This window comes from Microcaecilia unicolor, chromosome 3 (genome assembly GCF_901765095.1).
Source record: "Microcaecilia unicolor chromosome 3, aMicUni1.1, whole genome shotgun sequence".
Lineage (NCBI taxonomy): Eukaryota > Metazoa > Chordata > Amphibia > Gymnophiona > Siphonopidae > Microcaecilia > Microcaecilia unicolor.
The window spans coordinates 252,496,698-252,560,405 of record NC_044033.1 but is presented as its reverse complement, the minus strand read 5'-3'; the positions used below and the strand labels follow the sequence as shown (position 1 = coordinate 252,560,405).

Here is a 63,708-nt window from a genome sequence, read left to right as displayed (position 1 = left end):
TAGGGGGCACTGCAGTGGACTTCAGAAATTGCTCCCAGGTGCATAGCTCCCTTACCTTCAGTGCTGAGCCCCCCCAACCCCCCCCCCCTAACCCACTCCCCGCAACTGTACACCACTACCATAGCCCTAAGGGCACACAGTGGGTTTGTGGTGGGTTTTGAAGGGCTCACATTTACCACCACAAGCGTAACAGGTAGGGGGGGGCCTGGGTTCGCCAGCCTGAAGTGTACTGCACCCACTAAAACTGCTCTAGGGACCTGCATACTGCTGTCAAGGAGCTGGGTATAACATATGAGGCTGGCATAGAGGCTGGAAAAAATATTTTTAAAATTTTTTGAGGGGGTGGGAGGGGGTTGGTGACCACTGGGGGAGTAAGGGGAGGTCATCCCCAATTTCCTCCGGTGGTCATCTGGTCAGTTTGGGCACCTTTTCGAGGCTTGGTTGTGAAAAAAAATGGACCAAGTAAAGTCAGCCAAATGCTCATCAGGGACGCCCTTCTTTTTTCCATTATCAGCCGAGGACGCCCATCTCTAAATCCCGCCTTCGGTACGGTGCCGACATGCCCCCGTGAATTTTGGCCATCCCCGCAACAAAAAGCAGTTGGGGACGCCCAAAATCGGCTTTCGATTATGCCGATTTGTGCGACCCTGAGAGAAGGACACCCATCTCCCGATTTGTGTCGGAAGATGGGCGTCCTTCTCTTTCGAAAATGAGCCTGTAAGGACCATATTCAGTGAACAATGCTCACAAATGAGCGCCAAACAAATTGGTGCTAAGCATATTCTATAAATGCAGTGTCTATTGAGTAGCGCTGACTCTTGCGCCAGAATTTCATCAACTGAAACCTGGTGTAAATGCTGGTGCCCACGTTAAGCGTGTTCTATAACTACACACAGAACGTTTTGGAACACCCATGGCCACGCCCCTGTTTCAGTTAGGCACCATGCCTTACAGAATAGCGAGCAAAATGTTAATGAGCGCCAATTATCATCAACAGTTGGTTAGCAGGCACCCAAATCTGGATGCCGCAACTTTGGCGAATACATTATAAGACAGTGCTAGCCCTTAACGTGCATTATCTCCCAGATTTTGGCACTGAAATTCCAGCGCGGATCGAAGATGTGCACGCAAATATATTGTTTAAACAAGGCATTAATTAGAATTGATGTTAACAATCAATTATCGCAGTTAACGGACAATAATTGGGATTTGTGCGTGCATTTACCTGCGCTGTTCTATAAGACTGGGTGCCCAAATCCCCTAGTGTGCAACTTAAAAGGGGGCGTGGCCAGGAGAGGAGAAGAGGTGTTCTGTGTGTGCAGTTTTCGAGAATAGCGCCATTTCTGCACCCAAATGCTCGGAGCTGGGCACCATTATTCCAGCGTAAATACTGGCGTGAGAATCAAAGCACTAGTCGATAAAGAGAACTATCCCAGGGCACTCATAAGTACATAAGTATTACCATACTGGGACAGACCAAAGGTCTATCAAGTCCAGCATCCTGTTTCCAACAGTGGCCAATCCAGGTCACAAGTACCTGGCAAGATCCCAAAAAAGTACAAAACATTTTATGCTGCTTATCCCAGAAATAGTGGATTTTCCCCAAGTCCATTTAATAATGGTCTATGGACTTTTCCTTTAGGAAGCTGTCCAAACATTTTTTAAACTCCACTAAGCTAACCGCCTTTACCACATTCTCTGGCAACAAATTCCAGAGTTTAATTACACGTTGAGTGAAGAAACAATTTCTCTAATTCGTTTTAAATTTACTACATTGTAGCTTCGTTGAATGCCCCCTAGTCCTAGTATTTTTGGAAAGCGTAAACAGACGCTTCACATCTACCTGTTCAACTCCACTCATTATTTTATAGACCTCTATCATATCTCCCCTCAGCCGTTTTTTCTCCAAGCTGTAGAGCCCTAGCCGCTTTAGCCTTTCCTCATAGGGAAGTCGTCCCATCCCCGTTATCATTTTTGTCGCCCTTCTCTGCACCTTTTCTAATTCCACTATATCTTTTTTGAGATGCAGCGACCAGAATTGAACACAATATTCAAGGTGCGGTCGCACCATGGAGCAAGGGCATTATAACATCCTCATTTTTATTTTCCATTCCTTTCCTAATAATACCTAACAGTCTAATAATACTATTCATAGAACAATGCTTTCTGGCACCGATTTCTGAACGCTATTTACAGAATTCCACCCATATGTGTTAGGTATTCTATTACTTACGCACATTTGACACCCAACTTTAGGCGCTGAGTTGTAGAATGAAGAGAAGAGCATGCATGCTCATACCAGTAAATTCAGACTATCCAGTGACACACATGCATACCCATGTATCCCACGCCAGCTCAGACGTATCAATGGCAGACTCTCTGCATGCACGATGATACGCTGGAAGCCTCCTCGTTAGATTACATTATAAAAGCGATGAGCATCTCTGTTAAGCTAATGGCCGGAGGGGGGGGGGTCCCTAGAGAAGGCTTAACAGCACTCCACGAAATGGATTACTGACCACAGCCTTGGGCTGGAGTTTCACCTCTCCTCCCCCTCCCCAAGAGAGAGCCAGAAAGAAGATGCTTCTATGCCTCCACCAACAGCATCCACCCCATCAGCACCAAGCTCCATCTTCCCTCTCTGACCCTTGACAACATCTCCGTGGTCCAAGCAGCTTTCCCATCCATGAGTGCTGATTATAACATGTCCACTGGGACCCCCAAATCTCCATTTATATTGTAATCCTGGAGTGTGTGGGCGGGGTTGGCTCCCCATGCAAATACCAGGCTGTTGGGTTGACCCTCCTGGGCCACCATCCATGTGCAGGCTGAAGCACCAGTGTCAGGACAGTTGGCACAAAGGGGAGGGAAAAGGACATATATGAAGGAGGTGAAATGACAGGGAAATGGGGGAAGAGATGACATGACTGTGAATTTATTGCGCTCCTGCGTGCTAAGACATCAGGAAATGGCAGTATAGGAATGGGTCTTGTTGCTCTCTCCTTACCACCCCATAAATAAAACTGAGGAAATCAAGTCCCACAGCACAGAGATGTCATAAAGCTGAAAACGTGTCTTCACACTCTACCTACACCCTGAACACAAAGGCTTGTACAGTTCGTAGACTTGTTTAATTTGAGAAGAGCCCCTGCTTCTTCTCTGTCTTCACACCCTAAGATCCTCTACACCCTGGCCACCATTAATCTAGATTTCCAAACTTCCCAGGTAAATAGTGGCAATCATTGGAGTGAAAAAAATGCCACAGAAGGTCTGTAGGCTGAGCTCCCCATCCTGCATCTGCACTGTCCCTGTCCTGGGAATACACAGGGGGCTTCAGTCCTGGGGTCTGTGTTTCTTGTATCACCATCCCCAAGTCTTTGTGGGGAGAGTTGGAAAGTAGGCCAGAAGCGAGTAAACTGGAGGGTGGTATCGTTCACCTACACGACCCCAGTTCAAATAATTTGTTGCACATAGCAGGGATTTATTGACTTCTGCCTCCTGTACCCTGAGTCTACCTATGTAAAGGAGGCTGTGAATGGGCCTCTGTGACACTGTTTTGCTGAAATCTCCTTCCAGGCCCTCAGGCGGGTTGTGACCCTCTTATTCCATGGCCTAGGGCCATCCTTGGAGGAAAAGACATATCTCTACCGGATCATCTTCAGGCTTAGCAGCAGAACAGACCTTAAATTACAGGCTTCCCTAGTGCTACTAACAGTTCATCTCTCCTTCCCCATGCATGCCTTATCACCCCGTACTAGTTTTATTGAGTCCCCCTAATTCTCCAGGCTTGATCGAGTGGGGGTGAAGGGAAGAAGAGGGGAGGACAGGTGGGGGTGGGGGGAATTAGAAGGTTGAGTGTCTCGTGGAGGTGTTCAATCAGGAGGAGAGACCCCACCAAAAGATGGAGGAAGAGAGAAACGAGGAGAGATGTGGAACCAGGCCTGGACGATGCACCCGTCCTCCCCCAATCCCCTTCATTTTTCAACAGTGCCTAAAAGAAAGAAGCAGGGAAGAGAGGAGAGGAAAAGTGCGTTACTGAGGGAGCAGAAAGAAAACAGCAAGATAAAAGTTGAGGCGGATGGCCAGAGTGCTCTATCAACCGCATCCCCCACCTACCTGCAGGGGGCATCATGCCAGCCTGGGAGCTGGGGAGATGGGGGTCCGCCGCAGGGGAGACTGTAAACCGAGAGAACCGCAGGGGATCCATCAAGCCGGGCTCTGTCCCTTTGCCCAGGAGCAGCGGAGGTGGCGTGGAGGGAGGCCCCGGGGAGGTGAGCCGGGGTTTGCTCAGGGCTGTTTCGGTCATCGCTGGTAGGAACGAGGCGTTCTGGGCCATCAGCGGAAAGTCATCCTCCCACTCAAAGCTCCCACCTGGGACACAGAAGAGGGATAATAAAGAGAACATGAAACACTTCGCTATTCTCACTCGCCATGGACACCATGACTGCGACGGCTGTTAGCTACCGGTAAAATGTCCCAAGGGTGAGCTCCAAAAAGAAGGATTTTAATGGAGATGCCCCCAGTACCCATCCTGGGCACGGCTGTGAAAGTCCCATTTAGGTTCCTGCTGGTTCTGACTTCTCAGGTTGGGCATTCACTGCTAACAACCGCCCCATGCACGGGGCAAGAGGGGCTGGGGAATTATTTCTTCCTTGGGGGCAGTAGGCTATAGGGATTGGGACCTGGAAAACTGTAGTTGTTTCGTTTCTGTATGAATGTCGTTAACAGTGTGCAGTACGGGGTTGACATTCAGACTGTGGAAGGTTAGCTGGGATGCCTCCGGCGGTCGGTGCTCAGCCTGGATATTCAACGCAGGGCCATTTCTGGAGACCGGCGCAGAATATCCAGTTTATTCCTGGCCAGTTAAGTTGAAACCGACCAAGGACGGGCCTTTTATTTCTGCAAACCAATTTGGCCGCCAAACTTAACCAGTGATGCACTTAATATTCGCGGACAGCCGGTTAAGCGCTATTTAACCAGCCAGAACCCTTTTTAAAAAACATTTTTTGTTTATAAGTGTTTAGAATAATACAATAATAATAATAATTACTTTATCTTACCCCTGTAACTTTACGCCATCCATATCCCTTTCACTTTATTGTACTTTACTCTTTGTTTCCTAAATGTTGTAAGCCACATTGAGCCTGCCAGTGGTGGGAAAATGTGGGGTATAAATGATATAAAATAAATAAATAAATAATACACATATGTGTAAGAACTACTACTACTACTATAAATCACTTCTATAGCGCTACCAGTCGTACGCAGCGCTTTACAATTGAACATGAAGAAGACAGTCCCTGCTCAAAAGAGCTTACAATCTAAATCAGGACAAACAGACAGGACCAAAAAGGATAAGGGAAGGACAGACAGAAGGACACATAAGGATAAGATAAAAGTTACAAGTCAGGAGTCGAAAGCAGCATCAAACAGGTAGGCCTTTAGCCCGGATTTGAAGGCAGCCGGGGATGGAGCTAGACATAATGGCTCAGGAAGCCTATTCCAGGCATAAGGTGCGTGAGATAGAAGGAGCGGAGTCTGGAGTTAGCGATGGAGGAGAAGGGTGCAATTAGGAGAGATTTGCCTAGTGAACGGAGTTCTAGGGAAGGAGTGTAGGGAGAGATGAGGGTGGAGAGGTAGTGAGGGGCTACAGAGTGAATGCACTTATAGGTCAACAAGAGAAGTTTGAATTGTTCACAGAAACGGATAGGGAGCCAGTGAAGTGATTTCAGGAGAGGGCTGATATGGGCATAACGACTTCAGGAGAGGGCTGATATGGGCATAACGACTTTGGCGAAATATTAGTCGTGCGGCAGAGTTTTGAACAGATTGAAGAGGAGAGAGATGGCTGTGGAAGACCTGAGAGAAGCAAGTTGCAGTAGTCTAAGCGAGAGGTGATGAGGGTGTGGATGGGGTTTCTGATAGCGTGTTCAGAAAGGAAAGGGCGAATTCTGGCGATGTTATAAAGGAAGAAACGACAGGTTTTAGCAATCTGTTGAATATGGGCAGAGAAGGAGAGGGAGGAGTCAAAGAAGACCCCAAGGTTGCAAGCAGACGAGACAGGAAGAATGAGCGTGTTGTCAACAGAAATAGAGAATGGGGGAAAGGGGAGAGGTTGGTTTAGGAGGGAAGATAAGGAGTTCAGTTTTGGACATATTGAGTTTCAGGTGGCGGTGAAACATCCAGGTAGCAATGTCAGAGAGGCAGGCAGATACCTTGGACTGGATTTCTGCCAAGATTACTGGTGTGGAGAGGTAGATCTGGGAGTCATCAGCATAAAGGTGATACTGAAAGCCATGTGATGAGATCAAAGCACCAAGGGAGAAAGTATAGATGGAGAAAAGGAGAGGTCCTAGAACAGATCCTTGAGGTACACCCACTGACAGCGGGATAGAGGAAGAGGAGGAACCACCAAGTACGCTGTGAGAGATAAGAAGAGAACCAGGAGAGAGCAGAATGAACAAGAAATGAACAAGCTCCATATGGTGTAGCCAATTAATCATCAAACGTTTTCAAAGACTGAAATAAAAGCAACAAATCAAAAACAAAAAGCAAAAAAAAAAAAAGTAGCAGTAGGTTAACAGAGAATAAAGCAGAACAGTATGTGCATATGATTAAAAGGAGTTGATTTTACCTAATAAAGTTACACGCAAATATCACTTAACATAGTTGTCTAGCAATGACCATGTTTTACGGAAGGACAAAATATGACCAAATTTTATGGCAGCTATTTCCTCGTAATGCCTATATGAACAGAGCAAATTCCACCATTCATGAATGAGACATTTATTTTTCCAATGTAAAACAATCAAGTGAAGAGCAAGCAAAATCATCAAATTAAACAATTTTACATGCTTTAGTTAGCTTTCGAAGGTTGCCCTTCTTCGTCAGATCAGAAATAAGCAAATGTTGGTAGATGTCAAAAAAAATTGCCCACTCTCAATATTTATATATACAGCACTCTAACGATTCCCCAATCAGTCTCTGACTAATAATACTGAATATGATTTCTCATACATAATCATTATTATTTTAGTAGACCTCAGAGGTATTGTTGATGTTAAGCTTTCACTTTGATGTTATTAAACATCTAGAAATCAAACTTATATGCCTCTCGTCATTGGTCAGATATCAATAACTTTTTAAAAAAATTTTTTTTTTAACTTTTGAAGTGGAAAAGAAAAATCCGTTGTACTTAGCTTTGTATCAACTAAAGCTTCAAGTCTTTAAGACTTCTGCCACTCGTCAACTAGGGCTACACACTGACTGCAACACGAGAAACTCAGTATATATCATTCAGTGCCCATGTGATAAAATATACGTTGGGAGAAGTAGTAGACCTATACGAATCAGATTGAATAAGCATAAATCAAAGATTAACACACAATCAGCTGAAGCTCCTATCGTCCACCATTGGTTGGAAAAACAACATACATATATGGATTTGCGATGGAGAATTATTGACGTAGTTATCCCTAATGAATTAGGAGGCAACATTGAATCCATTTTAAATTATAAAGAACAGAATTGGATATTCAAATTAAAATCCATCGAACCTTATGGATTGAATAGGGAAATCGAATGGCAAACATTACTGTGATAGTGTCATCATTGAAAGTAACTGTGATTGGTTGGCCGAATCATCTGATAGTCTTTAAATAGTAAAAAAAACGCCGCGGCCATATTGGAGGCTGGCGATTAAGGAAACCTACTCAGATATGAGAGATTAAGGTAATAGACCTGTTGTTGAATGGCTAAGATGTATTTATAAAATTTACATTATCAAGATAAACATTATAAGTGTTTTTCTCTAGGGACATTCAGCCTTGATAAAGCCTAGTTGGCGAAACACATGTCGGTGTGGAGCCCCAGACGATGACTGGCAGAAGTCATAAAGACTTGGGTGTGTAGCCCTAGTTGACGAGTGGCAGAAGTCTTAAAGACTTGAAGCTTTAGTTGATACAAAGCTAAGTACAACGGATTTTTCTTTTCCACTTCAAAAGTTAAAAAAAGTTTTTTTAAAAGAAGTTATTGATATCTGACCAATGACGAGAGGCATATAAGTTTGATTTCTAGATGTTTAATAACATCAAAGTGAAAGCTTAACATCAACAATACCTCTGAGGTCTACTAAAATAATAATGATTATGTATGAGAAATAGTATACAGTATTATTAGTCAGAGACTGATTAAGTATATATAAGTGAAACATCAAAGCATTCCAGTGACAGTCTAACAGGATGGGGGTGAATAGGTGAGAGACAGGAAGAGGGACAGGTGAGATATGTATGGAGACAGGAGGGTGACAAAGCAGTACGATTTTCAAAGCAGTACATTGTACAAAATGTACTGCTTGGAAAATTGTACTGCTTTGACACCCTCCTGTCTCCATGCATATCTCACCTGTCCCTCTTCCTGTCTCTCATCTATCCACCCCCATCCTGTAAGACTGTCACTGAAATGCTTAGATGACAGTATATATAAGTGAAACATCAACCAACATTTGCTTATTTCCGATCTGACGAAGAAGGGCAACCTTTGAAAGCTAATCAAGAAATGTATTAAGTTATGTCCAATAAAAAAGGTATCATCTTATTTTCTTTTCCATGTTTTATTTTGTTTTATTTTTATTGATTATCTTTAAAAGAGGACTAACACGGCTACCACACCTCTCTACACATGCTTTAGTGGAACTGACAAACCAGGGGTGGATGCTTTAAGGATTAGCACTTTAAAAGAGAAAGCATAGGGAAGCCATTTCTGACCGGTTAAATAGCGCTGAATGTCAGGCAGTATGTGCCCATACCCTCAAACTGTATAAACGGCCAGAGGCGTACCTAGCTTGTTCGCCACCCGGAGGCGGGTCACCTGACCTTTCCTCCCAGCAAGGGGGTGTGCGGCTGTCGGCTCTACCGGGTCCCCTGCCCCAGGACAGGAAGTCATGTTAGAGGGGGCAGAGGACCGACACCTGCTCTGCACACCCCCTTCCTGCCTGCACTCGCGCGCTAATGCAAAGGGGGCGTGTCAGGGGGGGTTACAACTATTCTTGCACACACTTTATAGAACTTTATAGATCAGTTGCATTTACATGCCCAACTGCTGCATTAAGGCACCATGATTTAAGCATAATTGGTCACGCCTAATGTTCAGTACCTGGTTTTTGTATGCCTAACTTTTAGCGATCTATAAAGAATTTCCCCCTTCATGCATGCTCTCTCTCAATACGGCCCATATGCGTAAACCATTAAGCATGCATAAACTATCGAAAAAGAGCATGAGTTATGTGCAAATAGTTCTCATCCTTACCGGCGAACAATAGTCCTTTGAAACGACCGCCCACCCCTAGTAGGTTGTGGAGAGCAAATATTCAGCGAGTATGAGGAGAGAGAACTCGACTGGTCTCACAACATACACACCCTTCCTGGATCCAGGAGTCATGGCCTCAATGAACAGTGAGAAAGAGAGGTGGTAGGTGGAGAGAGGGGGGGGGGGGGGGAAAGAGGAAAAACACTCACTGAAGCCATCAGATGAGGGGAAGACCTGAATTCCTAGATCCGCCGAGGTCCCAGGACCCATCTGCTCATTCTCTGTGGCACTTTGGGTGCCCAGTTCATTGGTTGGCGTCTCCTGGCAATAAGAAACACTGAGTGAGAAACCAAGCTGAATCTGGTTCCGCTCCTTGCCTTAGGACCTGCAGATGCCTACCACACCCTAAGAAACAGACTCTGCCAACTTCATTCTTCTGCTACGAACTTCTCTCCATGCAGTAATCATGCATCTGCACAGGGATGGGGGAGGTTGTGTGTTTGAGCGAGGGAGAGCGCAGCACTGGCTGTCTCACCTGGTCAAATAGGTAGACTGTAACGTCGTCAAAGAAAGACACCATCTTCCTCTTCCGGTCCAGTTCGTCACCCACCTCGTCGGCGGAGCGTGGTGACTTCAGCAGGCTGCGAAGGTGTCGCCCATCATCTGCCTCTGTCATCACCACAATAGGGACCCCACCTGACTCTTCCTCGCCTGGTTCTCGGAGTCCTGGCCCATCATCTTCCTCCTCCTGAGAGAAATGGAAATCCCGCTGTTGCCGCTTACTGGCCTCCTCTTCCATGTCATCCCAGAAGACCTTACGCCCAACTGGGCTTGGAAATGTCTGCAGGGCCAGTGGAGGGAGGGATAGAGAAAGCCTGGCTGCTTTTGCTATGGAAAGCAAGAAGACACAACTGCATTATTATTTCCAAGGGTCCAGCCTACAGGCTAGTTAACCATACGATCAAAAGGAGACACGGCAGAAAACACTCAACCCGGCCACGTTGAACAGTGAGGGAAAGAAGGAGGCCGAGCTTCACCCACCAAAATCAAGAAAGTGAGGGGTTGATCCCTTATCTGTCCTTTAAAGGAAGGGACAGCTGAAAGTCAATTATTTAAATTTTTTAATTGTATTTTTATGTAGGTTTTATGCTTTATATTTTTTTACCGTATTAGTTAATTTGAGAATTGTACTATATTGTAAACCATCCTGAATGGCACTGCCAAGAAGAGGGTATATAACATTTTATTAAAAGATAAAATAAATAAATAAATAAATAAGGTTTTTCCGCCTCTCCTGATGGGAGGAGGATCTCTGTGAATGGAACGCTCCCACCCTCTAGTTAAAAGCCAGATCAAGAGGTGGCTCTTCTCCCTGGCTTTTCAGTAGGGGCTTCACTTACAAAATTGAGCTAAACTAGGATTATATGCAGTTGTCTTACTGGTACACCTAATCTTTCTCTCTCCATTAGTTCTCCAACGTTGCTCCTTTTAAACATCTATTTTATTGTTGCCTGCGGTGATATTTTAAATGAATAGCGGTATATCAAATTATTAAATGAAACATAACGTCCCCTGCTGTGCATTGATCGGGCTGAACTGGTGAGAAGGGAAGGTCTACGCGGGACACTATCGAAAGCGACCAGAACCTAATGAGATTCAGGTAGTTGTTAATAGCACAAGGGATGGATATGACAGAAAATCCATGTACGCACACAGCTTTCATTTCCTCCCTTGTTAAAAACTACACAGTCACCCTCAAGGGGATATTTCAGCATCCTGTACGTTTAGGGTTATGAGACGGCTCCCTATCTTCACAGCTCAGACTGATCGAGGCACAGTTGTATCTCTGTCCTCTGTACATTTGTGGGTTTGATTTTCTGAAGGAAATCAATACAGGGGGAGGGGTGTAACAAGACAGCTACTCATCTTTCAACCTATTAAACGATACTGAGGGTAAGGCTAGCCAAAACATGCATCTGTGCGTGAGGAGAGTTGAATTTTGGCTGCCTCAAATGTTTAAAGGAGAAATTAGGTCTTAACTGCTAATTTTGTTTCCTCAAGTCCCAACAGCCCAGTCCAGAAGCTATGGGTTATGACCACCAGTCCACAATGTTCTGGACTGGTCTGGTGACGACAATAAGGGAGAGAATTTTAACAACTGTCAGTGGGGTAGGTGAGGGTATTATGTTACCATGACCGATAATTGCAATGGCACAAAGCAGACTTATATATATATACTTTTTTTTTTACCTTTGATGTTCTCACTCCCTTGATTCCCTGATGCACTGAAGTCCAGAAAAAGTTTTGGCTGTTCCTGTAATCTTTCTGCCACAGGAAAGGGGGCTCCAGCTTCCTGCCCCCTCAGGCTGCTGTTCCCAATTGGCTCAGAGCAGTCTCTCATGTGGCTCTCACTGCATGCCCCCCGGTCACTCAGTACCTCCTGTCTCTCCTCCTCTATCAGTTGTCTCTCTCCTCCTGCTTCCTCCATGCTCTCACTGGATCCCTCAGACTCATGGCATGGTGGGGCATCCATACAATCATTACTGGAATCGTTGGTATGCCTCAGACCTGCCATGTTTGAGGTTTCAACTGTGTCTGTGATACTTGCATCTTTCTGCGAGGGTCCCCCAGATGCTGGGGTCTCTGATGGTGCTGGAGGCCAAAACATCAACACGGCTTGGTCCTTTATGCAGTTGGGGGAACCACCAGCTCCCAAAGGGTCTCTGCTAGTGAGGAGGTTCCTGGTGATGTTCTCCCTCAGAGAGACTACAAGCTCCTCTTTGCAGACTTGCACCAAAAAGCCCCCTTCGGTTTGTTGTGATGCTGCTTTTTCAAAGGAGGGGTTCTGATCAAAGATGGCAGCTACAGCACACACACTGGACTGGGACTCATTATTAATCCCATCTTGCCCTCTTGTACTGACCTCCTCAAGGGTCATGCTGTCCTCTCCTGGTATCTCATCTTCTTGGCTCCAAGCCCCATCTATATCAACAGGCTCTCTGCTCTCCCTAGTAGATTGGGACTCTTGGTTGACGTCCACTCTTGTAATTAGCTCATCTTTGTCTTTGTTCCTGGATGTAACATCCTCAGTATATCCCGTATGCTCTTCCATAAGCTCTCTGCTCTCCCCAGCGGTTTGGTTCTCCTGATTGATGACCACTCTTGTAATTAATTCACTTTTGTCTTTGGATGCAATTTCCTCAGTATCTTCCGTATGCTCTTCCGTAAGCTCTCTGCTCTCCCTGGTGGTCTGGTTCTCTTGGTTGACTTCCGCTCTTGTAACTAGTTCATCTTTTTCCTTGTTACTGGATGGACCTTCTTCGCTATCTCCCACATGCTCTTCAGCTGTATCCTCACTCTTATGATGACAGTCTTCAATTTGCTCTGGATGTACCACTACCAATGTCGCTTCCAGTTGTTTTTCCTCTTCTCGGCATGGGCTTTCATCATTCTCTTGTCTTGTCTCTTGGCTGGATTCTGACCAGTGTTTGTCAGTCTCATTATCACCATCAGAAAAATAAGCAGAGTCCCGATGTGGGGTTCCTGGCACCAGGGGTCGAAGGTATCCCTCATCAGCTGGCGTGGTCTGTGCCTCTGACAGGTCTTCTGTCAGCGTCAGGTCACTCGTTGACTCTGAGATAGGTGTCAAAGGCAGCTTGGCCAACCTCGCCTCTGTCTCATCGATGTCCTTGAAGATGAACTCTGGGGAAAAGGTATTCTCTGTCTCATAGCCACTGTCCCCAAACTTTTGGCCTGGTGAAGAGTAGTGCGAGGCTGGGCTCCACACATCAGAAGAGCTAGCATTGGAAGGTATATCCAAAGAGTCCACAGAATCCAAGGTTCCCCTCTGTCTTTGATATGAGCTCTCCATTGGCCGCAGAGTACCATGGACCATAGGAGACCCCCCCAGAACGTCTGGCAGGATCTCTATAGTTTCCTCCTCCAGAGCCTCCGCCAGAGTGGAAAGTGGAGGAATTTCAATAGGAATAATGGCACTGCAGTTGGATATGGGCTTGGAAATGCCAACAAAGGGTGAAGGTGGATGTTGCCCTATGTTCTGGTTCAGCATTTCGAGGGCTACTGGTTGGCTTCTCTTTGAGTAGTGTTGGATGTCATAGCTCTTCACTGCTGCACCCATTAATGGGTCATAGAACTCCTGGTGCCCCAGGGACCCAAAACCATTACCAAACGTTGCCGGGATGGTATCCCCCTCACCAAATGACCGGATTTGAACAGAGCACTCAGAAAGTGAGCCCTGCTCAACCCTCAGTGATGAGTTGTCATCCAACCTGTAACTCTCTTGGCGCATGGCAGCATGGTGTGTCCAGTCCATCACCACATCTCCACGCAGCATGGCACATGTACACCTCTGGAGACCACCTCTATTGCACAACGGGCAGGACAAGAAGTTACGGTGGCCACTGCGGTCGGTTCCAGTGCTTCCACCACTGCTGCTACTGCTCTCAGTACTCCGGTCCTCCATCAGTGAAGGCTCACAGTCCCATGGGGAAGCCCGATCATCCAAAAACTCCACTAGAGAGGATGGATCTCCCGCAAGGGTCTCCCCAGCACCTCTTTCTTCCAAGGTATCAGAGTCCCAGCTCCTCTGTTGATCTTCAATATCTTGATACACATTCAAGAGAGAACCTCCTGAGAACACATCTCCCATCAGAGATGTCTCTTGAACCTGCCTGGGCAAGTCTCGCTCTGCTGGTGTTCGGAAGGGATTGGCGTAACGAGGAAGGTCCCGGGCAATGGTGATAAATGGATTGGTGCCACTTGGATTCCATACAGGCTTCAGGGGTGGTGCGTCCTGCAGGATCAGGTGAGTCTCTGGACTCTCCCTGTCACTTTCAAGGGTGTCCCAGTTTGAAGGAAACAGTGGCTCCAATGGTGAGTTAGAGCCACCCAGAGACAAGCGCCGATGGCAGCCCCGCAGTGGCTCCTTTATGTCATACTGGTGCTCGAAGACTGGGCTGGGTGCACATACAGTACAGTCCACGCTTGTGCCCCTGTCAGTGTGTTCTTCTAGTCGAATATAGTATTCACTGCTCACGGAAGGGCTTCGGGCACTGATAACAGGAACTACGCTTGGGGTCTCCAAGTTCTGGTGGCAGTGATGGTGACCAGTGTCGTAAAAAGGGTTAGCAGGGACTGTCAAGCCACCGTTGCTGGTGGAATATTCCAGGGACTGGTTGGCCACTTTCCAGCGGCCCTGGCGTGCCTTTTCCCACATATACTCGAAATTCAGTCCCCGGCTACTCTCGGTGACTGTCAAGATGTCATCCACATCAGAGTGGAATCCGTCCCCACCGGCGAAGCTGTCCAGCAGTGGGAAAGCTGAGATCTCATCGGTGTGGCGCAGTGAGCCTGCCGGCACCCGGGTAGGCTTCAGTGTGTTCCAGCGCCACTCAAAGCTCTCCTCCGCCTGATCAGAGGTCTCGCTGAGCAGATAGGTCAGCTGCAAGTGGAGCTCCTCTGCTGTAGGCCTCTGCTCCAAGGGCAACCAGCAAGACTGCATCACTTCATACCTATAGAAAGAGAGAGGCAGAAAGAGCAGGGTTACCAATAAGGAGACCAGTCCTGTCATGCTATAGACACACGGCTGACACAAAGAGCCAGAAGACAGAAACTGGACAGACAGCACCACCCGCCTCCTCTGACGCACCAGTAATCAGAGTGGGGCAGCTTGAGACGCGGTTTAGCCAGTTTCATCTGCTGTTCCTTGATGACGAAGGTAAGGACCTCCTCGTCCGACAGGTGCCTGTACGGCTGGCTCCCAAACTCAAACAGCTCCCAGATAGTTACCCCAAGTGACCTGCATCATAAATTAACAAAAAAAAAAAAAAAAAACACCAATGAGGTCAGAAAGGGCAGCTCGTGTCTTTGGAGCAGTAGTTAATTAGTACAACTATCAGGTCTTTTGAATTGATCTACACAGCCTATCTAATCTTATATATCTGTATTTGTTTTCGTTCAACATAAGGCTGCGAAGAGAAATGCTAATGAAAACATACAAGGTTTCGGCACCAAAACCAGCCCAAAGTTGGTATTCAGCCTTGTTTTGATTTCGGACAAAAATATGGATGCATTTTCAACTGAAACCAAAACTTTTTGCTCTGTCTCCTTACTGCTCCTTACCCCCCAAACAGGAACAGCCTCCCCTCCCCCCTAAACAGAGGTATCTCCCCCAAATCCACCCGTAGATCCTCCTGGGTCTACCTTACAAGCCTTGTGATCTAGTGGCATAGTAGGGCCGCAATGGGACAGGGGGGCCTACAGGTGGTGAGAAGAGGTCCAGGAGCAGAGTGTGGTGGACTGTAGTGTCTGGTTTTGGTTGAACTGTAAATTTCGGCTGTAGATTTGGTTTCAGCCAAAACTGAAAAAAAAAAAAAAACCAAACATTTTTTGGTCGCCTCTAGGGATGCAAAGGAGGGAAACTACATTTCCAGTGCTAGCTGAAAGGGGAAGCCATCTCATTCAAGACTGCCTGAACTAGGATGGCACCATCCATATTGTCTATGAGAGATTCATCATGGGATAGTGGAAAGTGCTGGAAAGTGGCAGATCAACCAGGGCCCCCTGTGATCAGCCACGTGGCAGCTGCTACTCAAACTCTGAAACAAAAAAAAATCTCATTCTAGCTTTCAGGTTTAATTCTACAGTGCCAGTCCCCAACCCCCTCATTGTTTGCCTAAAAAGAAGAGATGATCCCAAGGCCTCACCAGATGTTACTTTCCTTGCTTTGATCTACCACCACCAGGTTCCCATGGACCTCGTCCACCAGCTCCGGAGCCACCCAGCGCAGAGGGATCCAGAGACGATCGGGTGTGATGTAATAATCCTCCTGAAAGACAGACACCGGAGATCAGGCCCAGGAGGGAATCACAGCATGAACTAGTGATGGGCAGCCAGAAATGTTTTGTTTTGTGTCATTTCTGGGAATGTTCATTTCGATCGTTTTCGTGGGCTATTTTTTTTCATCTTGGGAGCAAAGTTCTCAAGTGCACAGTCTTTTGACAGACAGATGTGCATATGCAGTGTTCACACACTCACAATGGTGATCTGTCGGAGAACGAGCGTGTGTTCTTTTAAAAGAGGGCGTGTTACCATCGGCAAACGAAAAACATGAATTTTTTTTTTTAGGGGGGGGGGGGGTTCTGCTCAGTTTCGGGTTTTAACGACATGGAATATGTAGCTGACATTATCCATGCGTAGCATGAACATAGCAACCCTGACGCAGATGTCCCCCTTCCCCTGCTTCCTTTGTTTTTTTTTTAAATATAACTTTATTGAGCAATACTTTAAGTAAAGTGAAACAAGCAATGAATAGTCCAAATTACGAGGGGAGAACAGAGGAAAACATAACGGCAATCAAGAGTAACCTCTCATTATCACCCCCTCTCTCTGTTTCCTGTGCCCCAGAGCCATCCTCGGTCCATCCTACAGCCTCACCTTGTAATTGTTATGGGAGATCCCATAGTCGCCTATGCGAACAGTCAGATCGGAGGTCAGGAGGCAGTTTCTCAGGGCTAGATCGCTGCAGGAAGAGGCGAGGAGAGACAGAGACCAGAATAGCATGAACAACAGAACAATGCAAAGCGAAACATGGTGATGGAATTCAACAAGGCATGGGATATACCCAGAGGATGGGAACTAAAAATCCATTTTTGATGCTTCTATGAAGGTATCGGGGCATGAACACAAATGAATGGAGCATCACTGGTGGACCAGTCTGCCATCTTCTGGTACTGAGGCTTCAGACTGTAGAGCTTCATCACCAGGCCCAGGGGGCACCAGTGGGGCACTGAAAGCCCCCAGGAAGGAGACGCTGACTGCAGTGGCCTAGGGACAAGCCACAGTGACTCTAGCAGTTCAGTTGTTACCTCCCCCTCCACCCCGCAGGGGAAGTAAGTTCAGGTCTTAGCATTTCTGTCATCCTGTGGAAGGAGGGAGGGAGGGAGGGAGGGAGGGAGAGTGAGCTCTGCCCTCCCTCCATATCCCTCCCCTCCTCCTAATGGGGCTACCAGCCGCTCAACCTGTGTATGTAGTCGTTGTTATGCAGGTGTAAGAGGCCGAACGTGATCTCATATGCCATCCTCTGTAAGGTGGTGAGGTCGCGGGTCAGCAGGTCCGGGGTCATGCTATCCGCCTTGCGCTGCGCCCTCAGGTATCGCTTTAGATCCCCCTGCAAGACACAATGGAGACACAATGGAGACAAGTGAACGAAGCCCCCCCCCCCCTAGTGGCTTGGAGTAAGATTACGTGATGATGAAGAGAAACCAGCAGTGGGGGCTGAATAAGGTAGATAAATATCATTATTCCAGCTAGAAAAGAAATCTGTCTTCAGTGGGGTTACACAGGTTGTGTGAAGTCTAGAGACCTCTTTCCTACTGCACCCCACACCCTCGCTGTGTGATTTCGGGCGAGTCACTTGCACAGAAGCTGTATAACTGGGCGCGTGCAGACACACCCAAAGATGCGTAAATGTACTCTGCACTATTCTATATCAACAGACATGCGTTCTACAGCGTATGACGTCAACGTGAGCATCTGCCTGGGTGAAGAACAGGCGTGTCACCAGGCAACACGCTTAACGTACAAAATACTATTAATTGTATGAGTTGCATGGTGTAAACGGTCGCACCTAGAGGTCAGTGTGCCAAAGAGGCTTTACATAGAGAATGACACGGGGACGGGGAACCGCTGTAACCACGGGGATGGGGACGGGGACAGAGCTCACGGGGATGGGGACAGAGCCCACAGGGACGGGGACAAACTTTGTCCCCGTGTCATTTTCTACTTTGAAGCCTGTTAATGAACTGGACTGTTATTTATGTTTAAGACATGCCTACAAAGATATTTTGATTTTTTGGAAAAACAAGCAAACATACTGGCCACAACTAGCAAAATTTGCATGGGAGATCCTGTACATCCTGCTACCAGCACATCTTTTAAGAGGACAACTTCTATTCCAGGAAGGACTGTGGAAGACAGGAGCAGTGGCGTAGCAAGGGGGGGGCGGGAGGGGCAGTCCGCCCCGGGTGTCAGCTCAGGGGGGGGTGCTCCCTGCCAGCTCCCCCCCCTCGGCGAATCGACACCCCGCCCCCGACCAGCTCCCGCACCCTACCTTTAAAAAGAATATCGGGAGGCGAGGCGCATCGCCTCGTGCCTGCCCTGCACCTAAAAGAAATGTGGACCGTCGGATCTTCTCTTCCGTCGCTCTGTCACGCCCTCCGCTGATGCAACTTCCTATTTCCGCAAGGGCGGGACAGACAGAGCGAGGGAAGAGAAGATCCGACGGTCCACATTTCTTTTACGTGCAGGGCAGGCGCGAGGCACTGCGTCTCGCCTCCCGATATTCTTTTTAAAGGTAGGGTGCGGGAGCTGGTCGGGGAGGGGGGAGGAGGGCGTCATCGTGCTGCACCTGGGGGGGGGGGGGGTGCAACGGCGAACCGCCCCGCCCCGGGTGGCAGCCCCCTCTGCTACGCCACTGGACAGGAGAGCTAGATCTGAGATTGTTGATGATTTCTTATTTATCCACAGATTACAAAAACATAACAGTGCTTTATAGGGCATATTTTTCCCCTCTAGGGCATATAGAACGGGTTGTATTTTATACCCCTGGACATTTTAACAGTGTGAATTAGGATTCCTTGGTGTAGTAGAAATCACCTATTGTTGGGGTTGGAAGGGTAGAGGGTGGTGGTGGGAAGGAGGGTTATTATAGCTACTCATTGTTATTATTGTTCTCTATTTGTAATTTATACACAACAGTTGCACAGCTTATTGGTCCTTTTTATATTTTAATAAAAAGATTTAAATATAAAATCATGTGTTCGAGGCTTCTGCAGATGAGGACAGAGCCCATGGGGACGGGATGGAGACAGGGCCTGCGGGGAGGGGGCGGGGATGGAAACAGGGCCTGCGGGGAAGGGGCGGGGATGGAGACAGGGCCTGCGGGGAAGGAGCGGGGATGGAGACAGGGTCTGCGGGGAAGGGGTGGGGACGGAGACAGAACCTGAGGGGATGGAATGGGGATGGAGACAGAACCCACGGGGACGGGGTGGAGATGGAGACAAACTTTGTCCCCTTGTCATTCTCTAGCTTTACACCAGCGTTGTATAGTGGCTTATGCGTGCCCAGATGCCATTATAAAATTAACGCTCACCACGCACAACTATTGCATCTATATTGAGGTACCAATTTATAGAAGTATCCCCTTAATCTCCCCCCCTGCCCCAGCGATGCCCCCCCTGGGGGAGGGCAAAAGAAGGAACAAGAATGTTGCAACTCAGAGGCCTACTTACGCAAGCCTTTCCCGTGCCCTAAGTCTGTTTCCAGTGCGGCCATCGGAAAGGTTTTCTTTTTCTGGCTGTGCGCTGATGTTAAGCATTAGCTTGCGGTCATTTAAAAAAAAAAAAAAATAACACAGGAGGCGCTACAGGCTCCTGTGTTATGGAAGTGCTGACCAGTTAGCACGGTGGTAATGTTAGCACACTAGCTGATTAGCATACCCATGCCCATTCTCCGCCCCTGACACACCCATTTTCTGCCCCCCCCCCTGACATGCCCCCTCCAAAAATACAAAAAAAAAAATACTGCATGCTTAAGGCGCACAGATGATAAAAATAAGGACGGACGTTTCAGTACACTCTGTGTTAAGTCAGTTTTTCTACACTAGGCACGAGTTACATAAGTACGTAAGTATTGCCACACTGGGACAGACCAAAGGTCCATCAAGCCCAGCATCCTGTTTCCAACAGTGGCCAATCCAGGTCACAAATACCTGGCAAGATCCCAAAGAAGTACAAAACATTTTATACTGCTTATCCCAGAAATAGTGGATTTTCCCCAAGTCAACTTAATAATGGTCTATGGACTTTTTCTTTAGGAAGCCGTCCAAAACTTTTTTAAACTCTGCTAAGCTAACCGCCTTTACCACATTCTCTGGCAACGAATTCCAGAGTTGAATTACACGTTGAGTGAAGAAAACTTTTCTCCGATTCATTTTAAATTTACTACATTGTAGCTTCATCGCATGCCCCCTAGTCCTAGTATTTTTGGAAAGCGTAAACAGATGCTTTACAGCTACCCGTTCCACTCCACAAATTATTTTATAGATCTCTATCATATCTCCCCTCAGCCGCCTTTTCTCCAAGCTGAAGAGCCCTAGCCGCTTTAGCCTTTCCTCATAGGGAAGTCGTCCCATCCCCTTTATCATTTTCGTTGCCCTTCTCTGCACCTTTTCTAATTCCACTATATCTTTTTTTTGGCTGTGCACATGCCAATTCCTGGGTACTATGGAGGATGTGTTACAGAGGTGGAGGTTTTTATTGAGTAGCATGAAAATGGCAAGGACAAATCAAGATCAAGTGTACATATGTAGTATCACATCTCACCTTATACTATGAGTTTATCTTGTTGAGCAGACTAGATGGGCCATACAGGTCTTTATCTACCATCATCTACTATGTTATAAGTACATAAGTGTTGGCATACTGGGACAGAGCAAAGGTCCATCAAGCCCAGCATCCTGTGGCCAATTCAGATCACAAATACCTGGCAAAATCCCACAAAAGTGCGATACATTTTATGCTGCTTATCCCAGAAATAGCAGTGGATTTTCCCCAAGTCAATTTAATAATGATCTATGGACTTTTCCTTTAGGAAGCTGTCCGAACCTCCTGCTAAGCTAACCACCTTTACCACATTTTCTGGCAACAAATTCCAGAGTTGAATTACACAGAACTTGGTAAAAGGGCCCCTCAAGCCCTTGACCTGCCCAGGGCTGTGTATCCATTACACACAAGTGACAACACCATATCCCCCCCCTTTCTCCACAGGGCACTGGCTACCCCATAGGCCACCTCCGCAGAGCACTTACCAGCTGACAGAACTCCATAATAAGCAGAAATGGGACGGTCTCGGTGCAGAGCCCCAGACACTGAAGAATGTTCGGATGCTGAAGACTTCTTGAGAGAAGAAAAGGCAGAAAGGGGGGGGGGGAGGAATGATTAATGACAGGATCTCAGGTATATTAAATATCAGTATCAATAGAATTCATATAAACTGCTATTTCCCCAAACTGGGGAACATAAAAGTTCAAAATGCAACATACAATCAAAAATACAAACAAAGAATTCAACAAAATGCATAATGGGGAGACGGCATTCGGAATGGAAAATTATGCTTCTTTGAAAAGCCAAGTTCTAACCTTTTTTTTTCAAAATTTCCAGTTAATTTTGTTCCAGACTTAAATAAAGAGGAAAGGAGTTTGAAAGAAACAGACCACAAAGCCACACTATAGAAACAAATATTTTTAAGCGAGGGAAGGCCAAAGAATCAATTTATCTCGTAACCAAGACGAATAGCTATTTAAAGGGACAAGGACTATATGGACCAGTAATTCAGAAGCAGTGCCTTAAAGCGTCTGATAAACAAACAGGCCACTTTAACAATAATTCGCTCATTAACTGGACGCCAAGGAAGTTTGGCAATAGAACCTGATACACTACTGAATTTACTCAATTTGAAAATTAGCCTAACGGCAGCATTTTGGATAACTTGCAACTTTCTCAAATTTCTGGAAGACAACCCCCAAAAAAGAACGTTGCAGCGATCGAAGTGTGGAAGAATTAACAACTGAACCACAAGGGCAAACGTTTTCTGATCAAAAAATGATCTTATTAACCTTAGTTGCTTTAATCTAAAAAGCGTTTTACTTGACAGCCATACATTAGTGAGGAATCTAGAATAACACCCAAGACCTTGGCGTCGGATTCGATAGATAAAACTTTGCCATTGGGTAAGGTGAGTGAAGAAGGTACAACCGCCACCGGATTCCTAAACCAAAGTATCTTCGTTTTGCTAGGATTGAATTTTAGCGTCATCCGAAGCCCAATTCTGAGTTGCAGCCCTCAACAACCATGGTTGTCCACCCCTGGTCTATACGTTCCACTGTCGCTGATACCCTTTGCTATCTATTAAAATGTTTTATTGACATTGTAAGTAAAAAACAATGTCATAATGTGTCCTGTTATTTGAATATTTTTACTGCTGTAATTATCTATTGCCTATCTTGGATTAATTTTTTCCAAAAAAGCAGTAGATAAATAAACCCCCAGCTGGGCAGAGGCTTTTTTTGGACATCTTACCTATAGGGCTGAGCCTCAGAGAGAAACTTGCGCTGCTCCAGGGGGCTGGCGTTAACCCGCAGTTCCTTCACCACCACCTGGGCTGGGGTGAAATCTGAGAAGACCTCCCCCAGGATGACCTGTAAGAGAAAGAGAGAAGGGTGGGAGCGGGGTGGGACAGGGAACGTTCAAGGTCCACCCGTGAGAAGGTGAGAGGAAGGTCGGAAGAGCAACAGGGAGGGAGAAAGGTAGAAGATGGATGGAGAGAGATGGAAAGAGGTAGTTTCAAAGGACAGATGGGCATGTAAAAGAGATGTGGAATCGACTAGAGGGTTCATGGCAGAGAAAAACTTGAGAAACGTTAATAAGACTGGGACAGACCGGTGCAGAGAGGGAGACAGAAGAAACTTTACACACCTTCCCAAACCAGCCGGTGCCAATTTCCTGCAGATAGCTCAGATCCTGACGGCTGAAGCCAGGCTGCTTCACCAAATCTGAAACAGACACAACTGAGTCAGGTTCAGCTGGCATGCACATCATGTCCCCTGCTCCCGCCAGGGTGTGCTGAAAGGGACTCGTTACCATACTGTCCCCCCTTCTCATTCTCTGGACCTGGCCAGGGGTGAGGGTCAGGATGTGCCAGACACCTACCCATCAGGTACAGCTTGGAGAGCAGAGCACCCGGGCATCCTGGAATGGGTAGAAGCCAATTCTCACATGGTATCACCCGTTGCACCAGGGATGGCTTAGCACACGAAATCTGCCTACTGTGCTATTAAGAGGTCTTAAGTCAGCTGTACTCTTCCCTCTCCTGAAATCCCCCTTTCTTTCACCCCATGCATGCTTAAAATTCTGGTAAGTGGTCTGTCTCTGTCATAAAACATATAAGGACAGGCTTATGAACCTCAACATGTATACACTGGAAGAGAGGCGGCAGAGAGGAGATATGATAGAGACGTTTAAATATCTCAGGGGCATTAATGTACAGGAGAAGAGCCTTTTTCAAATGAAGGAAACCTCTGGAACAAGAGGGCATAGGATGACGTTAAAAGGAAACAGGCTTAGGAGGAATCTAAGAAAATGCTCTTTCACGGAAAGGGTGGTGGATGCATGGAATGGCCTCCCGGTGAAGGTTGTGGAGACGAGGACTGTGTCATAATTTAAGAAAGTATGGGAAAGGCATGTGGGATCCCTTAGGAAAAGGAGGAGTTAAGGGTTACGGAGGATGGGCAGACTGGATGGGTCATTTGGCTTTTATCTGCGTTCATGCTTCTAACCTGCACTGGACATCTGCTCCTGGTCAGTCCTGGGATTCAAGTTCAAATCCTAACACCACTGACTGCGTGTGCGGCCCTGAGAAAAGTCCCTTTCTCTCCCTCCTTCCCCCGATCCCGGCTGCACGTAAGACACGGAGACCCTCTCAATCTGTAATCTAGCGCACCCAACGTTACACATGGGGGAGGGGAGATTCTACACATGGCATTGAAAAAAGGGGTGGAGAAAAATCAGTGCTAAGGTTAGTACAGTTACGTGTGTGACGTAATTGAGAAATTAGCTGCCAATTGGCATTAATTTGCCTATATGCGTATCTGCACAGTACTCTATAACTTAGGGTGCAAATTTTAGAGTGCTTAACTGCAAAGAGGTGTGGACGAGGGAGGTGTGGACATGGGGGCCAGGGGCTGCCCAACATTTGCAAGGTAAGGTTAGAGAATATTTACTTATTATTTATTTATCAAATTTATATCCTGCTTATCCAATACATTGAAGCGGGTTACAACTTACACTCATAAAAGTTAACACATAACTCAAAACTAAAATGTACGGACAATAAAATTAAAACATAAATCATACAGCAACTCATAAAATCAAAAATTAAAATTCAGCAGAACATGAGCTTAATTCATCAGCAAAATGCTTCCCAAAACACGCCTTCAACTGTTTTTTAAACATTAATAGTGAGGCAATTTGATTCATTTCCAAAGGAAGTACATTCCTTATTGTTGGTTCCACTACAACAAAATATAGAAACACGATCTCGCGACGAACAGAAAAAACATCTAAAAGGACCCTTATGACGGTCGATAAACTTTCAGGCTTTTGGGCAACGGTTAATGGAGCATCATTAGGTAGCGCTTTAAAAACCAACGTCAATATTTTGAACTTAATGCGCCAAACAATGGTCAACCAATGAAAATTCATAAGTTGAGGAATCACAGGATCAACCCTACTCATTCCTCCAGTTAACCGAGCAGCAGAATTTTTAGCTACTTGCAATGCTCTCAAACACTTTCCTGGGAGTTCACAAAAGAGAGCATTGCAGTAGTCTAAATGAGTCAAAACATAACTCTGCATAACAGACCGAACATTTTCTGCAGAAATTAAGCCTTTAAGTCTCGCAACCAATTGTATTTTAAAACAAATATAGTTTTAGTGATAGCAGAAATTTGTTGTTAATAAACGACAGGGCAGAATCCAGGGTAAGTTCTCTGAACTTAATATAGGAAGAGATTTAGACACAAACACTTACTCCATAAGTACATAAGTATTGCTCTTTACAAATAACACGTAGATGCATAGAGAACTTATGTACAAATCTGCATTATACTTGCACATTTCACCTCACAGAACTTCGGCAGCTGGCTTCATATCCCGGGCTGCAGGCCTCTGGCCCCTCACACCAATGGTGGCGTATACAGCTTTTAATACAAATGTGTTTGGATGGTAGTGGAATAAAATCCTTGGACTCTCCAAGAGGACACCACTTTCAAGAAATGTGGGAGCCTCTCTGGCAGATGTTATCATCCAGTGCATGTAGTTATTTGTTAAGCTTTTGAAGTCAATCCCTACCGGTGTCCAGTGTATTTGTTCAGTAATTATGTGGGGGAGGGGGGGAAGGAAAGGGTGAAGGAGTGGCCTAGTGGTTAGGGTGGTGGACTCTGGTCCTGGGAAACTGAGTTCAATTCCCACTTCAGGCACGGGCAGCTCCTTGTAACTCTAGGCAAGTCACTTAACCCTCCATTGCCCCAGGTACAAATAAGTACCTGTATATGTAAGCCACATTGAGCCTGCCATGAGTGGGAAAGCACAGGGTATAAATGTAACAAAAAAAAATTAATGAACATTGTAATGTTACAGTCTTTGAATGGTTGTGCTTGATCTTACTTTATTGATTTAATTGTAAACAGCATGTAACTCTGATTCCCACGACCCACGTTGGGCATATCCCCAGAATTCTGTAACACTGCATGTCACTTTTCATGACCCACCCACCCCCCTATCATGGCCACACCCTCTTTTGAGCACGCAGCCAGATGCACATACGAATCTCAACTGGTGCCAAATAACATCAATAATTGATTGATAGCATCCAATTATTCACTGTTAATGGCTCGTTAACCTATTAAGTTCCCCATGCATCTCAGGATCGCGCTCAAAATTCAGCTTTGAGCAAACTTTATAGTATCTGGGGGTGAGTGCGCAGTACTCAGTGTGTCATTTCAAACAACCTAAAAGGAATTAACCCCAGTACGACTCTAGAGTTTCAAAACAAAGTCATGGAGAGGGTCATTAGACCAGGCACGACCTCCGAGAATCTAGCAGGTGAGCAGGCATGACACATGCAGGATGGGGCTACGAGGAAAGGGGGACCTCTTGGGTGTACCTGTCTTCGGGAGCTGCGGGTTGGCGACTGGAAGCGACACCTCGGACAGGGGGAGAATGTAGACATCTGGGACAGACTGGGAAGAGGATGATTCCTCGGCGGGTGGGGTGTACTCCCCTGAGTAATCATCCCCATCTGCATTTTCAAATTCCTGGAAAAGAGAGAGTGAAAATGATTAAGGATGTGAGGTAACCAAATAAAATTTTGCAAGGAGCCACCAGTTTTTCACCTCATTGCGAAGGATCCCTACAAGGACAGAGAATTTGGGGTAGCCAGAGGTCATGATGGTTTCCCTCTCCGTGGGATTTTTGATGGATTTGCCCTACCCAAAGACACCTTTCACTCTTTCCCCGGATAGTCTTATCTTGCCAAATTGCGTTTTCTTTGGATCTAGTGCATCAAGACATCAATATCTATCTATGGATGAGTGCACTAGGCTAAAAGCCAATGAGTTTTGCAGATTTTTGCACGTGATTGAATAGGCTACATCCATTGGCCACATGAACCAACTAACTGGGTCAACCTCCAGCATTAAGCCTCCTATCTGAACCAAAGGGAATTCTTTGTTGCACATTTCAGAGACATCCAAGGAGGGAGATTTTATTTTCTGCTGGGTCTGAGTCTCAATTCTTGACAACATACTGCAGCGGGACATGTTTATCCACTCCTACCCTAGCTGAGATAATATTTAACCATCTTCTGACCTCAAGTGCAACTTTCTTCAAATCAGTCACCTTACTTTCTAATTCTTCTTACTCTCTTACCTATCTATATGTTCCATCTTTGCTTTACACTTCACTATCATTTAAAATGTTCTATTATGTATTGTGTTGTCATTGTAAGTAGCAACTATGTCACACTTTGTATTGTTAATTGAATATTTTTACTGCTGTAATTGTCTATTGCTCATGTTTGATCTATTCTTACTGTATAACGCCTTGAGTGAATTCCTTCAAAAAGGCGGTAAATAAATCCTAATAAATAAATAAATAAAATAAACCCCTATCCTGATGCATTCTGGTATCTGCAGTACTAATTTCAAATGTCATAGGACTACAAATCCCACAACGCACAAAAAAAAAACGAGAGTGGGTAAAAAGCTTTCCTTCCTTCAGTAGGGTCATTCGGTCATTTCCCTGTAACCCTCCTGGTGGCTTTACGTCTGATCTGTTCTCTACGCATATAGTTCCCATCCAAACAGACCAACACAGTCCAGTCATACTTGTCTGGATGGAGGGGTATCTCCCTGCACTTTTCTCCATCTTCCCCCTCCTCCCCCCTACGTCACTCACCTTGAACCCGACATCTCCTCGCTTGCAGCACAGACAGGTAAGGAGGAGGAAAACGAAGGCCAGGAGCCCCGAGCAGGAAATTAAGACCACAGCGTAGGGAGGTGCCAGAGGAAGTCGCCCCTGGGAGGTGCCATCTGGCAAGGGGAGAGGGAGAAAAATAGCAGTCAGTATTAACGCTTCCACCAGATGCTGGACGCAACGCATCTCCTACGTTCGCTCCTTCGGAGTTTCTCAGCATTTGTGTTGTCTGCGCGTGAATATGGAGCTTTGCGCGGTCTGGCGTTCACCTCACTCAGAGAAGGAACTGGTTTAAGACTGGTTTTTATTATACTATGAGGTCACCATAAGTACATAAGTATTGCCATACTGGGAAAGACCAAAGGTCCATCAAGCCCAGCATCCTGTTTCCAACAGTGGCCAATCCAAGTCACAAATACCTGGCAAGATCCCAAAAAAGTACAATACATTTTATACTGTTTATCCCCAGAAATAGTGGATTTTCCCCAAGTCCATAATAATAGTCTGTGGACTTTCCCTTTAGGAAGCCGTCCAAACCTTTTTTAAACTCCGCTAAGCTAACCGCCTTTACCACATTCTCTGGCAACAAATTCCAGAGTTTGTTTTTTGTACAACAGGTTGATCGCATGATCCTAGTTTTGCTGTAGTAATTCTCCATTTCCCCTAAAAAATTTGAGAAAAAAAATAAAGAAACCAATACGGGGACTACAAGCCCAAAAAAACCAGGAGTGGATCAGCCCCATCCTGCAAAAACTGGAGGCAACTAGTCACTCCTTTTGCCAACTGGCTCCAGATTCACCCGACAGGGTTGATCCAGTCCTGGGCTTACCTCACTGCATGCAGGGACGAAGTTCTGATTTCTGCTACTGAAGGGGTCCTTTTACAAAGGTGCGCTGAAAAATGGCCCGCGGTAGTGTAGGCGTGGGTTTTCGGCGTGCGAAGAATCATTTTTCAGCGCACTGTAAAAAAGGGCCTCTTTTTTTGTTTCCTCAAAAATGGATGTGCGGCAAAATCAAAATTGCTGCGCATCCATTTTTGGGTCGCAGACCTTACCGCCAGCCATATACCTAGCGGTAAAGAATTTGGGCGGTAATGAGCTAAACGTGCTGGAAATTTAAAAAATATTTTTTCAGACATAAAGCATCTGTTTACGCTTCCCAAAAATACTAGGACTAGGGGGCATGCAATGAAGCTACAATGTAGTAAATTTAAAATGAATTGGAGACATTTTTTCTTCACTGAACGTGTAATTAAACTCTGGAATTCATTGCCAGAGAATGTGGTAAAGGCGGTTAGCTTAGCGGAGTTTAAAAAAGGTTTGCGCAGACAGGGTAATTACTAAACTCTGGTGATTAGCAGTAGAGGGAGGGGTGGGATAGGGGACGGGTCAGGGTGGGAAAGAAAATGTGTAAATGTGGATGATATAAGTATTAGCTGGCACATATTTGAACAAATTGGGTTTGCAATGTGTAGAGGTTATAGGCAGCAAACTCTGGAACGCAATACCTCGACACATCCGAACAACCAATGAACATCTACCCTTCCGAAAGCTGCTGAAAACTTACCTCTTCAAATAAGCCTACCCAAACAACCCAACTTAATTCTCGAACCTAATCCACACCACTAGCACTACCCATACTCCAATCCTCTCCCCTACGTCTCTTCCTATTGTTCCACTCTCTATAACTGGGTTATCTCTGTGATACTTTGTACCATAACTTGTAAGCCGCACTGAACCTGCTATCGAGTGGGAAAGAGCGGGGTATAAATGCTTTAAATAAATAAATATTGTTTTATTTTTGTGTGTTTAATACATCACCAATAAAAACCGTTGAAACATAAAAAAGGTCTGGACGGCTTCCTAAAGGAAAAGTCCATAGACCATTATTAAATGGACTTGGGGAAAATCCATTATTTCTGGGATAAGTAGTATAAAATATATTGAACTTTTTTGGGATCTTGCCGGGTATTTGTGACCTGGATTGGCCACTGTTGGAAACAGGATGCTGGGTTTGATGGACCTTTGGTCTGTCCCAGTATGGAAATACTTATGTACTTATGCAGATCCGGGGACGCCTTCTCCAGTCACGCTACTCGTAAAGAGGGAGGGCAGCGAGAAAGTTCTAATTTAGTGTATGTTTTCCTGGATTTAGCTGGACCGACAGCCCGCGTAATACATCCCTGTCCACCTCCACCCATGTGGAATTATGCATCCAATTTGTCTGTGTGTGCACGCCAACACTGTGTGTTGTGTCCTACACTACATTTCAAGGCTAAAGGACTCCCCCCACTCCAGGGGAATGGGATATAAAAATCATGGCTACATGGGGGATCCCCTACACCTCTCTCTCTACCATCAAACCATGTGGTTCAGCCAGGAGAAGGTAGCACCTTGGTTTTGTACTCATCGCATGTGGCGTGACACAATTCACGTATTCCTATCAATTCCTCCCCCCTTCCTTAAAGAAAACCAGACTATTCCGTGCATGCAAATGCAGAAATTGCACCAACCTGGCATGAGGTTGCAACCCTATGCTGCGCAAAAGACGTGTCTCCCCTCCCAAGAACCAACGACCTCTTCCTTAAACTGGTTTTCAGTGGATGAACGGCAAGACGCACAATGCAAGGGATGGGGGTGGTCATTTGGAAGAAGGACCCAAGAAGAGTCCTGACAAACTTTTCTGCTGTTACCCCGGCTTCCGTGCAGATATTCAGTTCAGGTCAAGGAAGGGATGATGGGAGAGATGGATTTGGTGGATGGGAGCAGGCAAAGAGGGAAGCGAGGGAGGGTTAAAAAGAAAGAGGGAGTATGCATAAGGGGAGGAGAAAGAAAGTTACAAGAAAGTAAAAGGAAAAACAAAACAGAAGTGACAAAGACAGATGGATAGAAAAGAGAGAGGGGAAACAAGAGCAAGAGGCAGGATGCCATGATTTAATGCCTTTGCAGCTGGGACTCACCGTTCTCTGCAGGTGCAGCCAAGGCCTTCTCGGGACTGAAGTACGACATGTGAACCAGCAGCAGAGAGAGGAGGGACCCCGGTCTCAGCATTTTAGGAAGCCAGCCTTCGGGTTCAGGGAGGGATCAGTCCCTACTGGAACACAGGTAGCAGCAGCAGCGGTGGGAAGGGTTGAAAATTAAAAATAAAAAATTTAAATAAATACACACAAGAACAGACAGGCAGCAAGCCAGGCCAAGCCGAGGTTAAGAATCAAACACCAGCCATCAGGAACTAGGACAGGAAAGGGGGAGGTAGGGGTGTGGGGGGGGGATGCCAAGGCCTCTCTCTTACCAATCTACCCATCGATCCCACGGCGACACACAGGCTAGGCACAAATATCTTCTCATGTCTGAGGGTTTCCCACCCCCGAAGGAATGAATCCTAAAGCAACAATTAAAAAAAATCGATATGTATCTATATCTCAGTATTTGCCAGACCTCCCTCAGCTGCCTTATGCCAAGGACACGCACAAAACGCAACGATAATACATCTTTTCCCCCATGGCTGTTTTTCCCCTTTTTTTTTGTTTCCAGAGGGACCCTGGGATGCGGCATAAAAGACTTAAATCCTTCCAGTCTCCTCCCACCCTGCCAAAGATGTTGAAAATGATAATTTAGGAAGCATCATTAAAGGAAAAAATGCATTTAAAAGGATGCCGAGAAATGGGTTGGTTTTTATTTTCCGTGTGTGTGTGTGTGTATTGCAGGGCCCGGACAAGTGATGGAGATAAGCTCCACCCCCTCGTGCCCCCCCCCCCCATGTCTGTCTGCTTGTGCCCGCCTGCCTGTGACTGTAGAGATGCTGACTGGCTGCTGGATCCAACTGTTGGGAACTAGAAATGTATGTGATGGGGGGGGGGGGAGAGGGATCTGAAAAGGTGGCAGCGGATGGGCAGAGGAGAGGGGGGGCAGAGGGTTTCCATGGAGACCTTCTCCATGGTAACAACCTCAGTACCAGCAGCATCAGGGGACAAGGGGGGGAAGGTACCACTATGATCCTCCACCGGGAATACGGAGGGCTGCGAAGGGAAAAATCTGTTCCAGATCGCAGGGCAGCCCCTGAAGGGAAAAGCGCCCAGTCTGATTCCTGCTGCTGAGGGGCGAGAGATGTTAAAAGCCTTCCCAAACCCTTTTCCCTGGAGGTGCTTGTGTATTATTCACTCATCCAGCAGGGAGGAGTGTTTATTTCGCTTTTAAGAATGATAAAATGACTGTCAAAACCTCTCCCCACACCCCCAACAAATAAAACGTAACTGGTGATACAAAGGAGTAATCCGTCCCGTCAGTCCAGGTATTGAACTGGTGGTAAAAGACCCCGGTCATTAAGGATCTCAGCTTACAAGCATCACATCAAACAGCCGAAGAGCAGAATATTATCAGAGCCTCATGCAGGTGTCACACTGACACACATAAATCATGAATACAGCACAGACAGCTGACGAACAGATTATCAGAACCTAATGCAGGTATCACACTGAACACATAAAGCATGAATACAGCACAGACAGCTGAAGAACAGATCATTATCAGAACCTCATGCAGGTATCACAATGATACTAGTAAAATATGAATACACCACAAAGTGGCTGTTGACGACGCTGATGGCAGGAGCATCACACAGCATCTACCACGCAAAAACTAAATAGGATTCAGAAGAGACAAATTTCGACCACAACACATCAGGGGAAATGTTCAGTAATGCCACATGTAAAAAAAAAAAAACCAACCCTAACTTTCAAACATGAGGCTCCCACAGATCAGCTTATTCATTTTTTCTATATAGATCACCTACAGTTAGTAACATAGTAGATGGCGGCAGATAAAGACCAGTACGGCCCATCCATAAGAACATAAGAGTAGCCATACTGGGTCAGAACAATGGTCCATTTAGCCCTGGCAGAAACCCAAATCGTGGCAACATTCCATGTAGAACCCCAAAGAATAGCAAGATTCCGGAATCCTAAAGAGTAACAAGATTCTATGTAGAACCCTAAAGAATAGCAAGATTCTGGAATCCTAAAGAGTGACATGATTCCATGTAGAACCCCAAAGAATAGCAAGATTCCGGAATCCTAAAGAGTAACAAGATTCTATGTAGAACCCTAAAGAATAGCAAGATTCTGGAATCCTAAAGAGTGACAAGATTCCATGTAGAACCCCAAAGAATAGCAAGATTCTGGAATCCTAAAGAGTGACAAGATTCCATGCAGAATCTCAAAGAGTAGCAACATTCCATGTAGAACCCCAAAGAATAGCAAGATTCCGGAATCCTAAAGAGTGACATGATTCCATGTAGAACCCCAAAGAATAGCAAGATTCTGGAATCCTAAAGAGTGACAAGATTTCATGCAGAATTTCAGAGTAGCAACATTCCGAACTAAAAATCTCAGGGTAAGCAGTTGCTTCCCATGTCTGCCTCAATAGCAGACTATGGACTTTTCCTCCAGGAACTTGTCCAAACCTTTTTTAAACCCAGATACGCTAACAACTGTTACCACATCCTCCAGCAACTATTTGTTGAGTGAAAAAATATTTCTTCTTATTTGTTTTAAAAGTAATTTCATTGAATGTCCCTTGGTCTTTGTACTTTTTGAAAGCGTGAAAAATCGATTTACTTCTACTCATTCTACACCACTCAGGATTTTGTAGACCTCAATCATATCTCCCCTCATCCGTCTCTTTTCCAAGCTGAGGAGCCCTAACCTCTTTAGCCTTTCCTCTTACGAGAGGAGTTCCATCCCCTTTATCATTTTGATTGCTCTTCTTTGAACCTTTTTTAATTCCGCTATATCTTTTTTGAGATACGGCGACCAGTACCGAACGCAATACTCAACGTGTGGTCGCCGGGATATAAGACAAAATAAATGGAAATGCGCATAACGTTTCAAAACGCCTATGCCCCTCCCATGCTCACGCCCCTTTTGACATACGGACTATGGGAGTGAGGTGCCTTATCGAATAGCACGCTGCCTGAAGCGTGTGCAAGTTTTAATGAGTGCCAATGGACATCGATAATTGATTCTTGGCGGCCAAAAGTTGGTGGTTAACAGCTGATAACATACAGGTTTGTATCCCATCACAACCAAAGGCTCTAGACGGTTCCCAAAATTATTGATTAATCAAACATCGTAAAGATCATTTTGAAATGTACAAAAAATTTAAACACGGTCCTAATTCAAATATTAAAAAAAAAAAAAAAAGCTGGTATTTCAGTTCATCTGCCTCAGGGGTGTAGCCAGACACCCAATTTTGGGTGGGCCTAAGTCCAAGATAGGTGGACAGAACTCCACCCTGTCCCACGAGTGATTTCGTCTCTCCCTCTCTCTCCTGCATGCGATATGGTCTCTCAAACATCCCCCCTTCCCTGCATACCTTTTAAATAGCAAATTTTCACCGGCAGCAAACAGCAACTAATACGCACTGCTCATGTTGGCTCCACAGCCTTCTCTCTGATGCAACTTCCTGTTTCCATATAGGCAGGAATACATCAAAGGGAAAGCTGTGGGGCTGGTGTGAACAGTATGTGTCAGTCACTGCTCGCTGCAGGCCAAGATTTTCTATTTACAAGGTATGCAGGAGGGACAGTTGTTGGGAGTTTTCGACTGGTGGGGCTTGGGGATCCCTGCCAGCCACATCATAGGTGTGTTGCTACCGGGTGGGCCTGAGCTCAAAGTGGGTGGGCCTGGGCCCACTCTTGGCTACGCCACTGATCTGCCTGAGAAAGCAATTTTCTACGAGGTCTACGTGGACCTCATCTGGACCAGAGAGAAATTTGAGAAGCCAGAAAGGTATCATCTTATTTTATTTTCTATGTTTTATTTTATTCTATTTCTATTGAGAAGCCATGGAAACTGGACAATCGCCATACATTTTTTTTTTTTTTTTTTTTTTATTACATTTGTACCCCGCGCTTTCCCACTCATTGCAGGCTCAATGCGGCTTACATGGGGCAATGGAGGGTTAAGTGACTTGCCCAGAGTCACAAGGAGCTGCCTGTGCCTGAAGTGGGAATCAAACTCAGTTCCTCAGTTCCCCAGGACCAAAGTCCACCACCCTAACCACTAGGCCACTCCTCCACTTTGGATAGATGAGTGTATAAATTTCCCATATGGACTGACTTTTGCATGACCTTCCAACTCTTTCACTTACCAATCATGCCCAAAATTCCTTAAAGTACTGGTCTCTATGACCTCCACCAGTAGGCCAACATTTTTAATGGATGTTGAGCGTAGCTGGGCAGATATAGAATAAATTAGGTGACTGCCTCCTGTCATGCACATATGGAACTAGTTATAGATCCCGACTTCTATCATGCACACGGTAAAAAGACAGGTAGAACGACAGAGCCTTGAAAAAACACATGCAACAGTATCACCAGCCTGACCGCTGCCTCTCACAAGGACCTCCTCGTCTTTGGTTTCTGCTTTGGATCAATGGATCTGGTCTGAGGCAATAGATGAGCTTCCTGGTCAGGAGCTGCCAAGCCTCACTCACCCGGCTGAAGATCACAGCTGGCATATTGGAAGCTTTAAGTAACGTCACCACCGCCATAGGGGTCAAAGGGGATAGCAGGAAAGACAACAGGGCCAGGTACATGACCAGGAAGAGGGCGCCTCTCAGTGTCTGCTATTTTAAAGACTTTTCAAATCTAGCCTAGCAATGACAGGGAGCCAGTGCAAAGATTTCAGAAGTTTTATAGAGTCTCCTTGTGTTGCTGTGTATTTTGCAGCAACTGAATCCTAGAAATCAAATTTACTCTCTAACCAATTAATTTGCGTGCGCAGCTCGCGATTCCCTTTATAATATACTAGCGTACGAGTGCAGTTAGGCAAAAGCAGTCATGCTAGCTCAGTGGCTGGGGTAAATGCCCCTCCCAGGTCCACAGCCCTCCATGAAGATACATGCAATAAATTTTGCACACACAGTTTGTAAAATAATATTGGAATTACAAGTAAAATCGCTTAGCAGGAAGCCTTTTTCTCCTAATGAAAAAGCTCAGAAGAATTCATAATCTCTTTGATACTCGCATATTTCGACTGCTTGTCCAAAGTCTACTCCTATGAGCATTGGATTATTGGCAATAGTATGTTTTGAAAAAAAAATCCAAACTTTTCAAAATGCAGCAGCACGTTTAATTGTTTTCTGCTCGAATAAGCAACAGACTTTTTCCATTATTCAGCTTCCTTAACTGAGGAACAAGGCCAGTGCCAGGCAGACTTCTACGGTCTGTGCCCTGAAAAGGACAAATCAGGATCAAGCAAACATATCATACCTCATACTGTGAATTTATCTTGTTGGGCAGACTGGATGGACCGTACAGGTCTTTATCTGCCATCATCTACTTCATTACTATGATGGACCTTCACTGGTTCCCAGTAGAAGCCCGTATTCAATTTCAGGTCTGCAATAATGGCGCATAATATTCTGCACGGTTTAGCACCAGCCTATTTAATAAACTGGGCCCAGACCACTAATGCTTTACGTGGAGGGGCATAATCGAACGGAAACGCCTATCTCCATGCGCGTTTATCTCCGAGAACGGGTCTGTGAAGGGGCGGGCCGAACTGTATTTTCGAAAAAATGGACGTTTTTGAGCTGGGAGTTTGTTTTTTTTAGCGATAATGGAAACTAAAAACGCCCAGCTCAAAAACGTCCTAATCCGAGCCATTTGGTTGTGGGAGGGGCCACAATTCATAGTACACTCGCCCCCCTGATATGCCAGGACACCAACTGGGCACCCTAGGTCAGTGCGGTGGACTTCAGAAAAAGTTCCCACATGCATAGCTTCCTTACCACGGGTGCTGAACACCCAACCCCCCTCCCCCAAAACCCACAAATGTACAACACTACCATAGCTCTTAGGGGTGAAGGGGGCACCTACATGTGGGTACAGTGGGTTTTGGAGGCCTCCCATTTACCAGGTGGGGGGGGGGGATGGGCCTGGGGCCACCTGGCTGAAGTGCACTGCAGTACCCACTAAAAGTGCTCCAGGGACCTGCATACACGCAGGCCTCTAGGACTGGTTGCTGCTATATAACATTGGCACACCAGTTGACACCTGAAGACTAATCTCTCCGAAAACGTCCTTTATTGGAATAACCGCGTTTACTCACAGTTAACTGCAGATCAGAGGTTGTGCCCCACTGGCAACGAGTCTCCCTGGTACTGAGATGAGCAGTAGGTCAGAGCTGGCAGAATGCTGTACAATGCCCTCTTTCAGCCACATTCAAGGTAAGAACTAAGTTCTGTAACGTGGCTAACACAGGAAAGGGAACTAAAACTGGCTTACAAAAATGGCCACTACCGCATGGACTACAACAGGAAACACAACAGGGCACACTCTGACCCAGTAGGCAGGGGGAAAAGCACCATGGGAGAAGAGCCTACCAACATAGTGAGACTGTAACACAAGCTAATGAAATCACGGAGGCCAATACCCTACACCCACCACAATTGATGTGACCCTGTACTGCACCCGAGAGCCACATCTGACCCAGGGAAAGGCTGTGACAGGATCGAACACATTCTGCTGTCATGGAGGTTGGTAAGGCATTTGAGGCTGGCATACAGGCTGGAAAAAAAGTTTTTAAAGTGGGGTTTTTTTGGTGGGAGGGGGTTAGTGACCACTGGGGGAGTCCGGGGAGGTCATCTCCGATTCCCTCCAGTGGTCATCTGGGCAGTTGGAGTACTTTTTTGGGACTTGTTCGTGAAAAAAAAGGGTCTAAAAAAAGTGACCCAAAATCGCGGTAAAAACGCCTTTTTTTCGATTATCAGCTAAAGACGCCCATCTCTCCTCGGCTGATAACCACGCCCCAGTTTCGCCTCCACCACGCCTCAGACACGCCCCCGTCAACTTTACTCATTTCCGCGATGGAGTGCAGTTGGAAACGCCCAAAATCGGCTTTCAATTATACCGATTTGGGCGCCTTTGCGAGACAAACGTCTATCTCCCGATTTAGGTCGCACTATAGGCGTTTTTCTCTTTCGAAAATAAGCTGGATAGTAACATAGTAAATGCCGGCAGATAAAGACATGTACGGTCCATCCAGTCCGCCCATCAAAATAAACTCATTTTACATGGTATGTGATACTTTATACCCGAGTTTGATTTGTCCTTGCCATTCTCAGGGCACAGACCGAAGTCTGCTCAGTACTGTTCTTGTACTAAGTTCTGAAGCTAACGTGGAAGTCCCTTAAAATTTACACTCCAGCCCATCCCTATCTATTGTTAGGATCAGAAGTCTGCCCAGCACTGGTTTTGCTTCCCAATTACCGGCCAATCTCCGCCAAGATTCTGTAGAACCATTCCTTCTAAACAGGATTCCTTTGTGTTTATCCCAGGCATGTTTGAATTCCAATACCCTTTTCATCTCCACCACCTCCCGTGGGAGGGCATTCCACATATCCAACACCCTCTTCGTGAATAAGGAAGGAATGCACTGCGAGCAGGATTCAGTCCTGCACGGGGGATACCCCATTGGATTTCGAGTCCAACACCTTAACCACTCAGGTCATCGCAGCCACATAATAAAGACAGAGGCCTTTGCAACAATTTGCAGCTTCACTATCCCAATCCTAGTAGGTTAAAACATAAGCCTCTTTTTTTCGGCCATTCTCTTTTATCAGGTAGCAGCTATTTAGAATTCACTTCCATTAGGTTAGAGGAAAAACTCGTATTTATCTTGTCTTTAGGAGATTATTAAACACTTTTCTCTTTAACAAATGTTTTATCTTAAATCTGAGTTAGGCTAGCTTTAGGCTGGGATTCTTACATCTTAAATTTTGTTTATGTACCGTTTTTATTTTGATTCTGATTGTTTATTCGCAGGGTTTGAGAAAAACTCGTAATTATCTTGTCTTTAGGAGATTATTAAACACTTTTCTCTTTAAGAAATATTTTATCTTAAAGGTGAGTTAAGCTAGCTTTAGGCTGGGATTCTGTTTATGTACCGTTTTAATTTTGATTCTGTTTATTCACTGGGTTTGAGAAAAACTTGTAACTAAAGAAGGCCGGCGAGGAGCATGCCGAGCAGCCGCCAATAACATGGCGGCTGCCACGCAGCAGCTCCACGAACCGAGCAACCCTTCCCTTCCGGCTTCCCTCTGAATGACGTAGAGGAGAACCTCGCCCGTCATTGGCTGGCGGGCCGGAAGGGGCGGGGCTTCGGGGGATGCCCTCTTGCACCACTTAAAAGTCGCCGACGAGACAAGGGGAGTCTCTTGGTCGGCGGTTAGCGGTGCGGGAATTTTGCGAAGCGGCATTGTTCGGGGCGGCCTCCTTGTCGGTCTTCTTCGTTGCTATGCACATAGGCGAGCTTACTGCGCAGTCCATAGGCCTGCAGATGGCTGACGTCTCTAGCTCAGGAAGTAGTCTGCCTGAGAATCGCCAGGCCAAGATGGATCAGGCAGGCAAAGGGCACACCATTACCCTGTGTAGTGTCCCGGGCTTACTCACCACTATCCTCTGGTCCGGCATCATCCCGTGAGGGCATGGATCTGCTTCCATGTTGTGGTCCAGAGGTTTAACCAATGTCAATCGCCAGATTGGCATGTGGGTGGAGCAGCTTGGCGGTGCGAGGATCTGGCATCAGTGCGCTGCCCTGCTCACTCTCGGATACTTCCTCGAAGATGCTAGCCGTCTCGGGGAAGTCGCAGGTTTCCTCCTCCTCAATGACTTACAGGTGGTCCTGGAGAGACATTTCTGAAGGAGGGAAAAAGGGGGGGACCCGTGGTCCCTGAATTTCAGGTCCCCCGGGTTGTGGCGGAGGCACCCGAGCCTGGGAACTCTGGGATGTGCTGGAACAACAGGCAAAAGGAAGATTGCCCGCTTCAGGCAAGGGACAGGAACACCCACTGCTGGCAGACCAATCACCTCGCTGGTTACACATGGCAGGTGGGACTCAGGTCTGGGGTGCAGTCCCAAGCTGGCTTGCCCGCTTCACGCAAGGGACAAGAACACTCACGGCTGGCAGACCAATCACCTCGCTGGTTATACATGGCAGGTGGGACTATGGTCTGGGGCGCAGTCCCAAGCGGGCGGATGCGCGGCCACGCTAAGGGCGGAGTCAAGGCTGGCCGTCGCGTGGGCGGAGATGTTGGCTCTCTAGCTGGATAAGCATGGCGGAGGGCTGGAGCATCTGCAATGTCCAACCCAAGGCTCGGGTGCTTCCTAGGGGCAGTTTAATGTGTTGTCAATAAAGCTGTGGCCATTTATTCCCAAAAATCTGTCTCATGCCTGTTTTGTGTGTGCTTGAGGGGAAAAGCGAGGGAGGGGGCGCGAGAGTGTGCAGCCTGCCTATGTTAAAGAAGGCCGGCGAGGAGCATGCCGAGCAGCCGCCAATAACATGGCGGCTGCCACGCAGCAGCTCCACGAACCGAGCAACCCTTCCCTTCCGGCTTCCCTCTGAATGACGTAGAGGAGAACCTCGCCCGTCATTGGCTGGCGGGCCGGAAGGGGCGGGGCTTCGGGGGATGCCCTCTTGCACCACTTAAAAGTCGCCGACGAGACAAGGGGAGTCTCTTGGTCGGCGGTTAGCGGTGCGGGAATTTTCCCCGCCCTCCCTTCCCCTTCACGTTTCTTAGAATGGCCACTGGGCTCATCTGGTGCTATGCAAGGTGAGAGGGGTTCTAGCAGTGTGCAATTTTCCTGTTTGGCTGTGATACTCACCGCAAACTATTGGGACCGCTCACAAGAGAATCTATTGTATGTTTTGTTACTTTCTGTTGTGCTGCATGGTTCATTCTCCATGGCATTGTGTTGCCATTACATTTTTTAAGATTCCCTTATAAGGTTAGGTTGCATTGTTAGTTCTCCAGGTCATTGTAGAGTTATAGAAGTTGATACAGAATGTGCCCACAGAATGGCATTGTGTTGCCATTACATTTTTTAAGATTCCCTTATAAGGTTAGGTTGCATTGTTAGTTCTCCATGTCGTTGTAGAGTTATAGAAGTTGTTACAGAACGTGCCCACTTTTGTTTCCTTGCCATATATGTATATCGCTGCACTGCAGGGAATTTAGGCTCGCCTACGATTACTGTTGTCTCTTCACAGGCGGATGCTTAAAGAATCTGTACAATGTCACAGCAGCGGAGGCACCCGAGCCTGGGAACTCTGGGATGTGCTGGAACAACAGGCAAAAGGAAGATTGCCCGCTTCAGGCAAGGGACAGGAACACCCACTGCTGGCAGACCAATCACCTCGCTGGTTACACATGGCAGGTGGGACTCTGGTCTGGGGTGCAGTCCCAAGCTGGCTTGCCCGCTTCACGCAAGGGACAAGAACACTCACGGCTGGCAGACCAATCACCTCGCTGGTTATACATGGCAGGTGGGACTATGGTCTGGGGCGCAGTCCCAAGCGGGCGGATGCGCGGCCACGCTAAGGGCGGAGTCAAGGCTGGCCGTCGCGTGGGCGGAGATGTTGGCTCTCTAGCTGGATAAGCATGGCGGAGGGCTGGAGCATCTGCAATGTCCAACCCAAGGCTCGGGTGCTTCCTAGGGGCAGTTTAATGTGTTGTCAATAAAGCTGTGGCCATTTATTCCCAAAAATCTGTCTCATGCCTGTTTTGTGTGTGCTTGAGGGGAAAAGCGAGGGAGGGGGCGCGAGAGTGTGCAGCCTGCCTATGTTATCTTGTCTGTAGAAGATTATTAAAGACTTTTCTCTTTAAGAAATGTTTTATCTTAAATCTGAGCTAGGCTAGCTTTAGGCTGGGATTCTTATATCTTAGATTCTGTTTATGTACCGTTTTTATTTTGATTCTGATTATTCGCAGAGTTTAAGAAAAACTCACAATTATCTTGTCTTTAGGAGATTATTAAACACTTTTCTCTTTAAGAAATGTTTTATCTTAAAGCTAAGTTAGCTTTAGGCTGGGGTTCTTACGTCTTAGATTTTATTTATGTACCGTTTTAATTTTGATTCTGATTGTTTATTTGCAGGGTTTGCCTGTTCATTTGTTTTTGCGATCCACACTGAATGCTAGGGGATAGTTGTGGAATACAAGAAGTAATGTGATGTAATGTTTCGTGTTTAACTGCTAATTAGTGCCAATTAACACCAATTAAATCCAATTATTAGTTAAGACCAATTAGCACATAATTATTAAATTAAGATCTGCATGTAACTGACACCATTCTCTAACCTGCGTGCGCAGCTGGCCAGCCACTGAAATTAAGAGGCACTTAACGGAGTACTACTGCCGATGAATATCTCGCTATCCAGTCATTCCCTAACCGGTTGGGGTCAGAGTTTGGGCAGACCATTACTTAGCTGCTTAGCAGGTGATATTTGGTCCCACTAACATAACATAACATTACATAATATTTGGTCCCACTAACATAACATAACATTACAAAACACATGGGGGGCCATTTTCGATATGATGTCTAAGACGGACTTTGAACGTTTTGCTAAACAAATGTTGAAAATTCAAGTGGGGAACATAGCCATTTTCAAAACAGGAAAATGTCCATCTTTTGTTTTCAAAAATAGCTACTTGCTAGATGTTTTTGTGCTGTGTGCGTTTATCTTTTTGGTCTATTTTCGAAAAAAAAAAAATCCAACTGAAAGACACACAAAATCAAGCCTTTGGGATGTAGGAGGAGCCAGCATTCTTAGTAGACTGTCCACACAGACATCCCAGGAGAACAGTGGGGCACCCTAGGGGACGCTGCAGTGGACTACATCTCACCTTTGCCCCCTTATCTTGTCTGCTGAGCCCCCCAAAACTCACTATCCCCAATTATACACCATTACAATAGCCTTTATGGGTGAAGGAGGCACCTATATGTGGGTACAGTGGGTTTCTGGTGAGTTTTGGAGGGCTCACAGTTTCCTCCACAAGTGTAACAGGTAGGGGGAAGGTAAGGGCCTGGGTCCACCTGTCTGCATAGCACTGCACCCACCACTAGACTAATCCAGGGACCTGCATGCTGTTCTAATGGACTGCAGTATAACATCTGAGGCTGGCAAGTAATGTTTTTAATCACATTTTGGGGTGGGGGTCATTCCTGATTCCCTCCAGTGGTCATCTGGTCATTTAGGGCACCTTTATTTATTTATTTGTTGCATTTGTACCCCACATTTTCCCACCTATTTGCAGGCTCAATGTGACTTACATAGTACCATCAAAGGCGTTTGCCCAGTCAGTCGATAACAAGTACGAGGTTGAAAAGTGATCGTATGAGGTATATGTGGAGGGTCGGGAGGGATGAAGATTGTGTGTTGTCCAGTACGGTCAAAGTCATGCTGTGTTGCTGGGTGAAGAGGTTTATGTGGGGTCGTTGGGGTAGGCCTTTTTGAAGAGGTTAGTTTTTAGTGCTTTCCTGAAGTTCAGGTGGTCGTGGATTGTTTTCAGGGCTTTTGGGAGGCCATTCCATAGTTGTGCGCTTATGTAGGAGAAGCTGGATGCGTAAGTTGTTTTGTATTTCAGTCCTTTGCAATTTGGGTAGTATAGGTTTAAGTGGGATCTTGACAGTCTGACTTTGTTTCTTATTGGTAGATCAATAAGGTCTATCATGTATCCTGGGACAACGCCGTATATGATTATGGGGCTCATTTTCAAAGCACTTAGACTTACAAAGTTCCATAGGTTACTAGGAAACTTTGTAAGTCTAAGTGCTTTGAAAATACTCCTCTTTGTGGACTAAGGTGCAGATTTTGAAGATGATCCATTCTTTGATTGGGAGCCAATGCAACTTTTCACGAAGAGGTTTGGTGCTTTCGAAGTGTGTTTTGCTCAATATCAGCCTGGCTGCTGTATTTTGGGCGGTCTGGAATTTTTTAAAGAGTTGTTCTTTGCAACCCACGTAGATTCCGTTGCAGTAATCTGCATGGCTTAGAACCATTGATTGTATTAGGTATCGAAAGGTTGCTCTTGGGAAGAAAGGTTTTAATCGTTTGAGCTTCCACATTGAATAGAACATTTTCTTTGTTACAGAGTTTATTTGACTCTCGAGAGTAAGGTTGCGGTCGAGTGTGACGCTGAGTATTTTCAAGCTGTCTGAGTGCCTTATTCATTATAAAAACAGGTCTAGCTCAAAACATTTTAGTTTTAGTCCTGGACGGTTTTGTTCCATTATGGCCGAAAAACGTCAAAGTGTTAGGAACGCCCAGATCCCGCCCTTAACATGCACCCTCGTGATTTGAACGCAGTTCTGACAGACTTCATAGAAAAAACATCTAGAAATTGGTTTTAAAAATACCAATTGGGATGTTTTTGTGAGAAAAACAGCCAAATGCAGATTTATGCCACTTTTTGGACGTTTTTCTCTTTTGAAAACGAGTCCCAAAGCCTTGTTTGTCGCTACGTCCTCACGATTCTAAGCGGCTAGTAAAAACGAAGCTCGGACGCAAGCCAGGATAACGTCCAATGTAAACTAGAATACAAATCAATTACAGAATACTACTTAAGACAAATTTTCTGAATAACTAGGTTTCAATTCTCTTTCTGACATCCGGATAAGAATGAGAACTGCAGAAGAAAGGCAGGGCATCTTTCCACCATTTCACAAATTGAAACGTCTAACAACGTTCTAGTAATCTCATCCTTTTTTCTTCTTCTTCTTCTTCACATATGGAAAACAAATTAAACTGGGATTTGGGAAATCTACGATTTCTAGATAAAGTAGCAACAAATAATGTAGATGTAATGGGGGGTCAGACCTTGCAAATTTTTCTAAAGAAAGCATGCAGATTTAAATACAGTACTAACAGATCTGTACTGGGACCTGTGCTATTTAACATATTTATAAATGACATAGAAATCGGAACGACCAGTGAGGTGATTAAATTTGCATATGACACAGAACTATTCAAGGTTGCTAAAACACATGTGAACTGTGAAAATATTGCAGGAAGACCTTAAAAAATTGGAAGTCTGGGCATCCAAATGGCAGATGAAATTTAATGTGGACAAACGCAAGGTGATGCACATTGGAAAGAATAATCCAAATCCTAGTTATCTGATGCTAGGGTCCACCTTGGAGGTCAACACTCAAGAAAAAGATCTGGGTGTCATTGTAGATACTACGCTGAAATCTTCTGCTCAGTGTGCGGTGGTGGCCAAAAAAGCAAACAGGATGCTAGGAATTATTAGGAAAGGGATGGTGAATAAGACTGAAAATACTACAATGCCTCTGTATCGCTCCATGGTGCAACTGCAACTTGAGTATTGCGTTCAGTTCTGGTCGCCATATCTCAAAACACATATAGCAGAATTAGAAAAGGTTCAACGAACAGCAATCAAAATGATTAAGGGGATGGAACGTATGAGGAAAGGCTAAAGAGGTTAGGGCTCCTCAGCTTGGAAAAGAGACGGATAAGGGGAGATATGATTGAGGTCTACAAAATCCTGAGTGGTGTAGAACAAGAAGAAATAAATCACTTTTTTACTCGTTCCAAAAGTACAAAGACTAGGGGACAGTCAAGGAAGTTACATGGAAATATTTTTAAAACAAATAGGAGAAAGTGCTTTTTCACTCAACGAATAGTTAAGCTCTGGAACTCTTTGCCGGAGGATGTTTTAACAGTTGTCAGCGTATCTGGGTTTAAAAAAGGTTTGGACAAGTTCCTGGAGGAAAAGTTCATAGTCTGCTACTGAGACACACATGGGGGAAGCCACTGCTTGCCCTGGGATTGGTAACATGGAATGTTGCTACTATTTGGGTTTCTGTCAGGTACTTGTAACCTGGATTGGCCACTGTTGGAAACCGAATACTGGGCTAGATGGTCTGACCCAGTATGGCTACTCTTATGTTCTTATGAGAGATGCTTAGTCGGCAACTCCATTATTTGGGAAACAAGGCCAGTGCTGGGCAGATTTCTCCAGTCTGTGTCGAAAATGGCAAGGATAGAACAGATCCAACCAACAAAAGAAGAATTACCAGGAGCCTTCACAAGTGGGACAAAACCTTGAATTTGCACACCATGCGTCCTGTATATAAAACTTGTACCACTGACCCGACATGGGCCGTGTTTCGGTAGGGGTCTATATTAAACATAAATACAATTTTATTACAATAAAAAACATTACAGAGAATATACACATTGATCTATTGTGTGATCATGCATATTAAACAATCTAAGATATGCATGAACCATCATATCGCCAGTGGAACATAAGTAACATCAAAATATTTAAAAGATAGAACAGAACCATAAATGCAAATCAATCTAAAATTAGAAGAGGAAAACAATATCCAAACAAGACCACATTATACACATTCGGAAAAGGGGGAGAACACCACTTTATGATAGTAAAATAGGGGATGGGTAAAAACGAAGGGTATTCTGTACTGCCTTCCAGTTCCGCACTTGGAATATTGTGTTCAGTTTTGGAGGCTGTATCTTGCTAAGGATGTAAAAAGAATTGAAGCGGTGCAAAGAAAAGCTACAAGAATGGTATGGGATTTGCGTTACAAGACATACGAGGAGAGACTTGCTGACTTGAACATGTATACCCTGGAGGAAAGGAGAAACAGGGGTGATATGATACAGACGTTTCCAATATTTGAAAGGTATTAATCCGCAAACGAACCTTTTCCGGAGATCGGAAGGTGGTAGAACTAGAGGACATGAAATGAGATTGAAGGGGGGCAGACTCAAGAAAAATGTCAGGAAGTATTTTTTCACGGAGAGAGTGGTGGATACTTGGAAAACTCTTTATTAATAGAAACGTTTGCTTATTTCCGATCTGACGAAGAAGGGCAACCTTCGAAAGCTAATCAAGAAATGTATTAAGTTATGTCCAATAAAAAAGGTATCATCTTATTTTCTTTTCCATGTTTTATTTTGTTTGATTTCTATTGATAACCTTAATAGAAACGGAAATCAGTAAACATAAATCCAAAAATTACATAAATACCCCCCGCCCCCTATATACATACAGATATACAAAAAACCCACCCACCCCCAAACCTTAAACAAACCAATTCAAGGTGGCTTGAGCCTCACATGTCTCCACCATCTCTGAAATGTACCCATCCCCACCTCTACCCTCTCCCAACGTGTCACCTCCCATACTGCTCGCACAATGTCCCAACTGACCCCTTCTGCTGACCTGAACTCCTGGCGCAGGGAAACTGCACAACGTGCTATCCAAAGACAGAAGCGGACAATGACCGAAATTAAGAACTCCGTCCCTGGCTCCAAGCCTCCCGTACCCTGCCCCCGCTCATACACCCAGTCCGCATAGGAGTAGGTGCAGAAGCTAGGGATCTGGAGCAGGGAGGCCACCTTATTGCATACCGCAATCGAAAATGGACATTCCCTCAAGAAATGGTCCATTGTCTCTGTGAAGCCAACACATTCCCCCCTTGGGCAATCACGGTCTTGCGCATTCCTATACTTCAGGTTCGCTCTCACATACAATTTCCCGTGCAGGGACAGCCAAGCTATATCCCTATACTTGTGCGGGATCCGTTTAGCTGCAACGAAACTCAGACCTTGTTTCAGAACGGGCTCCGGGGCATCCCGAAGCGCCAGAGGAGAGGAGAATCTCTGCATGCGCACCCTTTCCACTCACACCTCCCTCCTTACCACCCTTACTTCCTCCACCGTGACCCCCCACAGCCGCACCAACTTCTTCAGTGTCTTATACAGGGGCGTAGCCAGACAGACAATTTTGGGTGGGCCTGAGTCCAAGGTGGGTGGGCATGGAATTCATGCTCCCTTCTGCTCTGCTTCACTCACTGCTCCATCTGCAAGTCCAAAATATTAAATACCTGAGCAGGAGGGGATCTACAAACCCCACCAGCTGAAGATTTCCTCTTGCTCAGGCAGTCAACGTGCTTCCAAACAGCAGCCAGGAGCACTTTCCTCGAGCTGATGCCACAGCCAGCAAGCTGTGCATGCATGAAAGCTAAGCATGCGCAGAGGGGCTGGTGCTGGTTTCAGCTCGAGGCAAGTGCTGCCAGCTGCCATTTAGAAGAGCACTGGCCGCCTGAAGAGGAGGAAATCTTCAGCTGGCGGGTTTGAGGATCTCTGCCAGCCATAGCAAGAGTACCACAACTTTGGGTGGGCCTGAGTCCAAATAAGGTGGGCCCTGGCCCACCCATGGCTACGCCACTGGTCTTATAGTACCCCACACTATCCGGGAAACCCCTCCGAAGACCCCCTACCCGTCCCCCTTCCACCCAAGGACCCCAAAACTCTTCCCACCACTGTATGACACTACACGCCCACCCTGGAGCATCCCGCCCCACCGCCTTTCCCAAATTGAATTGAATAAAGAAAGAACTAAACGTTAGAACCGGGTTTACCATTCCGACCCCCCCCCCCCCTTCCCTAGGCAGATACGAGATGTTTCATTTTACAGGATTCATACGGTTTCCCCAAAGTAACTGAAAAAAAAAACGCTATACAGTGCCGTGTAACAACATTCTGGCAATAAACAAATATAACTGAGAAATAAAAAAATGGGCACCACCTGCATTTTCACTAGCCGCACACGATCCGCCATTGACATCCTCCAGCCTTTCCACCACTCCATCTTGGCCTTAGCCTCCAAAATCTTTTGTTCCCAATTCCATACTCCATAATCCCCCTCCCCAAAATATACCCCCAAAACCCGCATTCTCTCCACCCCTTGCGGGAACCCTCCTCCTAACTCAAAACGTGCCTCTCCTGGACCTACCCACATAGAAGTACACTTCTTCATGTTTATCCTGGACCCTGTTGCTCGAGAGTACTCCGCGATCATCCCCTGCAATATTTCCCCTTCCCTCTAGTCCGCTACCCAGACTGTTACGTCGTCTGCGTAGGCCACCACTCTCAGGGGTTTCCCCGTACCCACCCTTATCACCCTAAGTCCTTCCGCCCCCTCCCCCTCACTCCAACCGACGTACCAAGGGATCAATAGCAAAGGTGTACAACAGGGAGCTCAATGGGCACCCCTGCCGTACCCCCGCCGTGATGCCAAATTCCCTCCCCCTCCACCCATTTACCAATGGAAAACATCGGACATTGGTGTACAACAGCCAAAGCTGCTGAACCCATTCCCTCGGAAATCCATAATGCCCCAAAACCTCCCAAAGAAACCTCCACTGCACCCTGTCGAAGGCCTTGTCCTGGTCCAAGGCCACTACTAATCGTCCTTCCTTTGCCGCCCGACTCTGCTCCAGTCCCTCTTGTACCCAAGCCACTGCCTCCAACACCCCCCTTCCCGGGACCCCACAACCCTGTGACACCGCCAACCCCTCCCCTGCCACCCGCTTCATGCGTGCTAATAGCATGTGAGCAAAAACCTTACGGTCGCTATTCAACAAGGCTATTGGCCTCCAGTTTGAAATATCTCTAGGATCCTTACCCTTACTAAGTAGGACCAAAGCCGATTTCCCAAAGGACTCCGGCAGAGAACCCCCCTTTCGAGCCACCTCCCATACCTTCAATAGAATCGGCGCCAGCTGGGATTTAAACTGCTGGTAGAATTCTGCCGGGAGACCATCAGGCCCTGGTGACGTCCTGCGCCGTAAGGCCTCAATGGCCTCTTCAACCTCTCTGACTGTCCAGGGCTGCTGCAAGGCCTGAAGATGTGACCCCCAATTTCCCACCCCCGGGGTCCCCACCACATACCTCCTTACCCCTTCCTCATCCAAGTGCTGATCCGCAAAGAACTGTGCAAAGTGCTCCCCCATTACCCTCAAAATCCCCTCCCTTGAATTCTGAAAAACCCCCTCCCTCTCCCTTAACCCCTCCATTACCCTACGTTCCTTTCATTCTTTACAGCACTCAAACGGGTCCGGACTTAATAATTTGCCGAAGTCCCTCTCGTAAACTAAAGAGGAGTACCAATTGTACTGTACTCGCTCCAATTCTACCTGCAGTGCCTCTATATCCTCCCTCCTTCCCCCCCTGGAAATTAAATTATCCCTCTTCTTCTTAAGTGCTGTCCCTAATCGTGTAACCTCCCTCCCCTCCCGCCTAGCCTGCCTGATAAAGAATCCCTTCATGCGCTATTTCACCGCCTCCCACCACCCCCTTACCGAGGAAAATATTCCCTGGATAGACAGCTGATCCCTCAAAAACTCTTCATATTCCCTTTGCACCTCCCCTTCCTTTAACCATTTCAAATTTAATCTCCACATCCCCTTCCCTGGCCTATGGCCCCCCGAACCCCCCCAGCTCTATCAACACCGCCCTGTGGTCCGAAAAATCTACCACCACCAACTTGGGTGCCCGCCCGCAAGTCCCTCCCCTAACCAAAAACCTGTCAATCCTGCTTCTACAATTACCTCTAAAGAACGTAAATCCCTCCTGCCCCCCCCCCCCCCCGTGTTCTAAGTGCACATCCACCAGCCCTGCCCCTTTCATTATCCCCGCTAAACGTACCCCATCATACCTCACCTGTGCTGACCTACCCCCACTATCTTCCTTCCTCAGGATCATGTTAAAATCCCCCCCACCCACACCAACTGACGTGAAGTATACAAGTAAGGTTTTATCTTCCCGAACAACAATGACCTCCCCCTCTTATTCTGTGACCCATAAACATTTATCACCCTTAAGGCCACCCCATGCAACAAAACATCCACCACCAAATACCTCCCTACCCCTAACTCCACCACCCGCTGAATCACCACCTTGTGAGATTTAAACAAAATTCCAACCCCTCCATACTTCTCCCACGCCAGCCCCCACACTGAGGGTCCCCATCTTCAGGCCTGCTTCGCTCTTCTGACAGCCTCCAATGTCTGCAGCCTTGTCTCCTGTAGGAGAAAACAATCTGCCAACATAGACGAAAGGCCCTCAAAGGCCAGACATCTCGCCCTCGGGGAGGCGACACTAGCCACATTTAGTGTGGCAAACACCAGCACGAGTCCTGCCATCATCATCATTTAGAAAACTGCTTCTCCTGTCCCAGCCTCCCCTTCCTGCCTTCCCTCTGCTCTAGCCCCCCCCCCACCTGAAACCCCTTCCTCTCCCTCCACCTCTTACTCCGCCCAATCCCTTACATCAAACTCAAAAGTCCCTCCCTCCTTTCATCCCTCCCCACTCCTTGCTTTCTTCCTCTCCTTCTTCTTCCTCTCCTCTCCCCCTTCCCCCTCTACCTTAAGAACCCCAGCCCCCCCACCCCACCCCCTCCCCCTCCCTTCCTCCTTCCCCTCTCCCTCCTCCGAACCACCCTCCCCCTTCTCTTCCTCCTGAACCACCCTAGCACTTCCTAATTTCCTCTTCTCCCCCTCTCCCATTCTCTTCTTCTCCCTCCCCCCTCCTCCTCCACTTCCATACCCTCCCCTTCCTCTGGCCTAGCCTTCCTCCCTCCCTTCCTCCCTTCCCCCCTACCTTGCCCCCCCTTCCCTACCTTCCCTCTCCTACCTTCCCCCTCCTGCTGCCCTCTGCCCTCCCTTCCTTCCTCTGATCCAGACTCCTCCCCCGTCCCTCCTCTTCCAATCCCCAAAATCTATTCATTACCCCCTGCCCTAACCATCTCCCCCCTCTGCCGGACACCCTCCCTTCCCCCCCTTCTTCCTTGAAACTTGCATCCACCCCTCCTCCTCCCCCACCTGCGTCTTCCACCTACCCTGAAATCCCCCACTGCCCCCCAACCCTTCCTTTACCACCCCCCCGACCCCTCACCACTACCTCCTGCCCCAACTCACCTCCCTTCCCCCCCCCCTCCTACTCGACCTCCCCCTTCCCCAGCCTCCTCTCCCCAGTTATGGAAGGCCTGCGGACAGGCTCGGAAAGCATGCCCTAGCCCCCTGCACAGATTACACCGGATCGAAGTGCATTGCTCCCTTTCATGCTCCCGAGCCCTGAGCCCTGCACTTTGCACACTGCATCACAGGACATGACATACTGAAGTGGTGGAAAGACCCGCACTTGAAACATTGCCTTTGCTGCCCCTTGTAGAAGCATAAGATCCTATCTCTTCCAATGAATGCCGCCGAAGGAATGTGTTGGGTGACATGCCCCACCTGGTGCAACTAGGGACTAGGGTCCGGAAGCTTAACCAGAGGAGTCCTCAACTCTGCATACCTCTGCAGCCAGAAGGTCAAATCTGCCCCAAAATTGACTAATTCCGCACTAACAGAGTCACCTGCACCAGATCAGGTCTACTAATGGGCACCACTCTAAAGTTTTTCCATTCCCCCCCCCCCCCCCCCCTTTAACCTCCCTGTATTGCTCCGAAAAGATCTCCATTCCCCGTTGGATCAAAAAGCTAACATCGTACTCAGGAATGTTAACCAGGTGAATGCACATGTACAGATCTTCTGGGAGAAATCCCAACCCTAGGACCAGTTTCAAAACCGTATCCCTACTCGGCATCCCCCTCCCTCACCCATTTCAATTGAACCACATTCCGTCGTCTGGGAACTTGACCCCCCTCCTCCCCCCAACCCCCCACCCCTTCCATTGGTAAAGGGTTGTCTGGGCCCCTCTTTAAAACTCTGAGTAAATGTTCTTTTCTCTGGACCAATTTTACCAGGCGGGCTTCTTCCTTCACATAGATCTTCCTATGCTCTGCAGGGGCCAGTTTGCACATTGTCTTTGCCATCTTCAACCGCTTCCCTAGCTCAACAAACTCCTTCTCCACGGACTTAATCCGTCGTACCATCCTCACCACACCACTGGCCGGATCGTCTGGGTCATAATACTCCTCCTGGAAATCCTCTTCTTCCTCCGAGGACCCAGTCTCCTCACTCTGCCTTCTCTGATTCAGGCAAAAGCTCCCGGCTAACTTCCATAGCCTCTGCACCCGGAGAGTGCCCTTCTGGGCCTGCACCAGCTCTCCCCCCCCCCCTCTCACCTTCTGGATGTTGCAGGGTTGTGAGAGGGGTACCGGACTGGCTTTCACCCTTGGGCCACTGCTCATGCCGGTCCACCGGACTGCTCTCCCTCCTGAAGTTCTGTCAGAGAGGGAACAGCTTCTTCGGGCCTTCTGGTCTCTGGCCCCAGGAGGCCCCATGGCCTGGGCCTTTCTTGAGGACCTCTCCCCAGGGACCCTCCTCATCCTCAGGGAAGGAGCTAGGCCTCACTCCCTTCCCCCTGGTAATCTGCCAAACCTCCAGCCGCTCTTCCTCCTCAGTCAGAGTCTGAACAGAAACTGACTTGGAATGCCCTCCCACAGGAGGTGGTGGAGATGAAAACGGTAACGGAATTTTAAAATGCGTGGGATAAACATAAAGGAACCCTGTTCAGAAGGAATGGATCCTTAGAAGCTTAGCGGAGATTGGGTGGCAGAGCCGGTGGTGGGAGGTGGGGCTAGTGGTTGGGAGGTGGGGCTAGTGCTGGGCAGACTTCTACGGTCTGTGCCCTGAAAATAGCAGATACAAATCAAGGTCAGGTATACACATAAAGTAGCACATATGAGTTTATCTTGTTGGGCAGACTGGATGGACCGTACAGGTCTTTCTCTGCCCTCATCTACTATGTTACTATGGGGCTAATTTTCAAAACACTTAGACTTACAAGGTTCTATAGGTTGCTGTGTAATTTTGTAAGTCTAAGTGCTTTGAAAATATGCCTCTATGTTACTATGTATGACAGTACGTGGATTATGAATTAATGGATATGATCTGCATATACAAACATATGCAAACCAAGAGTCTAAACCAGTATTAGAAGAAGTGAAAGGAAACTATTGAAGAGAATATTGATCAAAGCATATGCTATGATGAGCAGACTGGATGAACCATGAAGGTCCTTATCTGCTGTCATTTACTATGCAACTATATGCATTTATGTTCAAGAAATAGAAAATAAAAATTGGGGGAAGGAAGGAAACTGGCAGGTCAGGGAAGGGAGAAAAGTAAAAGAGAGAAGAGGAGAGGACGAGGCACCAAACCTGGCGTGATCTGCCTGGGAAGGGAGGGCCTAGATTTCTCCAGGGACATGGACCCCTGGACCTCCCTCTGACTAGCACATCAACTGGGGAACCATTTTTCTAACTGGGCCTAAGAACAGATCAGTCTGCTGCTGCACAGAATACCTGTCACTATCTGCTGGAGACAGAGAATACTGGGAAGCTAAGGCTGCATGGTGCCTCTTATAAAGACGGGCTCACAGTTCCTAGCTCTTTGTCTCCATCTGCTGGCTGAGGGGCATATCGCATGCATTCTGAACAGGTCTGGTGGACAGTAAGGAAAACCTTCCAATCAGGACAACTTTGGCATATCTCACCACACCAATAAGGTAGCGTGGGGTGTTGTTAAATCTGTTTGCTTAAATGTATCATTTACTATGAGCAGCTATTTTATGGACTACATTGCCAAATGAGCTGCAAGATATTGCGGATATTTTACGCTTTGACAAGCTCTGTCAAGCATGGCTATTTGCAGCAGCTTACAGAAATGGTGGCTGATGATATGGGTAATTGGACTAGAGGGGGAGCTGATGATTTTTTTTTTTGCATTTTATTTTAATGACAATTACTGTAAAATGTTTTGAGAAGTTTTTCAGGAAATGGCATTTCAAACAGCTTTTTTAAAAATCTCGTTTGGGTTAATTCTGAGCTAAATATTTAGTGACACAAACTCAAGATGCATCACAGCTTGACCTTTCAACCCCTTTCCAATTATGGAGTCAACTGCGCAGATCAAAACAAAATTCTTTCATCTAGTAGTCTGAGCCAGTGCAGGGCTATACAAAACTTACAATTCACAGTGCAACTGTATATAAATGGCTCAAAAGTTTAAAGTTCTAGTGAGCGCCAGGTCTGTGGATAGTAAAAATCACATTTCAAGCTTCTGGTTCATTTTCTTTTCACCCATTGTTAGCATCAGAGGAGGGTAAGGCAGGAAATCAAAAATGATGCGGCTGGTGCTTGATGGCTGACACTAGTGGAACAGTTGCTTGTTATCTAGTACAAATGGGGATCCCAGAAAGGAAGGGAGAGTATGGGGACCAGGAGTGGGGTCTTTATTGTCCATTCAAGGCCAAGATGTGAAGCGGCAGCTGAAAGAGGAATTAGGCCTCAGAGATGCAAGAACACATTTCAATCAGAAGAACTGAGCTGATTACTCTAAGAAGCCGCACCACTGTCTTACCATGTCCTGGGAACAGGGCCGGCGCTAGACATCACGGGGCCCCACAGTTGCTTGCAGATTGTCCCTCTTTCAACTTTAGGCAGGTTTGGGGCCCAGGGCAATTGCCATGTTTGCCCACCCCTAACGCCAGCCCCGTTTGGGAATCTGAACGGCGCACAAGCACATTCCGCCACATACTTTTTACACATGCATGTGTGAGAGCTATTACCCTAACAGCCTGACTCCCGACGATGGGTCCAGCAGTGCTGATAAATTGCTGCTCTTATAATAAGGAGCGCGGCTGCCTGCCGGCGAGCCATTCCTGATTCCCATCCATTATTTATAAACAGACATGAAACTTTAATCAGCACCAAGCCCCAGTTCAGGGCTCTGCTCCGCCTGGGGGTTATCTGTAGGCTTTAATTAACAGACCGGGTAACAACTGCAAAGAGCAAACGTTTACCCACTGCAACAGGGAGGGCAAGGGAAAAAAAATCAGAGGGAAGCCCAGAGGAGGATGAGGCCACGCTGCAGATAATTCCAGACTAAAATTTGTATGCTGACAGATAATTACTGTTTTGTCATCGAGAGTGTCAGACCAGTGAATATAAATGTAAACACATGCGCTTACTTCTACGACTCAGTTTTCTATGTAGAAAGAGAGAAAGAAGGGCGGGGAGTGTTAATTATATCCTGGTTCATCACTTTCCTCCCCCCTCTACCACACTAACCGTGGGATGAGGCCTAAGGCCTATTTAATGGATTCCAAGAAACGCCAGTTTTATTTTTTCAAAAAAAATGTATAACCCGCTCCATCTACCATTCTGGGCAGTTTACAAAACAACATTCACAATCAATAATATACTAAGAATAAAATCTTTACAAATTAAAACCCAACAACCATCAAATGCCTGCTGAACAAAATAAGGCCTTTAGCTGTTTCCTAAAAGGAAGTCTTAATTGAACATGACACAGTTGTCGTGGTAATGTATTCCACACTTTAGGAGCTGCCACCCCAAAGATCTTTTCCCTGTAAGTATCCAATCTCACTTGCCGACACCCCAAGCAAATTCTGACTCTGGGATCTCATTGCACGTGCTGGAGAATAAATCTTCCAAGCGCTTCCAAGACAAGCTGGTGATTGATCCTGTCACACTTTAAAAACCAGTTTTGTCCTGGTACCTCTGTTTAACCAACCTAAAGACGCTTAGGCATTTTGAGGGTTGATATTCAAAGCAATTTAATGAGGCACAAGAGGCTGCTGGTAGGTTAAATAGTTTGTGTTTAGTAAAGGTTTGGACAAGTTCCTGGAGGAAAAGTCCATAGTCTGTTATTGAGATAGATATGGGGAAGCCACTGCTTGCCCCGGGATTGGTAGTATGGAATGTTGCTACTATTTGGGATTCTGCCAGATACTTGTGACCTGGATTGGCCACTGTTGGAAGCAGGATATTGGGCAAGATGGACCAGTGGTCTGACCCAGTATGCCTGTTTCTATGTTCTTAAGGGAATCATAGCAGAAAACTCTGCCCTGAGCCTCCTGACGCCTTTTTCGAGTATCCTTTGATAAATCAGGAAATGCATGGATCTTTGAACTAAAGCATTCATGAATATAACAGAAATTCAATCGTAGAACATTGTTACGATCTGGCTCAAGGACAAATGTCACCAACAGGGTTGATTTTTGCGTGATGACTTTGAGAGAGGATTCAAGAAACTCTGTAGAGTTTAATTGAGAAGGTTCTCCACGCTGATGCTTTCCAGTACCTCTCTGGGTATTGGGAGTTAAATACTGGACCTTAACTAATGGTGGTCTGGCCTCAGTTAGAATCCTAAGTGCATCTATAAAATATTTCTTTACCATTCCCACTGGTGGAATTAGTGGCGATTTCGGAAAATTTAAGAACCTCGCGTTCTTCCTTTGTAGTTGATTATCCAAATATTCCACTTTCTTATGAGTTTTACCTTCAATAGTGTTTCATTGACCAACCGCATCTCAGGCCTCCAAAGAGAGAAGCGTTTTCTTGCGATAATAAGCAAAACATTTTCAAAGATCCAGGCCAGTCATGTGTTTTAAGATTGAAGATTAACGGGAAAAATCTCAATAAGGTGGTTTGATGTTTTAAGTATATGAATGAATCAAGAGTGTATTAAAATCTTGTTATTGTTTCGCTGAGTGTTAATACTTAGCATTTTTGTGAAAGGTTTTATCATCCAACAGAAGGAGCGTTAAAATCTTCATTTCAGGGGAGTCACGTGATGTGCTAGAGAGAGCAGGACGCGTGGTTAGCTCTCTCTGAGGCACCTGGGCCCTTATTGGTTCTAAAACTACTCTAAATCGGAGCGAATTTGGCTGAACTCTGCCTCGGAAGTTTGTAAAATTGCTATGGACAAATTCGTAGAAGCTCAACCAAAAGCGATGAGCAGCAGAGCTAGCAAGCGAGAAAAAGAAAAACCTCGTGTTGAGGAGACATCGGCGGAACAAAAATGGCCGCAGAGCGGAGTGCAGGGTTTACCACAGAACAGCTGGCGCAGCTTACATCGGCATTGGAGATGGCACTGGAACCCAAACTGGAAAAAGTACTATCTCAGCTTGCTAATTTGGAAGCGGGGCAGCTGGAGCTGATGCGGAGGGCAGGAGAACTGGAACAGCGAGTCTCGGACCTTGAGGACGCCACTGCGACTACGCCCCAGCTGCTGACCCAACTACAATCCACCGTTGAGGGGTTAACTTCAAAAATCGACGACCTGGAAAACAGGTCCAGGAGGGCCAATTTACGAGTGACTGGTGTCCCGGAATCGGTGGGGGACCGCATGCTTGCAACGGAGCTGGAAACTTGGTTTAAGCACGAGTTTGCGCTGTCTGATCATGCGGGGCTCTTGTGTTTAGAATGGGCCCACAGGCTGGGGCGCATTCGAGAGGACCGTGCATTGCCTAGAGCTGTGATCGTGAAAATCCATAATTACCTACACAAGGTAGACATTCTGAATGCGTTTCGCTTGAAAAGAGATTCGCTAAAGTTTAAAGGCAATGCCGTCAGGATTTATCAAGATTATTCAGCTTCACTGCAGGAGAAACGGAAAACCTTTACTCCGTTGTGCAGACGCTTACACAACAAGCAGATTCAATTTATGCTAATTTACCCAGCAACTCTTAAAATCAAGCAGAATGGAAGCTGGCGGTCGTTCACATCGGAACCGGCAGCCAGAGAATTTGTGGACGGCCTGGACCTGGAAGTGCGCCCCAATAATGTGGGCTAACTTAGTGACTCAGGACTGGTATGATCACAGAGCAGGAGTAACAGTTGTAAGTGGTTCTGAAGGTAGTGCGGGAGTTTGTAGTTACTACGATTTAGAGTTTGCATTATTACAGGCATAGGGTCTGGGTGCCTTAACATTAGGGTGACTCTAATGATGTTTGGAAAGGGGCAGTTGGGGAAGAGGGGGGAGGGGGAGGTTGTGAAGGGATGGGGAGAGGAGAGGAGAGGAGGGGGAGGGAGGGTGGGAGAGGCGGGGGGTACGAGGGGTTGGGGGAGGATGTCCGGGAGTGGGAGGGGCTACTGATTGTGATGTGTGACAATGATGCTGGGGGGCTGGATGGTGATAGGTGGCTCTCTGCTCAGTATGGCTGGAGTGAATTCCCGGGGGAGGGGCTGGGCCTCCGGGAATTTGAAACTTTAATGAGTACATTGATAATTTTCAGTGACCAGGGGAATAGATGACAAGTCAATTTCCCCTAAAAATAGTATCCTGGAATGTCTCGGGTATCACGTCACCAGTGAAGTGCTATAAAATTTTGACACAGCTTAAGCGACAGGGGGCTGCAACTGCCTGCTTGCAGGAGACCAAATTATCCAATGTTGAACGCGAAAAGCTGTGCAGGCAATGGGAGGGTGAGTGTCATTACTCTTCGTCGGGGAATAGGAAAAGTGGGGTGGCAATTCTAATCAAGAGGGGATTACCTTGCCAATCCAAGCTGATCCATAAAGATTCTGAGAGACGCATTGTGATACTCCAGCTGAATTTTCAGGGACAGAGGTGCAATTTATGGTCCCCTAACTCGTTTAGCCCCCAATTTTTTCAAACTCTGATAGCGTTGGGGTTACAATATTCCGATGCGCCATGGATTTGGGCGGGTGATTTTAACCAAGTCCTTGATCAATCTATAGACAGATTGTCCCCCAATTCCATCCCAGGGGTGGGGAGAGGCAAGGGGCTGCTGGCGTTGTGCAAGCAACTTGGCTTGCTGGATCCTTGGTGGACCCTTCATCCCTCCACTAAAGATTACACTCATCAATCCAGGGTCCACCAATCTTGGTCGAGGATAGATTACATTCTACTTTCCCAGTCGTGGTTTTTTAAAGTTAAATCAGCCACTATTGGACCAATGGAGGTCTCAGACCACACCATGATCTGGTTAGATTTGGACCTGGGGATGGGGGGGACACCGTGAGGGAGAGGGTGGAGATTTCCTTCTTACATGTATCAGGACAACACTCTGCGGGATCATTTACAAAAACAGTGGCAACTTTATGAAGACACTAATTTAGACTCCTGCGAATCGCCAATAATATTTTGGGAGGCCTCTAAGGCAGTCCTAAGGGGCGAGGTGATAGCGTATATGTGTGCCCAATCGAAGCGCCTAGCGTCTGGCCTTTTGAAGTTGGAAGAAGCATATAAGATCGCGAAACGAAAATATCTCACTAGCCCAACTCCAAATAACAAAGATCAGATGACTGCGGCCCTGATAGCTCTTAATTCCCTAATCCATGAAAAGGCCCGACAACAGCTGATGGTTAGGCGATTAAATTTTCAGCGCTTTGGGAATAAGTCGGGCAAGTTGCTTGCAAGGGTAGCCAGGGCGCACGCACCCCGTCAATTTATAGCCTCGGTGATGAATCCTGTAGGAACGGGTCACTCGGCTATCTGATATCGTAGACACCTTTTACACCCACTTTAGAGATATGTACTCTCCTAATAACAGGGTCCAGGGTCCCTCGACGTGGGATTATTTAGAAGACGCTGGCATGCTAAAACTCACTGTTGAAGTGCAACAGGCTTTGTCAGCGCCAATTCGGGTGCAAGAGGTACAAAAAGTGCTACGAGCTATGCCGCTGGGCTCGGCGCCGGGTGTTGATGGCTTTTCAAGCGAATATTATAAAATCCTGGCTCCACAAGTATGTGGATCCTTGCTTGCATATTTTGATGCCATTGTAGAAAGAGGGTTCCTCTCCCAGGGGGAGAATGAAGTGCTACTCACTCTAGTCCCCAAACCTGGAAAGCCCAAGGACCAAGTGGAGTCTTTCCGGCCTATATCCCTCATTAACGTTAACATAAAGATTTTGTCTCGGTTGATGATACATATCCCCCGTCTGATAGGAGACCACCAAGTGGGGTTTGTCAAGGTGCGCCACTCCACTAAGCATGTGAGGCAAGTGCTCTTGGCGGTGGCCTATGGGCAGGCTTCAGGAGATCCAGTATTAATGGTCAGCCTGGACGCCGCAAGGGCATTTGATAAAGTTAATTGGGATTACCTGTTCCAGGTTCTAGAGTATGTTGGAATTGGGGGGTGGTACCTGGAGGCGGTTAGGTCCCTTTACACTGATATGTCTGCCCGGGTATTGATCAATGGTGTCCGGTCTCCGGCGTTTTGGGTGGAACGGGGAACTAGGCAGGGGTGCCCGCTATCCCCCCTTTTATTCTTACTCTATCTGGAGCCTCTCCTGCGAACAATATTATTAGATCCAGATATTCGAGGGGTAAAGTTGAGGGCGGGCTCTACAAAGGTATTGGCTTTTGCAGATGATATGTTTCTTACTCTGACTAGCCCGAACACATCAGTCCCTCGCCTAATAGAAGCTATAGATGAGTTTAGTTTTTTCTCTGGGTTGGAGTTGAACCTACACAAGTCGATGGCATTGCCTGTTCAACGGTCAATCCAGTCGGAGTGGGTGGGCCCTTTCCCATTCCAATGGGCCACGGGGGTAATCCAATACCTGGGGGTCTATGTTCCAGCTGATTTGACTCGCCTCCGTTTGGAGAATATTGGCCCTTTACAGCGGAAAACGAAAGAGCTTTTACAGGGATGGCAGGGGCTACCCCTCTCGCTGTTAGGATGCATTGCACTATTCAACATGATCCTTTTCCCTAAGTGGACATATGTATTGCAGATGCTCCCCATTTTTCTGGGTGTAAGGGAAGAGCAGTGGTTACAGCGATCCCTAAATTGTTTTCTATGGCAGGGCAAGAGAGCGCGCATAGGGCTAAAGAAAATTATGCGACCTCGAGACAAGGGTGGCCTGGGCCTTCTAGATTTGAAGCTGTTTTCAGTGGCGAGCTGTCTTCGCCATTTATCCGACTGGTTCAGGGCAAAGGAATTTTTTTCTTGCACGAATACAGAGATTTCTTTGATGGTGCCACTCAGCTTTGCCTACTGGCTCCAGGCCCCGTCGGATAGGTTGCCCTCCCTGGGTCCCTATAGTCATATATTACATCCCAGGGGCGTAGCCACGGGAGGGCCCGGGTGGGCCTGGGCCCACCCAATTTCGGGTCAGGCCCGCCCAGCAGCAAAGTTCCTGACGGCGATTCCAGTTGCAGGCTCCAGTCGCAGGCTCCGCTCGCAGTCGCAGCGATTCCCACACGCTGCCTGCCAGTGCCAGCTGCCGCTCAATCTCCTTGTGCTACTAAGCGCTAACCCGGAAGTCTCTCCTCTGCAGGAGAGACTTCCGGGTTAGTGCTTAGTAGCCAAGGAGATTGTTGAGCGGCAGCCGGCATGTGGGAATCGCTGCGACTGCGAGCGGAGCCTGCGAGTAGAATCACCGTCAGGAACACTGTTGCTGGGCGGGTCTGCAAGGAGGGTGAGATGCTGCAGCTGCACGTGGGGAGGGGGGGAGGGATGATGGGGGAAAGATGTCGCATGGGGGAGGGAAGACGGGGGACACAGCAGCTGCACAGGGGGAAGGGGAGATGGAAAAAGATGCTGCACAGGGGGGAGGGAAGATGGAAAGATGAGGCTTGGTTGGTGGGTGAGGGAGATGCACGGGGGGGGGGGGGGGAAAGGGAGAGATGCAGCAAAGGGGTGGAGGGGTGAGGAAGGGAGAAGTCTTGGCTGTGTATGAGGTGGAGGGGAGGGACACATGCTGCATACAGAGGGGATAGGTGGGGAGGGGGAGAAATGGTGGGTATAGTGGTGGAGGGAGGGCGGAGCAGAGAAACTTTTGTGCCCACCCACTTTGGGATCAGGCCCACCCAAAACTGGCTGTCTGGCTACGCCACTGTTACATCCTCTGCGTAAAGCATGGCGATGGCTCAGTAAATTGTTGGGCTGGAGTAGAGAGTTTTCCCCATTACTTCCAATCGGGGGTAATTTGGCCTTTCCAGAGGGGGGGTCCTCCAGGTTGTTTCAAAGGTGGGCCGCTCGAGGGATTAGCTATCTGTTTCAGGTTCTAACAGAGCAGGGGGCCACAAAACCATTCCAGTCCCTCTGTGAGGAATTTGGGTTAGAACAAAGAAACTTTTACGCTTATTTGCAACTTAGGCACTATGTGCGGACTTTGCCCTCCTGTCATTTGACCCAGGCCATATGGGACACCCTAAATGACCTCTTGGGCCTTGAAGCGCAACTCCGAATCCCACTGAGGTATTTTCACCGCCATCTCAGAGTCTCGTTGGCACATAATGATTATACTGTAGTGCTGACTCAATGGAATCAAGAGCTACATTGGTGTCCTGACTCGGGCCAATTTGCGGCCTGCCTCAAATCAGTATATGACACGACCACTAATGCAGCTTGGTGGGAACTGCAATATAAGTTTGCTGTGAGACTATATATATCACCTCACAGAGCCTTTAGAGCAACTTTGAGAGAAACTGATGACTGTCCCAAGTGTGGGGGGGCGGAGGCCACTTTGGGCCACATGTTTTGGTGCTGCAGGGTGATTCGAGCTTTCTGGATGGAGTTGGGCAGATGCATTGCTCTCATGTGGTCAGTGACGTGGACACCTACTCCTAGACAATTGTTTGATGTATTCAAGATTCAGGGTAAAGCACCTAAGGGGCTCACAGCATTTTTGAAACGCACTGTGCTCATGGGGAAACGAGTTATCTTGCAATTGTGGCTGCAATCAGATGCACCCAGTGTGGCCCAGTGGAGAAGTGCCATGATGGAATGTTGCTCGCTGGAGAAACGGGAGGTGACAGATCTAGCCTCTGAGAAAGGAGAGCGTTTTTGCAGGATATGGCTTCCCTTTTGGGATACCCTGTCATCTGTCGCACGCAGAAGAATTTTGAACTGTTGAGGGGGGGGGGAGGATTGGGGGGTTAGAGGGTGGGAGGGGAAAAGGGGGAGGGGGGAAAATTATTAAAAGTCGAACAGTGTTCAAGTAATTTGTTCTCAAGCGCTATAGGAACCATGTGTGGTGGAGGCTGCTTAATGTTTCTGTTGGTTACTGTACAACTTGGTTGACCATTCACTGTCTGCATATTCTTGATGATATTATGTTTATGTACTTTGCTGAAAATGTTCTTGTATACTTGAGTTGATGTTCATCAATAAACATGATTTTAAAAAAAGTCTTCATTTCATTCGATCCAAAGAGAGGAGTCAGGTTCTATGATTTTCGGGTTGTAGGGCCTGTGTTGTGGAATTCGTTGCATTTATCTCTACAAAGTATTACTTAGCCAGAGGGTTTAGAAAGCAGCTGAAGACACACTTACTCAGAAAAGTCTTTAGATATATCATTCAGGCTTATTATCTTGAGGGACCTTCACTGAAGCCTATGTTTTAATTGTAATTTTTGCTATGATAGTTTTTATTGGTTGAATTTATATTATGTTATTTTTGTTTTATCACGTTTGTTTGTTGGTTGTAACCCGTCCAGAATTGTAGATGGAATGGGATATAAGTAAACAGAGGTGAAATGCATGGGGGAAACTGTGCTCCCAGAAAATGCCTCTCTGGCAAGTAGGAGACTGCATGATTCACACAAATCAGCCATTTCTCTCACCCAGATTCTTCAGCTAAAATTCTGGGGCATTAGACCTGTCCCCCTTAATGATCTCTAACTGAGATATCTGTACAAAGTATAGAAGGGATGGGCAAACTTGTAAGCTTGAAGGGTGCACTGGGCCAGAGCAGTGCTTCTCAGCTCAGTCCTTGTGGCACATCCAGTCAGTCGGGTTTTCAGGATATCCACAATGAATATGCAGGAGACAGATTTGCATACCAAAGAGGCAGTGCATGCAAATCTATCTCATACAAGTTTAAGATCTGATAAGGTACAGGATTCCTCCTGTAAGTCTTTAGAGGGCTGGGGGAAGGTGTCCCT

The 63,708-nt window shown here is 46.7% G+C and overlaps 1 protein-coding gene across 1 annotated transcript; it reads right to left on the bottom strand.

The window, feature by feature from the left end:
* Positions 1-3,974: 3,974 nt before the first annotated feature.
* On the bottom strand, positions 3,975-30,465 carry LMTK3 (lemur tyrosine kinase 3). The gene is made up of 15 exons (XM_030194961.1): positions 30,375-30,465; positions 27,399-27,532; positions 26,107-26,257; positions 22,860-22,936; positions 22,464-22,582; positions 21,194-21,281; positions 17,346-17,494; positions 16,762-16,846; positions 16,032-16,153; positions 14,975-15,124; positions 11,557-14,837; positions 9,842-10,194; positions 9,516-9,627; positions 4,117-4,371; positions 3,975-3,991 (listed from the first exon to the last, which is right to left on the bottom strand). The coding sequence occupies exons 1-15, from the start codon at positions 30,463-30,465 to the stop codon at positions 3,975-3,977; spliced, it is 5,184 nt and encodes a 1,727-aa protein (XP_030050821.1).
* Positions 30,466-63,708: the final 33,243 nt, after the last annotated feature.

Coding starts and splice junctions, on each gene's coding strand:
- LMTK3 (XM_030194961.1), bottom strand. CDS start 30,465: ATGCTGAGACCGGGGTCCCTCCTCTCTCTGCTGCTGGTTCACATGTCG. Junction 14,838..14,974: donor CTGCCCCACTCTGATTACTG/GTGCGTCAGAGG, acceptor CTCTTTCTATAG/GTATGAAGTGATGCAGTCTT. Junction 10,195..11,556: donor AGGGAGTGAGAACATCAAAG/GTAAAAAAAAAA, acceptor TGCTTTCCATAG/CAAAAGCAGCCAGGCTTTCT.